The 72,089-nt window shown below is 39.3% G+C and overlaps 1 protein-coding gene across 1 annotated transcript; it reads left to right on the plus strand.

Moving 5' to 3' along the window:
- Window positions 1-17,538: 17,538 nt before the first annotated feature.
- CBLN2 (cerebellin 2 precursor) lies at window positions 17,539-20,560 on the plus strand (the record flags this gene model as incomplete). The annotated part of the gene is made up of 3 exons (XM_084306974.1): window positions 17,539-17,895; window positions 19,914-20,033; window positions 20,363-20,560. The coding sequence occupies exons 1-3, from the start codon at window positions 17,569-17,571 to the stop codon at window positions 20,558-20,560; spliced, it is 645 nt and encodes a 214-aa protein (XP_084163100.1). The 5' UTR covers window positions 17,539-17,568.
- Window positions 20,561-72,089: the final 51,529 nt, after the last annotated feature.

Genomic DNA, 72,089 nt, shown 5'->3' on the forward strand with positions numbered 1-72,089 from the left:
CACAGTAATTACAATTACAGACTGTCATCACTGAATTATAAAAGAAATAAAAGAAAATCTGACGGGGTGGGGGGGGGGGGGGGGGGAACATAACAAAGCCACAATAAAAAATAACGATCATCTCAGTCTGAGTGTCTTTTGTAAATCCTTTCATTAGAGAATTTGAAAAATCTCAAAATTGTCATGGAGAAGCTCTCCATCCACAAATTCAGATTCCAAGTGTGTTGCCTAAGTGGGAATTGTAATTTTTGACTTTATTACATATACTGTCCAGGTCAAAACCAAAACAACAACAACAAAAAAAGCAACAAACAAAAAAGGAAAACAAAAAAATTATAAATAATAAAAAAGAGAGGATCCAAACTGATCTTTGACATACTAGTTGAGACACTACTTGAGCAAGTCCAAGATGAGCTTGCTATTTACGAGGCCTCAGTAAGGTATCAATTATCCAGACAGTAGAATGGAACAGTAAGTTACTTCCATGGATTGTTATAGCAAAGACATTAAAGTTGGCAGAACACCTAATGTCACAAACACAAAGAAAAGTCATATTAAATTCCTATCAAAGGCTTATTTTAAGGTAATCAGGAGTTATAGGTAATGTGGTATTAAAATATTAATTGTATGTTTAGGAAGGAAAGAAATTTAATATTATTTTAGATCAAAATAACTACAAATTGTTTAAATTAATAGATATTCACTAGGAGATCAGAAGAACTTAAATTCAACTAGGTGAAAACAAAATTTGAAACTCTAATGGCTATTCCAGTTACAAACTTAAAAATGCTTTGCAAATATTTTAATACTCATATCATTCATAGATATGGGTTTGCCCTGTGTTTTGAGAAGCTTCCACACATAATCCTTTTTTTTTTTTTTTTTTTTTTTTTTTAACTAAATGCAATTCAAACAAAAATACCTTTATGGTCTTGTAGAATATTTGGAGATGTTTATTGCTGCTACTGACTTCAGGCAGAAAAAGTTGATCAATACAAGAATATGTAGCTAATCCACCATTTTGCATTTGATTGGTGCTGCATTTGCTCCTCAAAAATGAAAGAAAAAATTGTCTATGTAAATGTATTTATTTGTTTGTTGACCCGTTCCTCAGTTAATGAAAAACAACATAGCTTAATCCACTTTAGGACAATTATACCATTTTTTTCAGTAGGCAAGGATAAAATAGGGCACATCTAAGTATCTTGATTTCTTTCCATTTCTATTGTTTAACATTTCCATTGCCTTGTTCCTCATTTATCTAGGGCAGTGTGTTCAAATTCAGATCTTACTAAACTATTTTGACCCCCTAGAGTTGTGGCCTAGTAGTCTTCAAGAGAGACTAATGACATTACTGTGAAGTGTTTGAGTTAAATGCTGCTAGTTCTTGAATTTTGTTAGTACTGTATTGAGAAGAATCCTTTCAGTCTTGAGGCTGTCATCTGGTTCCTTTCACAAACATTTAATTCAGTAAATTTAGTCACCAACTGCTCTATGTTCATAGGGAAAAACTTCTTGATACCAATGCCATCACAGACTGAGGCTAGAATGTGTCTTCTACAAAAGGAAAATAATAAAGAAAATGCACTTTACCTAGAACTTCGGAGAAAAAATTTCCTTACTTTATTTACCGTTTATTTACCATTCTGTTCCCCCTTATAAAAGTAACAAGAATCATTAATATTGAAAGTTAATGTGCAAGACATGCAATATAAATCTCTTGACAGTCATTCTGTATGCTGAAGAAGACAATTGTAAGGCTCAATCCTGAAACTGTAGTGTGTTGTTAAATTTGAATCTCTAGGAAATAAAGGCCACTTGCAAGCTGCAGATTTTACTGGTCTGCGAAAAGCTTGGGGATCATTTATAACCTCATCTATTTAAGGAGCATAGACTAATCAAAACCAAATATGGAGACAAGCTGTAGTACTGAATACTGTAAAACTCTGCATATTTCTGTAAGCAAAGAGTTTGGTTATCTGAGTCTATCTAGTTTCCTTTCTGTCAATTTGGTCTTAAATTGCAACAAATATTTACTCTAATTGATCATTTTTCTTTTGCTTTATTCAATTTCAGTTGTTGAGAAGCCCAAATATTCTAGCTACTTGTTGTCTATGACATGCGCGCACACACAAGATTGAACAATGAAATAAACAATGCTGTTCTCTGCAATGGAATTATTCATCCAAAGTACCTAATTTTAAGGAAGAGTTTTATCTTTAACCCATTTCATCTTCAGAATTATTCCTGCTTGTAGGAATTCATTTGAGTAGCAAAGGCCTTCTACTAATCCCATAATGTTGTTTTAGTTCATAAGTATCTGCCTAATGATTTTTTTTTTATTATTATTTTATTTTCCTGCATGAGAGCATGGAGTTCCCAAAAGAGGAATTATTATCTCTTAGCTGTGTGGACCAATAGCTGTGACCAGGATCAGAAAGCCACGAAGATGAGTTTTATCCTGTGCTGCAAGCTGCTTCATAAGACAGATATAACAACTCTCCACTATGTTTAGATATATATCATGTTACAAGCAGTATAAGAAAGAGTAAAAATTTAAGAGTAAAACAGATGAATCAATGAAAAAAAAAATAATCAAGAAACCTCCCAGTGGTTCTTAAAGTATTTTTATTTCTGATTGTAATAGATAGCCTTTTTACGAATAGATAGCCTTTTTACGAATGTATAAAAGTTGAAACTTAGTGCAACACCAGCTATTCTTCAAAAACTATAGCAGTGATATGCAAACTGTGCTCAAAATATTTCTGCTTCTGTAAACATTAAAGCTAAACCCAAGTGATACTTTTTATTATTATTATTATTGTTATTTTTTTTTTCAGAGTTACAGAGGTTACAGTGAAAAAAAAAGAGTGTGTGAAGTGTTGCTTTTACTCAAGAGTAGTCTGTGTGTGTCCATGTCTGTACATATAGGAAGGGAGATTCCATAGAGGATCAGCTGCGGAATATGAAGATTCAAATTCTTTCTTCATAGTTAAGGGTTGTAGGTGTGCCAACTATATGATGGATGGACAGGTGGATGTAAATTGTAGCACAAAGACCCCTGATTTCAAAGCATGCAAGTGAGTGAAGACAAGCCTGAGCAGCCCAGCTCTACTCAGTTAGTTTTTTAGTTTATTTCCATTCAAATGAGATTTGCTTATTTGATTAACGTTCAGCATGAAATTAACTGATTAGCTGTGTTTAAACTTAGAATGTATTTTTCTACAATTTTTCATGAATTTTCACATGAATCTACTGTTTTTCTTCATACAGACATGCTTTCTTCCTTCTTTCATACTGGCACTGTGGCTATCCATTTTACATTTTATTTTGTTTACTGAGAAAATATTGATTAAAAGGTGTAGGTGCCATCATGGGTCAAGAGGTTTCAGAACGAACTACAGATTCAAGATGAATTCAGAATGAAATTAATTCAATGAATTGGAATTAAATTGTGCATTTTTCTGCTTAGTTTTATAAAATGTTAACATAGCAACATAACTTACTTTTTTTTTTTCCTTTTTTTTTTTTTTTTTCTGGGAGAAACCATGGGATACTAGTGAATAAAGTTAAGTGTGAGGTAACGCTTTCCTGATTATAGCTGAGGAAAATCTTATGAACAGAGGATGATACAAACTGTCAGAATGAACAGTAAGAGAGTGGCTATGACTGGAAGCAATTATGCTCCAGGTGGAAAATGTGTATAATGGAGAAAAAGGAGACAAAGCACTTCTGGATTTGAAAATCAGTACAGGCTTAGGTGCATTTTCTTAAAATTTCTAGCCCATATTTGAAAAACAAAACAAAACCAAGACCAACTAAACAAAAACAGTGGGGAAGTCATAGGGAGTCATTCTTCAGCCCAGTTGTTGCTAGGAAGTAACCTGTGTTTCATTTTTAGCATTTACTGCTTGTAACTTAAGTTATAACTAAAAGACAGTAAGGAGAAGAAAAGAACAATCATATTGTGTAAGCAGAAAGCCATCAACTGAATTGTGACTATTTTCAATGAGTTCATAATTTTTGACAAATCAAGAAGTATTTCTTTAAAAAAAAATAATAGAGATATATTATTTTCAGTTATTCTGATCTTACAGTCTGCTTTTATACAGTTTTGGATCCCAGGAATCAACTATTTACATGTTGTTTTTTTTGGACTAAATAGTTTATGGATTTTTTTTTCCCTTAAGTTTCAAGTTAAAAGGTGAAATTTCTGCCTCCTATCTACTCACAAGTTTGGCAGCACTGTCCTCTACTTCCTGGCACAGCCAGCTGGCGTTACTCTGACTAGAGTGTTTCTAGGCCTAAATACTAGGGAGCAGGCAAATCCCTAAATAATAGCAACTGAACAGTATAGATGGTAAGCAGTCTCAAGAATGGCCTTAGACCTCATCTGAATGCACAATGTTGAGGTAGCCTTAAATTCCATATTCATGAAATCCTACACATTGTAAACTATAAAATGTCATCAAGTTCTTGTAAAGCAGGAAAAAGAAAAGCTACTGAGAGAAAAAAAAATATAATATATATATATATATATATACTGTATGCATACATAGTGCATGTTGTCACTGCCTTTGTCACTGTCTGTAGTGCTCTTCCATGAACAACCCTGCTCATTTTCATCATACTTGGAATGTTTTTGGAGATAATCTCTTTGCCAGTAGCCATGAGGAAGCTGAACGTGGTGATTTTGGTAAAGTGAAGGTTTGTCATGGCCCCTGTGCCACTGGGACACTGGAAAGGGGTTACAGTCAGGCCCAGTACTTTACTTAGTGCTGGTATGTCACTACACATGACCTGGGTCTCTGTCTTCTCTTTGAAAACTAATTACCTCAAGTCTGGATGAATGGCTCAATCATGCCTCCCCTTCTCTTCTTGAAGACAGAAATAGCCATTTTGTTTGGTCTTTGGTGGAAACTACTAGGTTAAATGTTGGACGAGATTATCTTAGAGATCTTTTCCAACTGAATGATTCTGTGATTCTATGATCCTACCCAAATAAAAGGATGTAATAGTTTATATGTATCTGCCATTATCACATTACATTTAAGAATAGCTCTAAAAGAAATCAACAAACTTTGCTTTGTCTTGAAAAGAGACAGTTACAGAGATGCCAGCTGCTTTGAAGTCCTTGCAAAAAAACAAACAAACAAACAAACAAACAAACAAAAACTATCTCCAGAATCAGTTTCTCCCTTGAGATAGAATAGAATCTGAGAGAGATGTCTGGCACAAGAGTCTCTACAGAGCTGCACCAAAATTGTTTTTGTCATCACACTGACAGCGCATAATAAAGTAATAATAATACTGATTCAAGAGCGTCACAAGCACAAAGTCATGAAAATAAATACTTATTTCTTTTGGTACTTTTCACGCCTGTGCTATGGCTCGAGGTCTACAAAGGTTTAAATACATAAACAGTGAAGCTCAGTGGGAATGTTCCTGCACCTCATGTAAAACACAGACTAAATCGTTGTAGACCTGAGACCTTCAGTTTGGCCTATCTATACATTAAGTTCCCTTTCAAGTATGTAATGCATACTATATGTAACACACACACATTACATAATAAACATAATACATATATAAAAATTGCTATTTGAAGCAATGGTTAGTAATGTAGAATTCATTTGATTTCAAAACACATTTTGTCCTTGCATGTGGCAAAAGTACATCACATTTCTGTAATTTGTCTTTAATTTAAAGTCATCGCATTTAGTGTTGTTCAGTCTAATGCGTTCAAAAAACTTCAGTTGGGAAATCCCTCATCAAGGCCTCGATAGTAGAATTGGAAATGCTAAGTCTGCCTTAAGGTCCCTAATGTAAACGTCTAAAATTTTACAGTTGTTTTCTTGTACTGAGTATTTCAGCAGTTCCCTGGAAGGAAAAGTGTGAAGTGATTGGAATAACTTTTTCCATATCACCTCTTTTTGTCTCTGTCTTCAGGTTCACAATTTTTCTATGTAGCCATATGCAATAGAATATATTGAATGCTCAGTGTTTGGGACAAGCACAGATAAAGATATATGAGCCCCTTTACTGTTAAAGATTGCCTGGGTCTACCACTCAGAGTTCTGCTTGAATCAAGGGATGTGACCAGAGGTGTATGTCGTTTCTCAGAGAAATGGCGCAAACACAAGTAAAGATCCTTCAAAACGGATCAAGTTACTTTATAAAAACATCTCTCTCACCTTTAACAACACTACATAAGAAAAAAAAAAGGAATGACTAAACAGAAATATATGACAAAGGTTCAAATTGGGTCAGAAAATTAATTTTCAATTCCTCTTCCTTCATAGGAAATATGAAGCTGGTAGAAGTAAAGCCTATAACTATTCCAGGCACAATAACTTATACTACTCAGGCCCCTGCACTTGGCTCTCTACTACTTTGGCATCAAATATACTGGATTTTCTTCAGTGGCTTCTCCTGTTTATTTCTTTGAGGACCTCAGACCTTTACTGGACTCTGGTTTCAAGGAAAGACAAACACTGGTGCTCTTAGATGCCCTTATCCAGCCCAAATGATTCACTGTGTATTGTAGAAATGTTCAACAGGTAATGTTGTATTGGCTTTATGCGGCAAGGTCTTGATAGCTGGGGAGGGCTGAAAGGGTGGCCTCTGTGAGAAGAATCCAGCAGCTGCTGGATGTCAGATCAAAGCCAGCTCCAGCCAGCTCCAAAGGCATCTGCTGCTGGCAAGAGCCAACCTAGTGAGAGATGCTGGTTGGGCCTCTGTGAGAGCATATTTAAGGAAGGGAAAATCTGCAGAAGCAGCTGGTAGAGAGAAATGAGAAAATGTAGATGAACAATTTTTTAGACAACAAGATCAGTGAAGAAGGAGAATGCTGGAGCACAAGTTCCCTGCAGCCTGTGGAGAGGCCCCTGGTGGAGCAGGCTGTCCCCCTGCAGCCCATGGGTCTCACATGGAGCAGATCTCCACACTGCAGCCCGCGGAGGAGCCCCTGGTGGAGCAGGTGGATGTGGTCTGGAGGAGGCTGCGGCCCATGGAGAGCCCCCCCAGGAGCAGGGGGCCTGGAGGAAGCTGCTGCCCACGAGGGAAGCGTGCTGGAGCAGTTTGCTCCTGATGGATGGACCCCTTGGTACAGAGCCATGTGGGAACAGTTCTTGAAAAGCTGCTGCCTGTGGGAAGCCCCCACAGGCTCAGTTTGGGAAGGACAGCATCCCATGGGAGAGGCTCCGCATGGAGCAGGGGCAGAGAGTAACAGTGAAGGAGCAGTGGAGATGAAGCTTTAGGGATTGACCACAGCCCCCATTCCCCGTTTCCCTGAACTACACAGGGGGAAGAGGTAGGACAGAACGGATTTGGGGAAGGTGTTTTTAGTTTTCTTCTGGCTCTCACTTCTCTGGTCAGTTATCAATAGATAGTAAATTACAGTAATCTCCCTTATGCTAAGTCTGTTTTGACCATGATGATAATTGGTGAACAATCTCCCTGTCCTTACTGCAACCCATGAGCTTTTTTCATCTTATTTTCTCCACCTGTTCTCTTGAGGACAGCGAGTGAGAAAGGGGCATGGTGGAGCTTAGCTACCTAGCTGTGTTAAACTAACCCAAATGTTTCATCTCCTTTCCTACCTGCTTTAATGAAGACTGAAAGAAGTGGCATGTAATGAGTGTTTTCAGAGATATCCAATTTAGCATCCACTAAGATGAATAGGATAGGTCATACCTCAAAATGCAATGTTTAAAGTAGCAGAGAGTTACCATTGCATCTATTGCCATGGTTTGTGAGGCTATCTCTATCGCCATAACAGCTAAAACCTTTTTTTTATAAAAGCTTTAGATTCTGGAAGAGAACAATGTAATGCTGGACTGATGCAGAATGACTGGATTTGGACTGGCTATACATTTCCTGATGCTTTCAAAGGAGACAAAGATTGCTATTCAGAACAATTTCTAATGAGGTAAGAACATAAGTCTTCGCAGACCTGCCAAAGCAAAAGAGATAAGAAATTTTGTCGTAAGTGTTGGAGCTGAAACCCACAGCAGCACAGATCTGAATTGAGGTATATCTAATTCACATCAGGGATGTGAACTCCATGAATGGGCATAAATCTTCCTGCATCCTAGAGGACAGGCGTGGATTGACCTTTTCTGGCTTTCTTGTGCCCACTGAACTGCTCTCTCACTCCCCCTCCTCAGCAAGACGGGGGGGGGGGGGGGAAATAAGATAAAAAAGCTCATGGATCAAGATAAGAAGAATGTGTTGCTTGCCAGTTATCATCATTGGCAAAATGAACTCAACTTGGGGAAGATTAATTTAATTTATCGTTGGTTGATAACAGAGTAAGGCAGTAAGACATAAAAACAAAACTAAAAACACCTTCCCCCCACTCCACCTCCTTCCTTCACTCCTGAGTCTTCCACTTTTTTCCTGCCGAGTAATACGCAGGATGGGGAAAGGGGGAGCCAGAACAGCTCCTCTGCTGCTCCTTCTTCCACATATTCTTCCCCTGCTCCAGTGTGGGATCTTGCCCGTGAGCTGCAGTCCTTCATGAACTACCCCAATATGGGTTCTTCCCACAGGCTGTAGTTCTTCAAGAACTGCTTCAGCATGGGCACTTTCCATGAGATACAATCAATCAAGAACAGAGTGCTCCAGCATGGGTCCTCCACGGGCTGCAGTTCCTGACTCCACGGTGGGCTATCCATGATCTGCAGTTTCCTCCAGGGCACATCCGCTTGATGGATTGTGAGGTGTGCCGTGGTTTGTAGGAGCAGCCTTCTTCAACGTGGTCTCTGTTCTGGCACCTGGAGCACTTCCTCTCCTTCCTTCTTTTCTGACATTGCTATCTACAGAGCTGTGTGTCTCACTTTTTTTTTCTTTCTTTTTTTTTTTTTTGTTTCCACTCTTCATTCTCATAGCTGCTGCACAGTGGTTTTTTATCCTTTCTTAAATATGTTACCATAGATATACCACCAGCTTGGCTGATAGACTCAGCTTTGGACAGTAGTAGGTCCGTTTTGGAGTTGGCTGAAACCAGATCTGTCTAATGTGGGGGCAACCCCAGGTCTCTTCTTACAGACACAATCCCTGCAGTCCCTCCATTACCAAAACCTTGCCACATAAACTAAATACCTTCATAATACCTTGTAATACCCACGCAAACCAAATACTTCTCCTCTCATGGCAGCCAAGAAGGCAAATCACATTTTGGGATGCATTAAGCATAGCATAAACAGACAGTGAAAAGAGGTGATTCTCCTGTTATACTGTTGCAACCTCACCTGGATTGTTGTCTGCAGTTCTGAGCTCCCCTACTGAAATAAATAAATAAATAAATAAATAAATAAATAAAATGTTGAGATACGTGAAAGAGTCCATAGGAGGACAACAAAGCTGGTAAAAGGGGTGGAAGGCATATCCTATGAGGAGAGACTGAGGACACTTAGGTTGTCTAGTCTGGTGAATAGAAGACTCCAAGGTGACCTCATTGCTCTCTATAACTTCCTGAGGAAGGGAAATGGAGAGGGAAATGCTGGTCTCTTCTCCCTGGGAACCAAAGACAGGACACTCAGGAATAGCACTAATCTGCACCAGGGAAGGGTCAGATTGGACATCAGGAAAAAATTATTAACTGTGAGGATGTTCAAATACTGGAAAAGGCTTCCTAGTGAAGTGGTTGATAGACTGGTGGCCTGGAACACAAGGCCACCAGAGATACAGTGGTGGCCTGGCTGAGAGAACTGGGGTTGTTTAGTCTGGAGAAGAGGAGGCTCAGGGGAAACTTTGTTGCTCTCTACAACTACCTGAAAGGAAGTTGTGGGGAGCTGGGGGTCGGCGTCTTCTCACACATAACTAGTGATAGGACTAGAGGTAATGGCGTCAAGATGTACCAGGAGAGGTTCAGATCAGAAATTAGGAGACATTTCTTCTCAGAAAGAGTAGTCAGGCATTGGAACAGGTTGCCCAGGGAGGAGTCACCATCCCTGGGGGTGTTTAAGGAAAGTTTGGATGTGGTGCTCAGGGATACGCTTTAGTGGGTGCCATTGGTGATAGGGGGATGGTTGGACCAGATGATCCTGGAGGTCTTTTTTAACCTTAATGATTCTATGATTCTACAATGCATTATGCCTGTCAGTGTTCAAGATGCATTTGACCAATGCTTTCACTGAAATGCTTTGAATTTTTGTTAGCCATGTAGTGATCAGACAGTTGGACTTGACAATCTTTGTAGGATCCCTTACAACTGAACTACTGTTCATTCTATTCTAAATACAACCTCATTTTGACAGCCACCAGCTACTTTGGATTTCACATAAGCCATTGTAGTAACTTGAGAAATGCTACAGTCCTGTAATGTGTACAACTTTATGTCTACATTTGGATATATTAGTTTAATTATCAGAGAAAATAATGAACTCATGTGGAGGAAAAGTGAAAAAGCATAGCATAACAAGTTAGAAGAAATGCTCATGAATAAGTCATTGACAGGGATCTTTTACACAATGAGGAAAGCTTAGAGACTCAAATCTTTTGGGTCTCTCAAATGTCATCAGAGCATTCTCAACAGCCACTGTGCTGAGGTGGAATGAGCATGTAGAGGTGACCAGTACATCTGTTTTAATTTTCTAAAGCTATAATTAGTCTCTTGGCTGAATCACAGTTCTTTTTGATGAATTTTACACAGACTGAACCTAGCTAGTTTTGCTCTGTTTCAGAATGGTTATAGCTCTATATAACAGATAAGGTTTCTAAAGCAAGTAGGGGTTTTTTTTGTTTGTTTGTTTGTTTTGTATTATTGTTTTATAAATGCAACTTGAGACAGTATACAGAGGCCTCTTTCTTTACAGAGCAGTTGCTTTCTCAGAAAAGGTTTTCCTCTTTCAAGCAGAATCAAAAACTGAAGTAACAACAACAATAAAAATTATATTAACAAAAGAGTTATAGATTTTCTTCCATGTATGTCATTAGGCAGTCTTCTACAGCATTGCTTTTCAAAACTGACTTTGTATTCTGGAAGGCTGAACTGAGAAGTAACTAAATAAAATAGTTAATGGTGTTGTCTTTTATCTGCACTATTTTTATTTCTCTGGTTAGTTCTAAGAAATGTTACAGTTTTCCCTGATAAAGCAAATTATCATGCATTAGTAAAAACATGAAATTTGGTGTAACTGTTTTCAAATAGAACTGGAAGACCCACTTTGAAATCTAGATGAACGAACTATAGAAACCAAGTAATGCAACTGAAGGCTGTGTCATCTCTTTGCTGTATTTCAAAGCCCAGTTTTCAGAATCTTACAAAAATAAATAGTTCATATCTCAGTTGTAAAATTAGCATCTGTGTGACAATATATAGACACATCTCACCTGTAGCAAGCAAGTCAATGCAAAAGCTATTTTTAAAAAAACATTAGTCCTTCATGAATCTCACATGAAACTAATACATAGTATTAGTACCTAATAATAAGTACCTAATAATATAAGTACCTAATATATACCTATGCTATCTATTTATCTATCTATCTGTCCATCTAACATACATTCACTTCAAATAACTTTATATATATTGGTTCTGATTCTGAAGGGATTTCCTGAAAGGAAATTCACAAATGTGATATGTTTATAGCAACTTTTTGATTAAAATTTTCATTTAAAGTTTTCAGTCTCTGAATTCAGTTGGGAGTCTCAGAGGGAAGATATTAGGTACACACATACATTTTTGCAGGTGCAATAGTATAGATGAAATCTTAAGTTCTGTTAGTGTAGAGAGACATTTAAAAAATATGCTTCCCTAATTTAAAACATCAAATTGGAATTTGGTATGACTGGAAGGTGCAGACACAAAGCTTAGGCACACAGGCAGTGCCGAGCATTGCATATAAAAGAAATAAGTATTGCTACTAGTCTAATGTGATAAACACTTACCCCAAATGTTTTCTCTTTTTATATTAAAACTAACAAACAAACAAACAAAAATCACACCCGAAAACATTAGGGGATACTGGGTTGCTCTGTTTTGTTATCAAGTTAAAAACTGATATTTTGGAAAGAATGATCTCAGGCAATAGAAAAAAAAGTGCTCAACATCATTGTTAAAGCTTGTTCTGAGGACATGACCAAACCTTGTAGACTGAACTTAAGTGTTGAATGCACTGACTCTACAGGATACTGCATGCACATTGCCTGAACATTTCTGATTTTTCTGATTAGAAAAATAAAAATATCTGCACTATTTTTCAAATTATTTGACACTTGCATTTCTAAATTATCTCAAGCACACCAGAACGGCCTGAAAATTTGTTGGTCAACGAGGATGGTGATAGAGTCAGAATGTTATATTAGAAAAAAAGAATAACTTTCATTTTAGAAACTATTAATCCCCTCTCCTCCTGGAGCTCAAATTCTATGAAATTAGAGAGATTAAACAGAGTAGAGCAGCATATTCCTAAGTGCAAATGATTCCACTGCGGGGACTATTTATTGAACATATCTGGTATAGTATGTAAGATAGCAGCATCAAAAATTTGTCTTAGAAGAGTGTATTTAAATATCACAGCACAGCTCTGGTACCACCACAGTTACACAGTATTTCATGTGCATTTCATCTCCATGGGATGTACAAGACTCTATTCAACAACATTTTAATAAAAGAATTGCCACATTAAAATTTTACTGAAGAAAAGCTTTGACAATATTTCAGTAAGTTTGTGAAGAAAAAGTATTATCCAAGTAATTTTGAATGTTAAAATATAATGACATTCAGAGATCTAATCTGATATTAAATGGTATTAAATCAAATTATTAGAAAATAGAGTTATTTTATGGAGAAAATTTCATATATCAAAGCAGACCGCTATCTTGGATTGTTTTGACATTTTTATGAGAGCAAATAATGTGTTCTTGAGAATTACACATATTTCTTTCAATGTACAAAACTTTATGCAAATATTTCTGAAATTATATCAGACATCATATTCCATATGAGGATGTGTCATGCAAAAGTCCTGACCTTCCTATGAAAGAAGTACTTCTGCAATTAAGAACTGACACCTCAGAAACACTCATGATAAATCTTCCTCTGCAGGAGAAAATATAACATAACTGCCTTGGTTGATGTGTGAGGCATTAAGGCTCAGGAGAAAAGAAACCTAAGCATCTCTGTGAACAAATTCTAATTTATTATGTTTGTTGTTTTGTTTGTTTTGTTTTTCCTGTGTTGTGTACACTTGAAAATATTGTGCATGTTGTCATCAGAAAGTTATATAATCTTTGCCATAGCTGGTAGGTATAATACCATAGCTGGTAGATCTAAAACAATTTGCGGATAGGTATTACCTTAATTGATTTAACCACAATTTGTGGTTAATATTTTCCCTACCAGTAGCTGTTTGCAAAGAAAACAAGAATCAGATTTATTAAATTCCATTTGTTTATGTTTTACAGTATGAATTTTTGAAGGATATAATTCATGAAGACAATGCTTAACAAGTGAAATGGTAGTCTATTTACCATTAGTCTGTATCCTGGATGATCAAAAAAAAAAATAAAAATAATATATATATATTCCTGTCACAAACTTATACTAATATTATGGGAAGACAAAAGTGTGTTTCACACTAAGCGAACATTCCTCTTTTTTCTGTGTTTTATTCGTCTATTTATACATGTAACATCCAGGTACATACAAATCTGAGGAACGGATATGTATATGCTTTCTTTGGGAAAGAAGTGTTCCATTTTGTTAGGCATTAATGTAAATAATGCATGCAAAACAGTTGGACTTACCAAAATACCTTTCTGCTGCTTTAGTAGTTAAGACAAAGTTTTTCCCCTTGAAGCCATTGGCTTAAATGAGTTCAAGGTGAGTGCTAACCCCAAAGAAGTGAACAGTTTAATTTCTTGTAGAAGTTCCATGCCATCAGGTGTCCCTGGTAGAAATGTTTATATTCCTAGCAGTCTTAACAAAGTGATGAAAAATGGCACGAGCTTGATAACACGCAGTTCTTTTCTGACATAAAGCAATTCTTTGGGCTCAAAAAAGAGGACTGTATTTACCTTATCTATTTTCTTTAAAAGTTACACTTTCTGAAGTCACATCATAACTGAGTGAACTGCAACTAGTAATTCCAAATGTTGCGTTTTCAGCCTAGCCACTCACAAAAGAAAGGAAAATGCAAACATAATTCTTATGGCAACATAGCTTCAAGAAAGCTGTAGATTTACCCCTTAAGGACAGCATTTAATTAGAAATAATAAGTGGAGATTTTTATTTTATTTTTTAATAAACACTCTAATGTTCATATAATTGTGTATTTGTTTAGAAATAAATATTCTTATTCTGTTATTTCTTCTTTCCATTCATGCTTTACTGACAGTTCTTTTACTATCTATAGAGAAGAGGGATTCAGTAAGTGTGGGATTCAGTCCTTGTATTAAAAGAGAAGCAAGATTTCATGTTTATTTATTTATGTATTTATTTATTTATTTATTCTGTAGATGAACAGTAGATTCAAGGGCCTTCCAATTGCCTTTAGTTTTTATGCTCATCTTTCTTGAAAGCAGCATAAAGAAGTGATGATGTGCCATCACTCCCTCACCACTGGGCCTTATGTTGCAAGTCACATAAAAGAAGGAACAAATCTTTTGGCTCTGCTTTCATCCCTTGTTTACACAACAGAGTAATAATCAATGACTAGTCTGATCTAAAGAGAAATAATAGCAGTTCCCCAGTGTACTAGACCTATGTGAGATTGAGTGTAGATGTCTTCTGGAGGAATTTCTGTGGTACTTTTCATTGCATTGCAGAATAGGTGCTTCCTTACAGCCACAGACTGGTTCCTGCTCTGATTTCTCATATTTGTTAATGCACCATGCTTTTCAGCCTTCTACTGTCATCCCTCCATGCTTGAACTCAGAAAAAAGACCATCAAACACAAGTATTTCAGGCTTAGTATAAAATTCTCATTTGAAATAAAGAGCTATAGGTTTGGAATTCCCTGCACACTGCTTAGCCGTGCTTTCAGGGCATGATTAATTTCTCAGTGCAAATCATCAGGCAGAAACCCGCAGGGGTTCCTTACTGGTGGTTAAAGCAGAAGATTGAAACAGGAGTGCTCATTCATAGATGAGATCGTAATTTTACTATGGAGATACACCTGCAATTTTTTCTCCAGCTCAAGAGCGTTAGGGCTACCATTTAGATTTATATGCAGTTTTCTGACAAGTTACTCTCAGACGCTGAAATCTGCTATCAGGATGTACAGGAAAACGCCATATGCATCCAGAAAACCAATTTACAACAGAGAGAAATGCATTGAAAGGTGATGCTTTTTTTTTTCACAAAACTTCACTGCCAGACCTTTCCCTCCCTCTCAGCAGCCGAGACGCATGAAACATTTGCAGCCGGCGATAGCGGATGCTGACTTCGGCGGCCACATGCAGCATCACGATCGCCCTGCGAGGCCGGAGGGCCCCGCAAGCCCAACTCTCCCTGACCCCGCGGGCAGCGGGAGGGGGCGGCCACCCCCATTCCTCGGCCCTTCGGGATTTTCCCTCCCTCCCGTACTCCCGGTCCCGCCGCCGCCAGGTGGCGCCGCCCGCCCGCGCTTAGCGCCGAGCCGCGGGCGGTGCGGGTGCGGTGCGGGTGCGGGGCTGGAAGCGGGTGCGGGTCCTGGCCCGGGAGCGGAGCCGGGAGCCGGGATAGAAATGCTTGGCTGAAGGGGGAGCCGCCGCTGAGCGAGGTCCGCCCGGGAAACCCATCGGGGCGTCGTGGGTAGCCTTTGGGCTTGGCGCGCCCCAAACGAGGCGTCCACCTGAACGATTCCTCCTATCGTCACTATTATCGGCGGTTAAAGTCTGTGAATCCGAGCAGCTTCCAGCTCGCCGTGCTGCGCCCTGTCGCCGCAGCGGCTGCCAGTACGCGCTAACGCCTCGGTGGCGTGTTTGCACCGCGGCGTTTCAACTCGACGGGTTGAACTGCCCGGAACGGGGGGACGGAGCTGGCACGGCTCTTCCCAGCTGCCGGCGACGAGCTGCAGCTGGGAAACCGCCCCGGTAGGAGCCCCGCGCCCTGCCGCTGCTGCCCGCGGTGCCGGAGCGGGAGGTGCCGGAGCTCCGCTGCCGGCACCCGGATCCCTGCCAGGGGCGAGCGAGTGTGCGTGTGTCCGTGTGTCAATATGTGTGTGTGTGTGCGTGTGTGGTGAGGGGAGGAGGGAGGAAGTGGGGTGGTGGTGCCGGCCGGGGTGGGGGGGGGGGGGGAGGTGGATTATTGGCGATGGGCGGGAGAGAAAAAAGGCGACTCCTGTTTCCTTTTCTTTCTGCCAGCGCGATCTCGGCTCATTTTCTCTAAGCAATACAAGTTCGCGGACGCGCTACCTAGCCAGCCCTCTTCTCCCGTCATGGACCTCCCAGGTAAAAAGGCCATTCCCCTCCCCGCCGGCCGTTCCCTTTGCAAAATACGATTTTAAATATTAGCAGTGATAAGGTGCGGAGTAAGGTGAGTGGCAGAGGTGCCTCGGGGGAAGCGTAGGGGGGGATCTACCGGCAGCGAGAGCACAGTGTGTTCTGCTGAGCGGAGAAAACTGAAATGCAACTTCCCAGGGAGACGCCGGGTGAGGTTTTGCCACTTACGATGTGTTCTGCATGCCGGGGCGGGAGCCGCGGGATGCCCGAGCCGGCCGTTTCCTTCCCTAGAGTTTAGGGAGCCCCAGGGATCGGCGGCAACGACGGTAGCCTGGCCTGGGGACAAAGGGTTGGGAAGTATGAGAGATCCCCAAGTGCAGCAGCCCCCGGGCGGGGAGGAAGGAGGGCGGCGGCTGCCGGAGCCTGGCCAGGGCAGCGCTGCAGATGGGCGCGGGCTCCGGGGTGCCCGGTGTCCTGCGAGCCCCAGGGATGAGGGGGCAGCGCAAGGCAGGGCGAGAGGGGGCATAAAAATCTTTTTAGAGAATCTTCCCTAGTGGCTGGGGCGTTAGGTGATCGAGGTAAAAATAAATAAATAAATAAATAATAATAATAATGGGGCTGCGGGAACTAGTGGGGTGCTGGAGCTCCCCTCTCGGTGTGGGGCCGGGAGGGGACCGCCTGCCGCGCCCCCTGGGTGCTCGGCAGTAGGGTCGGAGGCGAGCTCTGCCCCCCTGCCGCCTCCGAGTGCCGCTGGGGCTGCACGGGGGAAAGAGTAGAGCAGAGGAGGTGAGGCGCCGGGCAGCGCGGCGTCTCCCAAACCTGTTGTGCCGTCTGGGGGAGGGTGCGGGTGGGGAACCGCCGCCGGTGCCCGTCTCCCCTCTGCCTCACCGCCGTCTTTTGCCCTTGCCAGGCTGCGCGCCACCCGCCCTCTGAGGAGGCTCCTTCGCCCCGCGCGGAGGAAGAGGAGGAGGAGGAGGCGGAGGAGGAGGATAAGGATAAGGGAGGAAGGCGCGGCCCCAGCCGCCGCCGCCCAGCCGCCGTCCCGCAGAGCGCTGGCCGCGGGGCGCCGCGGCGGCAGCAGGCGCGCAGCCCCCTCCGCCTCCCCGCGCCCGCCCGCCCGCGGCGGCGGCGGCAGCGGCTCGGGGCGCCCGCACGGCGACGGCGAGCCCGAGCGGCGGCGGCGTCCCGGCGCTGGGCATGGGGCGGCGGCGGCGGCGGGGGGCGCTGGCGGAGCCGGCGGGCGGCGGGTGCTGCTGCTGCCTGGCGGCGGCGCTGCCGCTGCTGCTGCTGCTGCTGCCCGCCGGGTGCCCGGTGCGGGCGCAGAACGACACGGAGCCCATCGTCCTGGAGGGGAAATGCCTGGTGGTGTGCGACTCCAGCCCCTCGGCCGACGGCGCCATCACCTCCTCCCTGGGGATCTCGGTGCGCTCGGGCAGCGCCAAGGTGGCCTTCTCCGCCACCCGGAGCACCAACCACGAGCCCTCCGAGATGAGCAACCGCACCATGACCATCTACTTCGACCAGGTCAGACGCCGCCCGCTTTGCCTTCGCTGCCCCCCGGTATTACACGCCTGATTTCCTTCTCGCTCCCCCGCCGCCTGCTAACGCTGACCCACCACTTCACAGCTCCCCAGGAGGAGTTTGGGAAGTTCTCGTAGGTGGCAGCCGGGCTTTCCTGGGGCGGGGGGGGGGGGGGCTGAACGGTCCTGTCCCATCGCTAACACGTACAGAGGGGACCCCTGCCCTGGGACCCCGTGCCTCGGACTCTGGCGGGGGCGTCCCGCAGCAGAGGATTGCCCCGGGCAGTCAGGGGTGACCCCGCGGAGAGGGGAGCGCATCCTCATTTGGGGGACAAAGGGAGGAAAGCCGCTAGCTGATGGGCAGTCGCCAGATCTGCCGCTTCCGAGCGTGTCTGGCAGTGTCACGGCACCTCCCGGGGGATGGGAGGGCAGAGGAAGAAGAGGGTGTTCCCCGTGTACAACACCCACGTTATCAGACGAGGCGGGCAGTGGCCCCGGTGGGTTAGGAGCGGGGTTATCCTTCACCGTTTACGCCGGACAGATGGACAGAGCATCAAGTATCCCGAACTGGTCGCTCTGCCCTTTCCCCGCCGTCTTGCCTGCCTCCCGGAGTCCATGCCCCGTCGTTACGCTTGATTTTTTTTTTTTTTTGCGATTAAGTGTACTTGTTTTGTTTTGTTTTGTTTTACTGTCCCCGATGCCTGAAGTGGTATTTCAGGGTCAGACAAAATGTGAACACACACAGTTTTCTATCGTGTTTTTTTTTTTCTCTTTTTTTTCTTTTTTTTTTTTTCCAATCTGTCTGTCCACCTGTCATTCATCTGTCTACCTGTTCCTCCTAATGAGTTTCCACAGTTATTCCTCGTGTACAAGATCCCATAATGTCAGACCAGCAGAGAAAAAAAAAAAAGTTTCTTCATGTATAGTGTATTTTATATATGCTTTACCCAACAATGCTCAGTTCTCGGGAGTTTGAAGGCGTTGTTCCCTCGGTTCGCACAATAACAAATTAAATTTTCCCCTTTTCTTCGAAACAATGGGGTTTTGCCCCTCGTGGTGCCTCTCTCTCTTTTTTCTTTTTTTTTTTTCTGCATTTTATTTTTCTTCGTTAATACCGAGATCGCAGACTGCAAAACTGAGTGAAGCTGCACGGGAAACAGTGACAGCCGCCGGGCCAGGCGGGAGCGGGGATGCAGCCAAGACCCGTGGGGGCGAGCACAGCGGAGCAGCCAGCAGGGGCTCACCCCACGGGAGCACCGCAGGAACGTGTTATTTATTTATATATTCTTTATTATTATTATTATTATTATTATTTTCTGTTGCAACTTCTGCCAGAGGGCTCAGCTCTTTTTTTTTTTTTAATTTAATATTTATTTATTCTTTTTATTTTGTTTTGATTTAAGAACCGTTGAAATATATGGCAAACTGAGACTGTTGTCGGGAAAGAGGTGTAGGTTCTTTCCAGCCACCCGAGGAGGTTGCGTGCCAGTCGACACAGCCGTCCAGAGGGATGGAGAGGCATGGGAGGCAGATGCTGGTGCTGAGGATCTTTTTCTTGGTTCCTCTCAGATGAAAAATATCATGGTCCGATTTTAGTTGTATATTCTATTAAACTCGAGGACAAATCTGTTTTCAGTAGTGCTAGCTGAAAATGTACTTTTGCTGATAAGTTCTGGGTTTGCTTCACTACTCACCACCACCACCCCTTGTCACCTTTGCTTCATTGACAGCACTGTGTGGACATTCGTACTTCATCCTACAGGGTTTGGAGTTCATCATTGTGTAACTAAACCATTTATGATCTGTGGTGCATTTTAAATACTTCTGTAACTTGTCTCCTTTCTCCTGCAGTGCACTTTTAATTGCACTGCAAATGCCATTTGGAGTACACTTTATATTGGTCGTGGAACTTGTGTCTGATTTTCACAGTCACTTTGCTAAGGTGGGGGCTAATCTTTCTTTCTTTCTGTGTCTCTCCTCCACATCCCCCCTCTTTTTTTTCCCCCTTTGTTTACTTTCCAGGTATTAGTTAATATTGGCAACCATTTTGATCTTGCTTCCAGTATATTTGTAGCACCAAGAAAAGGGATATATAGTTTCAGTTTCCACGTGGTCAAGGTCTATAACAGACAAACCATCCAGGTGGGTTGTGATCTAAAGAAAATGATATCTTGCCTTTTTCAAATGTTCATCTCTAGACTGTTTTTTTGTTTGTTTGTTTGTTTGTTTTGTTTGTTTGTTTTTTTGTGTGTGTCTTTTTTTTTTGTTTTGTTATTTAACAAACCCAGAAAATAAAGAATGAGGCTGTAGGTTATTAATTAAAGGGGTGTTCGTGCATGATGAAAATCATGCATTGCCTTAGTTTAATTCATCCATTTCTAACCTGTGCAAAAGTTTAATGACATGCACAGGACAAACAAGTCACTGAGAGCATTGACAAAACTTAGATTCTCTCTCTTTGCACTTTTTAGGTAAGTTTAATGCAAAACGGCTACCCAGTGATTTCAGCTTTTGCAGGGGATCAGGACGTCACCAGAGAAGCAGCCAGCAATGGGGTCTTGCTCCTCATGGAAAGAGAAGACAAAGTGCATCTCAAACTGGAAAGGGGTAACCTCATGGGAGGGTGGAAATATTCAACCTTTTCTGGCTTCTTAGTCTTTCCACTATAAAGGAAGGCCAAATAGGAGACAGATTCATGAGCTGGAGCAAGGATTCGGTCGTTAACAACATCCTGAACTTGACAACACATGACAATATTTCCGGTCACCCTGTCAGACTGCCGCAGTAGAAGAATGATAACCTTCAATATTTACTTTGAATATTGACAATTCCTCGGGAACCTGCGCCTCTAATTAGTTTTAGACGACAGTGATCTTTAGGAGAAATGAAATTATCGACCTGAGCAATTTGTACCTGTGATTGTAAAGTCAATTTTGGATTTTATTGTTGGGATCATTGACTTTCTTCTTCCAATATTTTTTCCCTCTCTTTAATTTTTTCCCCTTTTCTTTCTCTTCTTGTTGTCCCAATAAGACAAATGACTTGGACCACACAATTGCTTTGTCAAAGGCTCACACCAGAGCCAGAAGAATGAAGTGTTCAACTCAATGAGGTGTTCTTTCCATGCTTTATTTCTTTGTGTTGTATAGCCTTAAGGGAAAAAAAAAAAAAAAAAAAAAGGAAAAAAAAAAAAAAAAGAATGGCTTCAGTCTCAATCCTGTATTTTTATGGGGGAGGGTGATTCTGAACATTACTGTGTCAAGAAGTGCTTTATCCAGTGAAGCAAAATTTGCACGATTGGAACTTTATTTGTTTTGTGTTGTTCGTGGTTTTTCATCAACTTTTTATTTTTTTTTGATTTTTGTTTGTGTGCGCTAAAGATGTAAGCTAGATTGATCAATAAGGCAAAACAAAGCACATATATACCCTGTAGCTCTAAGTAAAGCTAACCAGTGAACAATTCTGTCTGCACTTTCTAGCTGATCTTTATAGACCTACTTAGAGAAAGAGAGAAAAAGAGCAAAAGAGCTACATGATTCTTCAATTACAATCTGGAAACCAGTAAAGGAACTGACATTTCTGAATTGTCCTGACATTTCTAGAAGCAACAATGGAGGCTTTGAATATCTTATTTGAACGTGCCCTAAGATATCCTTTACCAACCATGTTTTGGGTGCTTTTAGTTTATATTTGATGTATTTGTTCACTAACGCCTGAGTACACATTGTGGGAGCCCGGAAAGATGGTGGAGTAAATTTTTCCTCTTCCAAATTAACTAAAATCATCTCCAATTGACCTGTCCACGGCAAGTATCTGAGGAGCTGCCCTTAACATCTTTGACAGCATTTGGGAGAGAGGCCTCAGAGGATCAGCAAATACACCTGAAGTTACGCAAATGCCGTGTATTTATTAGTCATGTGTATTCTTCTCAATACAAATAGTCTCAGAATTGCAGGGTTGGAATGTGATCTGTATTGGTGGTTATGAAAAGTTATAATTCCAACTGACAATAGGTAAAATACCAGGCCAACATCAAATACATACTTTTACCTCATTTTCATTAAATAAACCTTATTTATTCGCTTTTTTATGACAGTGTGCTGCGGAAATTCTTGCATGAGGAGGTCCAGAAAGAACGTTTGCATTTTTCTATATGATTTTAACTTCATTAATTTAATTTAAAATACTTCATCTTGCTATCCCACTAGGGTGGATGTGTATAAGAATTTATTTTTGTCAGATTTACTCCTCTGCTACAAAAAAAAAAAAAGGCATTTCCAGCAAATCAGTGGTAGCTAATGTATTTCAGAATTATGGTGGAATTGTCATTTTCATTGTAAATTTATCATCAAAGGGATAAAATCAATTAAAGTCATATATTCTTAAAAAAACGTTATCTGTGTTGGTTATGATAATTCAGATGACTAAAGCCAATTTTATATTTAATATTTTGGTATATTTTCACGGTTGGTGTTTATTCGCTTCAGCATTTCACTTACCTGGTTACTGAATGAATGAGTTTCAGATTTTGTTTTTTCTCCGGGTTGCATTTTCTGGTTCTTGTGCATTGGCATGATTGTAATGTTTCTACTTGCCGAATATCACAGGGCTATGTTTAAATAGAAGAAATAAAACCTGAGCGAACAACAACCTTTTTTTGTTCAAACACAAAAATAATTATGAAAATAGTTGTTCCAATGGTAAACTATAAACTGTAAAACTATTTTTAAGTCTAGGTTTTTGTGTTTAAAATTTGCTTTAATCTCTCAAGAAGATATACACTGATTTTTGTTCACGGTCCCAAGTTTTCAGTTTCTATTACATTCCCTCAGTGTTATTTTGAAATTATGACTACCATAATCATATTCAGTTTTCCCATTTATCTTGGTTGATCTGCCTTAAATGAGACAGTGATGTCTTAGCTCTAGCTCTCTCCTGAGCCAAACAAGGCTAATGACAAGGTTTTCTTTGGACATATTCTTGGATTTTTCTTAAGATAATGAAGCTGCAAAATCTGAATATCCCATTTCATAAATTAAAGTTCCGTAATTTTGGCCATGTTTATGTTATAAAGCTAAATATGTTTATATGATTACCAACCTCCTGAACATGAAGCAAGGTCTCTAATATACCACTGTTACATTAAATGGAAACAGGGTAGTAAATTCTTATGGTACACTAATTAGAAACATGGCTACATGGCTTTTTTGGAGTCTTTTGTTGTTGTTGTCGTTGTTGGGGGAGCATATTTGTTCTTTTTCCCCTTTCACTTTGTGTTGTACCTGAGTTTGAGAAGGTGTATTTGTCTGTCACTAGCAACAGTAGACATTTTGATATACATATAAGGAGTAAAGACACCCTTATATGTGTTAGGGAAGGTATACATACATTAGCAGCGTTGTAGAATGCAACAAGAAATATTATGTGAAGCTGCTTGAAGGAGCCTCCTGGCACGTAAAGAAAAGGATTATCTAAAATAATTTATAAAAATAAATTGATTGGGTATCATTAAGAGTTGGTGCAAAGTTCATGTTGAGAGGCACTACAAGACTTAGTAATTGTAAAACACATCATAAGGAAGCAGGCCAGTGGCACAAGAGAGCTCTGCTTCCTGTGGGAGTAATAACACAACATTCCTTCCAACAACTTTCAAACTTTCTCATAAATTGCTGTGTAACCCTGTCATAAATTATTCCTCTGAGAACACTGTTAGTTTCCCTTCCAGGGACCAGCTGTGTCCTTCTCACCTGGGTGTCTTTGGAAACTATTGTTTTATTGTTCCTTCAGTGTACATTTGTCAGACTAGAAGCCAGACGTAGATCAAGAATTATAAATACTCATCATACACTTCATTGTCTTCCTCTAGATCTTCAACTTTTATATCCATAGATTGAACATGGTCTTTCAAAAATCTGTGTGCCCTTACCTCCTTCTGATTCAGTGGGTGTGATGGATGTGCCGCGTCTCTCATTACTGGTCAGCATCTTGGAAGCTGGATCAGTTTATACTGATGGTAGGAGGAAAAAGACAGACAGGGTGACACTAAGGAGATGTTTAGCAGTTATATTTTGCTTGTTGACTGTGACATTTTTAACTTCTAAAAAGAACATTTTGTTTTTATTGACCAAATTTCTATTTCACAAGCTGTCAAAGTAGAAAATATGCTAAAAGGGCCTGTTTACTGATGAAGTTATTCAGAAATAGCTGAAAGTGGTTTCATATCTTTGCACTGTGACATTCATTTCTGGAATAGGCAGGGTCACAGGTAGAGTTGATTAAAAATAATTCTTATAATTAATAGTTTTATTTAAATCCAGGATATATTCGTAGTATTAACAAGCACCCAAAGATCAGTATCACTATGATATTTACGATTTTCATCGGTAATGACTTGTCATCTCAAAACCCATTGAAATTATATATAAATAAATAATATAAAAAATGATTCACCTGTTTTTCACCATTTTTTTTATACTATTGCAACGCCAGGGAAGGTCTCTGGGTCATTGCATGATTCCTAGTTTTTGAACTTCACGCTGTCTTATAAAATTGTTCCAGTACCATCTTTGATCAGATGAATTATGTCCATTTTTAATAATGGTGTTAAATAATGATACTTCATTGTAAAATAACCACCATTTTAATGGAGCAGATTCTTTTGTCTGGCTTGACTTCACTTGTCAGAATGTTCAAAACAAATTTATGATTACTAATTGTCTTTTAACTCAATCATATTAACAGGTTATAAACTCCGTAGAATTATCAATATCTATCATGACTGTAGTTAGACACAGATTAGGTAGTTTTCCAGATGATGAAGCTTTTGATCAGCTGCTTATATAATCAATTATCAGCAAAATTCCAGCATACCATAGTAAAATAAATATATAGTCTTTTGAATGAAGAGGCTAATTCTGCTTGTTTTACTTCTGTATAGTCTATTCCTCTATAGGAGATCTTATGAAAGGCATCAGTAGCGTTGGGCCTGAATCGTAGGGCCTGGATTTCAGTTATGTTTACTTTAAAAAAGCGTGATAATAATCACTGCAAAGCCTTAGTTAACATGAAAAATATTTTTCAGTTTAAATTTATTTCAATTCTAATCATAAACCTGGTAGTGTAACCAAAATCCTACAAATATCTCATGAACTCGTGTTATAAATCCGTTTTCAAAACATCACTGTTTCCAGTGTTTCACATAGCTGATCTTTTCCTTGTTAGCCAGTATTAGTAAAATTCAAAGACCACTAATTGTATTTTATACTATCTGAGTGTAATCATGAAAATGCACTTTACATAGCAAGTAACACGTAGCATATCACTTTTCTTTCCAAGTAATATACACTGAGTATTTAGCTAACCCCCTCAGCTCTTCATCAGCAATATAAAGGTGGCTAACTTACTAGGTCTCTGCAGATTATGTGCCATAGATAACATAAATAATGGCTTAGCAAGACAATGAGAAGTAATTGAGTACTATAATTAATTCTGTAAGTAATAAATAAGCAAGGAAATAAAAGTAAAAAAAAAAAATCTGTATCAATGATATCAAGGTGGTAGAAAATCATGCTCCAAAACTCAGGAAATATTAAAGTAGATGGACAGAGAGATGACTTTTTCTGATATTGTTTGGCCTTCCTTTTTCTGAAACATTAACTAAACAACTTGTTATTTTATTTATTGTCATTCTAAACATAAAACTGTTTATCTCTGCTTACATCCAAAAGTACAAAAAAATAATAGCTAGTGACCTTATATATTTAAGCACTGAGAACTGCCATAGTTCAGGTAATATTAAGGTAAAATGAAACAGAGTAAATAAAAAAAATAAAAGACTTCATTGCCTCAAGTTCTGAATGTTATGTTAAGCTTCATAACAGTTAAGCTTCTGTTATGAGTGAATCTCATAACAGAAGTTATGTTGTGTAATGCATTGTGGGAACTGTTTCAGAATATCAGAAAGAGATGTTAAAGGGTAGAGATTCAGTCTGTCCTTCTATTGACAATTGATAAGAAATCCACAAAACATATTTAAACTGAAAGTGAAAATATGTCCATTATATTTACTTGTTTATCAGGAATAATTTTTATATGCTGACTTAATTTAGATTGTGCAAACGTTTTCTGTATGATGCATTATATTGACACATAGAATGAGTCATGCAGAGTCCTATGGTGACTTCAGTGAAGAAAGGATAAAGAGTTTTCCAATTTCATATGTGTTCTCTAAGAGAAATAACCTACCACAGAACCAATGTTGCTGCTATATCTTTTTTTTTTCCTTTTTTTTTTTTTTTTCCCTAGAAAATATATAAGAACTTAATTCAGAAAGTATCTTGTATCTTTTGAATTTTATTAAATTATTTATTGTTACCAGCAGCAGAATTTTATAGGCCCTTTCCATAATAGTAAAACTATTTTAGGATGTAGTTTAAATGGATGTAGATAGACTCCAGCAGCTTGCTCCTCTCACCTAACTTTTGTGGAGAGGCATGTGTTTTCAGTTAAATCTTATAATCTCTCTAGATACAACTGTCCCTGAATCCTGACCCTAATTACTTTACCTGGACGGAGAAAGCATCCATTTTTTTCTTCTTCTTTACAGTGGTTTCTTTTGTTTTCCTACACTTCATGTGTTAAAACTATCCAGTAGAGAAAAGATTTCATTCATACTTGTGTAAGCAACACTTTCATTTCTTTCTCTCCTCTCTTACTCTTTAATTCATATTCGAAAGTCTAATGTTTATTTTCTAAGAGCATTTTTTAAAATAATGCTTTTCCATTCAACCTGTCATTCATAACTATGTAATACATCCTTCATGCAAAATGATGACAGCTTTAGTTGGTTGCTCACAAGTTGTCTGATCCCACATCTCATCACCCAAAACTCTCAGTTAAGAGAACTCACCCTAGTTAATGAAGAAATAGAAATCTATTAAAGAAAAACAAAAACAAAAAAACAAACAAACAAAATGAAATTATGTATATAAATCAGTGACTTCTAGTAAATATTTTGAACAATTTCAGTTTGTTTTCTCAGCACAATTTACATAACTAAGTGACTTGGCATCTCTTGATTCTCATAAATCCCCATAAAATATTCTACCAATAGAGATGCTAGGATTTTTTTATTTTTTTTTTATTTTTCTCTAATGGGGTGTTTACAAAATACAGACCTTCCTGTCTACATGTTAGGGCATTGGTCAAGAATGAGAAATCAGATTTTTAAGTACCCAGTTATCTTTTTGATTGAGCACTTTACGAGAAAGAGAGAACAATGTGCAGGAATTAGAGGGGAAGGGAAGAAACCCTGTTAACACAGTATTAAGGTAGCTAACTGTTCTTGCATATATGCCAAACTCAAAAGTGTATACCCATACACTTTTAGTAGATACACACACACACATTTCGTTTTATGAAAGTGTTTATAAAATATAGTGGTTCAATACAGATCTATTACACAGTGTACCCCACTCGTGCATGAAATGCCTCACTGTATAACAAATATATAAGCCATCCCCAAGCAAACTTTACAAAACTATCTTTACAGTGCTATAGGAGCCAGAGATAAAATGGCAGATAACACATTTCAGACCAATGGTCATTATATAAAAAGTGAGATAAATGTTTTGGCATTTTTCTCTTCCCCTCAGTCAAGAAATAGTTTACCACCTGAAAGCAAAAATGTAGCCCACATGCATTATATAACATGATCTAATTTTTAATGAAAAAATATTTTTTTTCTTTAAAAAATAGTTTTTTGAAAAATTAATTAATTTCCATTAATTTTAATGGAAAGAGACTGACTTATTTGGCTTCAAGTCCAGATCCTCTCTAGTGTTTTTGCCTGTAGCATGCTTTTCACCTGTACATTAATGTTTTTCAGGTCTTCATAGGTCATGTCTGAAGTAACTGATTAGAGGCCATTTTGCAAGTGTACTTTAACATATTAAACCCATGAGAAACAGGCTCTCTTACCACACTGCTGATTGTCAGATATTTAGGAAATAAAGCTTAAAGTATCTACATCATGCTTGGAAATAACTAGGCTCATACATTTCAGATAGGAGTTGAGTTGCTGTGGGCTCTATCAATGCACAGGGCAGCCTGGTGTAGCGCAAGACAACTTGGAGCAACATTTAATTGGCATGACAAAGTTTAGGCTTAGTATCTCAAGAGTGCTCTCGTGCTGGACTTAAGATTGGAAATCAGCATATGCTTTCTTGTAACAGTACAGATGGTGAATTAATCTGGACTTGAAAAGAAGTTCCCAGTCACATTTAATTCCCCAATAACATAGATTTAATGATCTCTTGGGAAACAAACAAACAAACAAACATAAAACCCCATGTAGGCTCCCATTTTGATATTCCTCTGCTTGACTGTCTCCTCAGTGTCATTGCTTTCCTGTATGGGGAAACCAATACTGGACACAACACTCCAGGTGGGATTACAAGTGTCAAAGATAGAGAAACAAGCATTTTCTTTGTACTGCTGACTATGCTTTTTCTAATATACCCAACCATGCAATAAACCTTCATTGCTTTGAGTTTGCACTGCTGGGGGTTCAACTTATTACCCCAGGAAATCCATTTTTTATTATTTTTTTTTCCTGCAAAATTTATGTCTGTCCAGTTGGCCCCAGACAGTAAATGCTGCATGCAGATATTTCATTGTAGGTGCAGGACTTCCTACTTTGCTGTACTACACGAATTTCTGTCAGCCCAGCTCTCTAGTTAAAGTACTGCCAAAGTACCACTGAACAGTAATCCTCATATTTACCATAATCATTTCTTTCTCTAAACTTGGTGTCCACAGACTAGTTGTATTTTGCCTTGTAATCAGGTGGCTAATGAAGAAAATGGTGGAAGCCCTAGTACTGATCTGTGAGGAAAGCCATTTGTAACCATCTGGCAAAATGTATTTCAAATTGTTGCTCATAACCAGTATTACATCTTGTTTTTACTGCTGACATGCAGTGAAGTTCATATCATCCAACTTGAATGCAAAGAGGAGACCATGCTGACAGCCATGATAAATTCAAGGTAACCATCATCCTCTGTCCATCAAACCAATCATCAGAGAGGGCAATCAGCCCCATCAGGCGTAATTGTCCATTTAAAATCCATTCTGTCTGTTCCTATTTGACTGGTCATTCACCACTGTCTACGGATGACTTTCATATGATGCTATTCTCTGTGATCTTCAGGAGACTGAGGTGAGGCTGAGCAGCCTGTAGTGTCCCATATCCTCTTTTCTCTCTTTCTGTTCTTGAAGAGGAATACATGTATGACACTTCCCATTCTCTAGTCACTACAGACCTCTCCTGATCACCTAGTTTTGAAAGATGACTTTGGCCAGTTCCCTCATTGACTTCAGATATATCTCATGTGGTCTCATGAACTGCCATGTATCCACTTTGCTCAACTGATCTTTAACTCATCTCTGCATACCCCAGGCAATGCCACTAAGCACAGAGACCTGGAAAACCTAAGGACATATGTTAGCAGCAACTTGAGCAAATAAAGCTTTGAGCACTAGAGTCATTTCCATATCTTCATCACAAGATCCCCTAGTCTTCCTCTGCCATATTTACATAGGTAAACTTTTGCCTTTTACCTCCCTTGCCTCTGCACCTCTGGTAAATTTTTGCCATTTACCTCTCTTGCCTCTGCAACTACCTTCACCTCCCTTTTTGCCATTCACCTCCCTTGCCAACTGCAATTGCAGCAGAATTTTGGCTTTCCTAAATTCTATGCCCAATCAATATTTTTAATCTTCTTCCTGATTGCAAAGCTTCTTTCAGTCATCTAAAGAAGGATTCTTCTTTTTTTTTTTTTTTTTTTTTTTTTGCCTCTTGATAGGAAGATCTGTAGCGGAAACCCATCACAGCAGCATTTTCATTACCCTCCCTTTGATCCTGACCTATAAACTCTCAGCTGGCTAGTGAACCATTACATTGCAAAGCCCCATGATTTCAAGCTACTATTCTGCATAGAGTATAACTTCTATTTCTTCTGTTCCCAAGCTGTACTTCCTAAAGAGCCTGTAGCCAGAAACTGCAGTGCAGTCATGTGAGCAGTGTTTCTGTTATCCTGCAACTGCTCACAACTTCTAATTCCTCTATTTTTATTTTTTCTCATGCTGGAGGAGTTTGTGTGAGCTGAGATAGGCTTCCATGCTGCCTTCTTAGGGAATATATGGGAACCTTCTTTATCATCTTGTCACCCAGACATTTACCTTTTTTCCTCCTATTCCACTTCTCTCAGTCTTTCATCTTCATTCCTTGAAACCAAAGCCAAAATCAAGCAACCAAACAAGATACCAAGAGCAAATTACTTTAAAGCTTTTGCCATTAGGCTGGCAATCTTGTTTGCAAAAAATGCTTTTGCTCCACTTTGTCAGATGGAACCAACCATTGCTTGTTCCTATGTGTTCCTATGGGCATGCCAAAACCTTGCATGGGATACCAGCCCACAGGCAGGTACTGGCACACAAGACACTTCTGTGTTTACCTGAGCCTTTTCCTTTCACTAGAAAGACTGAGGAGTCTCAAAACATAGTCTCTCAAAATCTTCAGGGTTGTCCCCCCTTGATAAACTTATTTTCTCTTGGCTGTTTGTATTCACATGGATGAGTAGCAAGGAATTATATAATTCAGAGACTGGTTGAGCCTTTGTAATATTTCTACAGATTCCTAGATTCCTATATATGCCCTCCAGATCTGCTTAGAAATAGGCAATGAATGAAGAGATAAGGATGTGGAGCTGGCACCTCCAATACTAATTCTTTGAGGCTTGTTGCGAGCAGAGGAAAATTTATGATTACACTCTGTGACATTTAGACACTACCCGAATGCTTCAGCATCAGCTAATCTGACAATAGGAACAATAATGTACTTTATTCATTCATATTTTTACCATTGTGTGTCTTTAAAGCACCTTAAAGTCAGGTAAATATGAAGAAACAGAAACAAGCATATTCCAGAAGAGATAAGATGAAATGAAATGAATGACATGTTGAAGAATATGGAAGGCAAGAGAACAGTATCAAATGAAATGCAGGGATCCTGTTTGGAGGGGGCTGTTAGTAGGACTGAAAATAAATTAGTGAAATGATAGATGGGACATGGGGGGGAAGATAAATTATGTGTAAAAAATGGGGCATATCTTGAAATACTAGAATAAGAATCAGAGACTAGTATTTTTTATCAGAGTTGAAAAAAAAGATTTACAGAATGAGAGTCTCAAGGCAAAAGTTGTAACAAAATGCAGGGAAAGAGAAAAAAATACAGACTGAGCAAGGGAACAAATAAATTGGGTTTCAAGGGCTGTAATGCATCTGGTCAGACTGCAATGAGAATGAGTATAGGGAAAGAGAGAGTGAAAGAAGCTGTGACTTATACAATACCAAAAATATGTGGTAAGGCAAAGCAACATAGAGATGTACAGTCTGATGCAATAGTGGTGGAGCATGAAAGAAGGGACATAGCTTTTACAGATTGTTTCCAAGTTAGAAGGAAAAAATCAATTCACAAAAATAGGTGAAATATTTAAGGTTTTGTGTGTTTGACTCAAAAATGCAGCAAATGGATGGAATTCTGAGCACTTCTTTATTTTTCTTTTCTCACTACTGTTTGTTTCAAGGGTTTTTGTTCCCTCTTGTTTCTTTTTAACAACCTCTCCATTTATGTTAGTTCCTTTCATTCTCTTCAAATGACTCATCAGTACTACCAACTGTTGAAAATATAGCCAGTATGAGTAGTTCCTGCCTGCCAATGCCAGTGGGAAGCGAAGCTTGTGTTCATAAAAATGGGTTTCTTCTGTTGGCCCATTGAAAGACACCATCAGACTAATTTAGGGCCAGATAGTCTTCATCTTCCCCATTGTTTCCCTTTGGTGGTCTCTGTGTGTCTCTGGCAAGAATGACGCTCTTCCAGAGGGGTGCTTGTTCTTCACTCTTCTTTGCCAAGTCCATATGAAGTGGATGGGTCTGGTTAGCCACGATTCTTCTGGTCCCAAAAAGCTGACTGAAAACAACAGAAAAAAATAATTGATGCATGTTTTGAGTTTATAATTTTGCCTCAATTTTTAAAATCTGCTGTAGATTTAGTTGAAATATTTCAGTTCTCAATTTGGGGAGGGGGGCTATAATGGAAAATATATATATTAAATACGCTTTCATGGATTTTATTTTTATCTCTTTTTGATTAAAGTCTGTGAATTGTGTGACCAGATAAACACAGTGAATATAAACACTTTAAAAAGAAGAATACACTTAGGAGGAGCAATCCTAACACTCTGCCATGGCCCTTAGGCATTGCCAGTCCTGACTGTCCCTGCAGGGCTGACCCCCTGGGCTCTGATACCCTGCCCATGACCCAGGACCCCACATTGCCCCTGGGGGCCATCAGCCCCACAGCAAGACTGCAGCAGGGCCGGTTTACAGCTCCTCACAGTCCGGCCCTGCCAGGCTACAGGCCTTGCCCAGCTGGGTTCATCTACAGGCTCACATCCAGGCCTGACCACAGGCTTTTCTTTTCACCTGGAGGTTCCTGCTGTCCAGGCTACCCCAGTGCCTCCAGCTGCCCTGCTTCTGGTAGGGTGGTGAAATGGGGCCTGGCTTCCAGGCCCTGTCCTGATGTCCCATTGGGAGCCTCCCAGATTTGAGATGTCCTAGCACCCTGGAGTTACCAGCTTCTGTGGTGCCTCGACACACACACTGTTGGGCTATGGAAAAATGTCCAACATCTTGTATGCTGTTTGTATAATGTATGTGCAATTCACACTAAAACAAGCCAGAAGCCACATCCCCACTTGGACTACTATACTTTTTCATGAGAAATTACATCTTGCTCTAGGGAAAAGTGAATTTTGTAAGTACGGTATTTCTCCTGTACAATTTACATGGATCCCTCTACAGTTTGGAACACTAGATTATTATTATTATTATTATTATTATTATTATTATTATTATTATTATTATTATTGTTGTTGTTGTTGTTGTTGTTGTTGTTGTAGTTGTTGTTACTTTGTAGTTGTTATATTATTGTTGTTTGTTGTTTTGTTGTTATATTATTGTTATTAATGTAGCAATTAAGAGTTTATTATTCACTCTTACTAACTTGAAATAGTAATTGATTCCATTCTCATTCAATTCATCTGGAATTTATTTTCCTTTGATTAGAGTGAGGCAGGCTGAGGTATAGTGAGTTGGTATTTGTCTGTTCACTATTGCTGAAATGTCACCATTCCTTTGATTGGATTTATGTATATATTAAGGTCATTTGATCATCTTGCCAGGCTGTCCAGAGTAGTTTACAGTTTTATCTGGTTAGGAACTTCATTTATCCAGTGATGCAGTTACTGAGATAATAATTTGTCTATGAGTTAAAGTAAATCTTCCAGAAAAGCATATAATGATCTCTTCAGTAGATGGCAGTGCTGGGATTAAAACTGTTGCTTGACTAATATGCAAATTCCTGCCTGCTGGGATTTAGGTGTACAAAGGCTTTTCAGGGCATTCTCATTTTTAAATTGGGGCTCTAGTTTTCTCTGAATGCTGAAACTGTGGGGAGATGTATTTCTATTGGCTCAGAAAATATAAAAAAAAAAAAAAAAAAAAAAAAAAAAAAAAAAAAAAAAAACAGATCAAATACCACAAGTATGATCAGTTTGCTCCAGAGAGCTGATGCACGCATGATCAAGCTAAAACTGTGGAAAACATATAAAACTCCAAAAGTACTAGTTTGTCTACTCCATAACAACAACACTTTTGCTGTTCTCTGAATTGTTGCTAGTTCAGATGTCATAGGTTCTGAATACACAGCTTCTGTATGGAAATATTATAATTTTAGCTTTCTTCATCAGAATCAGTAATCAGTAATCATAATTCATCAATAATTCATCAATAATCCCTATATTATGGAGAATTTCTCTCTATATGACATCAGAAAGGACTCCATTACTGGGTTCTCGTGACTTCATAAACCATTCCTTAAATTATAATGAAGAACATTTTCCTACCAGGATAAAATATATAAGGTAGGAAGTTTTGATTCCTTATAAGGTCGAAAATAGAGATTTATGTCCCTTCATGATTTATTTTTTTTTTTTTTTAACAGGATCATTTCATAAAAGATGGTTTGACAGAAATCTCTTTAAAGGTCATTTATCTTAATGTCATGTATTAGGTAGTTCACAGAAAACTTCTCTGGAGTACAGAATAAACAGCAATAATTTCCTGCATCATTAGGGCTTTAGGACATAATGAAGGTCTCTCTTGGATTAGTGTTGTCTTGTATCTTGTGTGGATAGCTAAGGATGGTTTATTGTGGCAATTTCAATGCGTGGTGGCAGCATATCATCTGTTCAGAAAGCAGGCTAAGGAGAAACATCACAACTACACATAAAGCAATGCTGAGTAATGTATTCCAGATCACATACTTAAGGTAATAATACTAAATTTGTGAGCAGCTAGGAATTCTCAGTTATATTGATGATACGTGTATTGACACAGTACCTCAGAAAGGCTATGGAGATAACGCCTAGATCTTTCTACTCTTCTCAGCCCCAGAAAAAGAGAATTTGGTGTTTTCTAGTAGTAGTAGCATGTCTATGGGAGATCCACAAGTTAGATCTAATGGGGCAAACTATTATACTTTAGAATAAAACAAACAAACAAACAAACAACAACAACAAAACCAACAAAAAAACTGCTAGCATTTTTTTACATCAAAAGAGTGGAGATAATTTGTCCACGGTCTATGAGGGACAAAAAAATTGTGAACTTTTTTGACAGAAAATTGAAAATATGTTATAGTTAATAAAATGATGTTGGCATTTATAGTGGCTTATTTTCCAGAAATTCTGTTCATTAGGAAAGTATAAAATTAAAAAAAAAAATAAAATAAAAAAAGTTTTATCTGTAATTTAAACGTTTCCAAAGGAAAGGAAAATATCTTCAAACACAACAAGATTTAGAAAACAGCATATTTGGTAGTAACAGAAATACATATTCTGAAACTTTGAACCTAAATTGTCAATGTTGTGTTTCAGTGGGACTTGAAGACCGAGGACTCCTGGATATTCTACAGAGATGCCTTTCTTAAGCCCAAGATCTTAGGAGTTTGGAGGTCAGAATCAAAAAGCCAATTTATAAGAGGCTTCCCTAATGCTGTGGAGTCTGCTAATTCTTCAAGTCCATAGATTAAGCAAACTCTACAGCAAAGATATAGCAATTGTGATAATAATAATAATTATTATTAATTATTATTATTATTATTATTGTTAATATTGTTAATATTGTGATTATTATTTTGTGAAACTGGGTGTTTTAATCTGTGTAAAATAGTAGCATTGACTTGCAGTACTCAGAATCTGTCTTGTTTTGTTTTAGCTGAGACTTTTCTTTTACAAACTAAACTTCCCATCAACAACATGCATATGCATGGTTACCCACTGTTTATAATTATTAAATAGAGACACAGAAAGTCACTTTTTCAGAATTGTAGAAATATATAAAGAAATAAAGTATCATTACCTTTGTCTACTTTATTATTATTATTACTACTATATTCACCAGTAGATTCACCATTCATCTCTCTGGAAACAATTCCTGGACTATGTAATCTCATAACTAAATCAGTGTGAGGAGCTTGCTCTCAATTTATTGGAAGATTATAAAATAATGTGAACTGGAGAATTTACTATCCACTTTATACTCATATTCTGCAAAGAACTACAAACCACAAAGTAATGGAATACAGAACTCTTCTTGCAAAGAATATGCTAACTTTATCTAAGACAAGAGATGTCACTTTGAGCTTGAGAAATATTAGAGTTCTCTTGAAGGAATAAAATAGCCTTCTTAATCCTGTTTTTAAAATGAAAAAAAATGTAGCTAAAATAGTTTTCATTGGCTGGAATAAAATTCTTATTCTTTTCAATATTAGCAGTGGTTTCAGATCTGCTGGTACATAGGTCATCTGTCTACTGCTACAGCAGGCTAAGATGCTGTGAGAAGCAAAACCTTCTGAAGCATTTTTACTTTATCTTGCAGTGAAGGAATATGATATGCCTTCTGGCAATAGTATGTCCCTCTCAGCTCACGGATGACCTGAGATCTTTTGAGGCATAGATATCATTGTAGAGTTACAGCTTCTCTGCAGCATCCCCTAAGCAGCCAGTCCTAATGGCAAATCCACTGCCTCAGAAGCCTAGAGTGATCCTACCTAAATCCCTCTTCAAGTGCTTCCTGAAGCCAAAGAGAGAGTCTGTGCATGTTAATGTTGATATTTTCAATATCAATTTAGCAGCAGAATAACCCTGTTGATTTTCTGGAGAGATGATGTTTATTAATTGTGATTCCATATGCTGTGCTGTAGGTGCCTTATAGAAATATATGAAGACAAGGTCCCAACCTGAAGAATTTACAAACTGAACAGGAATAAAATAAAATAAAATAAAATAAAATAAAATAAAATAAAATAAAATAAAATAAAATAACATCAACAACCAACTAACCAACCAAAAAAAAAAAAACACAAAAAAAATAAACAAGGGAAACAAAGGATAGTCTGTCAGAACATAGTTGTCAAGCAGATAGATTTGGAATTACTTTTTGTTCTTGCTTTTAAATCTTGTAATTTTCCTAACTATAGTTGCCCTTAGCCACAAAATTCCATGGAAGCTTTAGCAATCTGGGAACTGAACTTTCATGAAAATAAAATTTTAAGAGACAGTAGTCCTTCCCTAAAATACATATTTTTTGTTTTTTCTGCCTTCAGTTGTAAGGAATTCTAACCTATTTTGAGGAGGTTAAAAGAACTTCTCTAATGCTGTGTTGAGAAAATATAGTTTGTTGGGTTTATGTGGCAAGGGGGGGGAAAGGGGGGGGAAGGGGCGGTAGGGGCTGGAGGGGTGACCCTTGTAAGAAGAGTCTAGAAGTTGCCCCATTCCAGTTTCAGCCAACTCCAAAAGGGATCTGCTCTTGGCTAAAGCTGAGCCAATGAGTGATGCTGATTGCACCTTGGTGAGAACATATTTAAGAAAGGGAAAAATCTCTGTGCAACAGCTGTGAGAGCAAGGAGTGAGAAAATGTGATAAAAAAAGCAATTAGACACCGAAGTCAGTGAAGAAGGAGCTGGAGGACATTCCCCTGCATCTTGTGGAGAAGACCATGGTGAAGCAAGTTTTTCCCTTGCAGCCCATGGAGGACCACATTTGAGCAGATATCTACTCTGCAGCCCATTGAGGGCCTGACACTGGAGCAAGTGGACGTTCCCTGCAGTCCATGGAGAGCCCATGCAGGAACAGGCTCTAGGCAAAGCTGCAGTGTGCAGAGACAATCCTGCGCTGTAACTGCAGCCCATGGGGGACTCATGCTGAAGCAGTCTGTTCCTGAAGGACTGCATCCTGTGTGAAGGACCTATGTTGAGTATTTCTTGAATAAGTGCATTCTGTGGGAAGGACCTACACTGGAACATCCATGAAGGACTGTATCCCATAGGAGGGACCCCATACTGGAGCAGGGGAAGAGCATGAGGAGGAAAAAGTGGAAGAGACTTTATTATGGACTTTAGTATGGCAACCCCTATTTTCCATCACCCCGTGCCACTCAGTGGGGAAGGAGGTAGAATAGATTGAAGTTAAGTCTGGGAACAAAAAGGGTGAGGGGAAAGTGGATTTAGTTTTACTTATTTATATTTTATTATTTTTTATTTCTCATTGCCCTACTTTGTTATTAATTGACAATAGAGTTAATCTCCTCCAAACTGAGTTTAGGCTTAGTGAGTGATTTCCCTGTTCTTATTTCGATTCATGATTTTTTTCATCCTATTTTCTCCTCCTGCCTTGCTGAGGAGGGGGGGTGAGACTGCAGTTTGATAGGTATCTGGTGGCCATGCCAAGGCTAACCTACCAGCATAGAAAGAAATGTAGAAATGTGCTCTTGAACTGTCCTGAGAAGCACATATTAATTTAGCTGTTAAGAAAAGGTCTCTCTTTTCCTAAATAGGTATAGAATTATTTAACAAATCTTGAAATATAGTTTTATTCCTTTTTTTTAGTCTTCCCTGGCAGATGAGTAGAGCACTGGCAAAAGGGGACCAAAGGGGAAAAAAAAAAAAAAAAAAAAAAAAAAAGATTAAGCATGGGCTTGAAGGAAATGAGAATAATTTCAAAAGATATTTCTATATTTCTTCCTCTTTCATGTATTTTTTTTTCTTCTTTTCTATCTTCCTATTAACACAATGTGCCAAAATAATAATGCATATCATTGAATGAACAACCCTCCAGGTATCTGTTTTGATCTGAGTTATATTCCTAAATAACAACAGTGAAAAGTCTGAGATCCTTCCTTCCTGGCATTTGGTTTTATGTATTCAAAAGGGCAATATTTTATTCTGTTAGAAACTTTTTTACTCTCAACTACTTTCAAGCTACTCAGTGTGGTTTTATATATCAAATGCCAAAACCACTTTAACCAAAATCTGTGATACATCCCTTGCCTAAAAGAACTGCATGATTTTAAGACCATAATTGTATCACAGAATGATATTGCTCACTGAGCTGGTCAGAAGAGACTAGGGAATAGAGGGAAAGCTGAAATCTCAGCTGAAACTGAGATTTTACCCAGTCCCTGAAATAAATCCATACAGGTGATGTGGAGCTGGTAGATCTACAGGCTGCTAAAGTCTGTTATCTAACTAGTACAGTAAAACTCAAGGACAGTGAAATGGGATGCTTAATCTCAATGTTTTCATTGCTGAAACATCTTAAATGAATGAATTACATCTGTCTGGAGTGGTTCATTTTAAAGCAGGATCTGCAGAAGTTGTGGAGAGTACTAAGAGAAAGGCAAGAAAATAGATTGGTTCTGTGTTTTGTTGGTGATAGCATTTGATGACAGGAAAAAACAGATGGATTTTATAGTCATAATTCAGTAAGATCAAAGGACCTTAAATTTAACATGTCATGGGCTTCTTTAGTTTTTATTAAGCTAAATATTTGTGTGCTTTAGATTTTAGTAGAGGGAACACTGATAGTTGTATGAATCAGGCTGTAGATATGCCTTTAGGAACTGGATATAGGTTGAGGGCCAAACCCTTCTTAAGTCATGGCAGTCAGCTGTTGTGGATCAAATGAGTTTTACAGAGCATCTTTAGAGGTAAATTTCAGAAGATAAACTGTTTCCTTTTTTTCTCACTTAGAAGATGTTATGGAGGAGATAGAAGTAAAGAAAAACATCTGTGTATCATATGTTGGTCAGGAAAGCAGTTTTGCTTTGTTGTTTAATTTGTGTTTGTTTGCATATGGAAATCAACTGTACCTGAGAATATATTCCAGGATAGAGATGAGATTTACTCCTTTCTAGACTTTCTAGACTAAGCCAAAGTTTGGCTTAGGCAGCATCATAGCGAGATCCCAGAAAGAAAAACTTGCAAGAAAATTGTGTAGCATCATTGAAAGTTTCAAAATTGAGTGCTAACATAGTGAAAAATTATATTGTGCTTGCTGATTTGCATGGCTTCAGTAAATTTCATATTCTTTGTACCTTAAATATGGTGTGTATTCTGTAAAATAGTTTAGAATGATAATGTTTTTCAAAGGTTGCAGTAATGGTTCTCAGAAAGTTTTGTTCTGTTTTTGGTTTGTCATAGATTTTCTTAGCTTTTGCAGGCCTCTTGGGACAAACTAAAAAGGAAAATTAAGACACAGATATGCCTTCCTTTGCTTCTTGGATAGGCAAATCTCAACAATGACTCAAATGTGCATCACTTCGTTTGTTAAGCCTGCATGAATTACACAACAACATCTGAACAGATTATAAAAACAACACGGCACCCTATGTTATAAAGAAAAAGGTAACTTAATATTCCAGCTTTAATTTATGTGATGAGACCGGTGCTCATTATTCCATGCCAGGATCCTGGTGTACATGTGTGCCAGCTGTGAAATTTCCTCAACATTACATTAACAGTCATTCTGTCATTTCCTTAACAGGAAAACCTAGCGATAGCCAGAAGATGCATACAGGAAAGTGCACATGTCCCAGTGCAGCATATGATAAGGATAGAAGTTACTTAATACACATTGGCCAAAAACATTATATTTTTTGATATGGCTGCTATTATATAATACGTGTACCATCTTCAATCATAGAATCATTGAATCATTAAGGTTGGAAAAGACCTCCAAGATCATCTGGTCCAACCATCACCCTACTAACACTGTCACCCACTAAACCATGTCCCTAAGCATCACTTCCAACCTTCCCTTAAACACCCCCGGGGACAGTGATTCCACCACCACCCTGGGTAACCCATTCCAATGCCTAACCACTCTTACATGAGAATAAATTTCTCCTAATTTCCAACCTGAACCTCCACCGGCGCAACTTTGAATCCATTCTGTCTAGTCCTATCTCTACTAATCTGCAAGAAGAGGCTGACCCCCAGCTCCACACGCTTTCCTTTCAGGTAGTTGTAGAGAGCAGTAAGGTCTCCCTTGAGCCACTTATCCAGACTAAACAACCCCAGTTCCCTCAGCTGATCCTCATAGGACTTGGGTTCCAAGCTCTTCACCAGCTTCACAACCTTTCTCTGAACACGCTTCAAGGCCTTGATGTCTTTCTTGTAGTGAGGAGCCCAAACCTGAACACAGTAAATAATAATGTATTGTAATGTGAAATTATGAAAATACATACATAGTGAAAATATCTGGGACTATGCAGCATGTTCTATCTTTGTTACATTTGACTACATCTTTGAGACTGGTTGTAGTGGTATTTTCCTGCTTGTTGGCTGCACTCAGTAGATCATCAAAATGTACTACAGTCAAATAAAAGGGGTTGTATAGCAAATAATATTGTCAGCAGTTGCAGTTTTTTCACTTGATTGATAGATACACTGTATCTAGCAGAGTTCCCCTATCTAAAAGGCACACATACTGCAGTCATAGAAATAAAAAATATCTGTTTATTTATTATTTTTTTTAAATTAAAATACCAGTACTTATTACAGGCCTGGGGCCTGATCCTGCCCCATGGGCCACATGGATCCACTCTCCATGGGCTGCAGCCTCCTCCAGGACACATCCACGTGCTCCACAGGGGGCTCCTCCACGGGCTGCAGTGTGGAGATCTGCTCCATGTGGGACCCATGGGCTGCAGGGGGACAGCCTGCTCCACCAGGGGCCTCTCCATAGGCCACAGGGAACTTGTGCTCCAGCATTTGGAGCACCTCCTGCTCTCCTTGTGCACTGACCTTGGGGGCTGCAGGGTTGGTTCTCACTCCTTTCTCTCCCAGATGCTGTTGTGCAGCATTTTTATTTATTTATTTATTTATTTATTTATTTATTTTGTAATTTACTTTTCATTTTTTATTTCAATTTCTTTAATCTGCTCTTTCAGAGGCCCAACCAGCATTGCTAACAAGCTTGTCTCTGGCCAGTGGCACTCCTTTTTGGAGCTGGTTGGAACGGACTCTAATCTAACACGGAACAACTTCTGGACTCTTCTGACAGAGGCCACCCCTGCAGCCCCTTCAGCTACCAAAACCTTGCCACCTAAACTCATTATATATACAGTGTGTATACACACACACAGATACATGTATATGAAACCTTCTCCTCCCTCTCTCTATATATACAGTACTGATAGAGGTGAAAGTGAGACGTAAGAGAGATTCATAGTAAACAAAGAACAATAGCAGCAGACTAATGAAAATTATCTAACAATCTTATCACCATCAGTGATATGAGAAACCATTCCACCTTAGCACCAAAATCCAGGCAAACCTAGTAGCTCCTTGGCCTTCTAGAGGAGTGGCTCAGATCACAGAATGATGTGTCTTGCCTTCCTATTTTACAATATCTTGTTGGAACATCCCTAATGTGCTGCTGTGCAATATTCTTCACTCAACGTCTGTTTGTCTGAAGAAGAATTTATAAATGAAGATTAGGTTAAGCTATTTGTGATTTTACCTAAACTATGGGACTGATGACTGCACTTCTCAACACTGGGTTAATCCTAGTACTCCCAATACTTATTTGCTGAATTCCAGTTCCATGCAGAACTAAAAACTAGATATGGATCAATCCTTGCATCCCTATGCTCTGGCTTCTTAGATAAAGACATCTAGGCACATAACAATGTTCAAGAAGTGTTTGGACAACATTCAGAAATCTGGATTGATTTTTTGGGTGTTCTTGTGTGGAGTCAGGAGCTATCTTCCTGGAGTGGTAGGTTTTGGCATAGAAGCAGTGACAAACAGGTTTGCACTCTCACTGGTGTAGAATCAAATGACTGACAACAGATTATTTGGCTCAACTGAGGTCATATATTGACTTTGCAGGGACAAAATTAGAAAGGCCAAAGCTCATCTGGAGCTCAATCTGGCTACTGCCGTTAAAGATAACAAAAAACGTTTTTATAAATACATCAACACAAAAAGGAGGACTAAGGAGAATCTCCATCCTTTACTGGATGTGGGGGGAAACTTAGTTACAAGAGATGAGGAAAAGGCGGAGGTGCTCAATGCCTTCTTTGCCTCAGTCTTTAGCGGCCATACCGGTTGTTCTCTGGATACCCAGTACCCTGAGCTGGTGGAAGGGGATGGGGAGCAGGATGTGGCCCTCACTATCCATGAAGAACTGGTTGGTGACCTGCTACGGCACTTAGATGTGCACAAGTCGATGGGTCCGGATGGGATCCACCCAAGGGTACTGAGGGAACTGGCAGAGGAGCTGGCCAAGCCACTGTCCATCATTTATCAGCAGTCCTGGCGATCGGGGGAGGTCCCAGTTGACTAGCGGTTAGCAAACGTGAAGTCCATCTACAAGAAGGACTGGAGGACTGACCTGGGAAACTACAGGCCTGTCAGTTTGACCTCAGTGCCAGGGAAACTCATGGAGCAGATTATCTTGAGAGTCATCACGCGGCACTTGCAGGGCAAGCAGGCGATCAGGCCCAGTCAGCATGGGTTTATGAAAGGTGGATGAGGGAAAGGCTGTGGATGTGGGCTACCTTGACTTCAGCAAGGCTTTTGACACCGTCTCCCACAGCATTCTCCTCAAGAAACTGGCTGCTCTTGGCTTGGACTGGCGCACGCTTCGTTGCGTTAGAAACTGGCTGGATAGCCGGGCCCAAAGAGTCGTGGTAAATGGAGTCAAGTCCAGTTGGAGGCCAGTCACTAGTGGCGTTCCCCAGGGCTCGGTGCTGGGGCCGGTCCTCTTTAATATCTTCATCAATGATCTGGACGAGGGCATTGAGTGCACCCTCAGTAAGTTTGCAGATGACACCAAGTTAGGTGCGTGTGTTGATCTGTTTAAGGGTAGGAAAGCTCTGCAGGAGGATCTGGATAGGCTGCACCGATGGGCTGAGGTCAACTGCATGAAATTCAACAAGGCCAAGTGCCGGGTCCTGCACCTGGGGCGCAATAACCCCAAGCAGAGCTACAGGCTGGGAAATGAGTGGTTGGAGAGCTGCCAGGCAGAGAAGGACCTGGGAGTGATGGTGGATAGTTGGCTGAATATGAGGCAGCAGTGTGCTCAGGTGGCCAAGAAGGCCAACGGAATCCTGGCTTGCATGAGAAACAGTGTGACCAGCAGGGCTAGGGAGGTGATCGTCCCCCTGTACTCGGCTCTGGTGAGGCCGCACCTCGAGTACTGTGTTCAGTTTTGGGCCCCTCGCTACAAGAAGGACATGGAGGTGCTTGAGCGGGTGCAGAGAAGGGCGACGAAGCTGGTGAGGGGCCTGGAGAACAAGTCCTACGAGGAGCGGCTGAGGGAGCTGGGCGTGTTCAGCCTGGAGAAAAGGAGGCTCAGGGGTGACCTTATTGCTCTTTACAGGTACCTTAAAGGAGGCTGTAGTGAGGTGGGGGTTGGTCTATTCTCCCACGTGCCTGGTGACAGGACGAGGGGGAATGGGCTTAAGTTGCGCCAGGGGAGTTTTAGGTTGGATGTTAGGAAGAACTTCTTTACCGAAAGGGTTGTTAGACATTGGAACAGGCTGCCCAGGGAAGTGGTGGAGTCACCATCCCTGGAAGTCTTTAAAAGACGTTTAGATGTAGAGCTTAGGGATATGGTTTAGTGGGGACTGTTAGTGTTACGTCAGAGGTTGGACTCGATGATCTTGAGGTCTCTTCCAACCTACAAATTCTGTGATTCTGTGATTCTGTGATTCTCTATTGAAATGACTATTGTAGGCCACTGCATAAATTCCGAATACATTATTTCATTGTTGTATTCTTATCATGTCCTACAAGAGTGCCTTCAGTGGAACTGTAAAAGCAGAGGTGATGTTATTTTATGATGAGGGAACTGTTCTCTTCAGATGAGTGGTTAACTATGTATTGTGGCTCCTCTGCACCAAGTTCTTTGAAGTAAAGATAACTAATTTTGCTTAGAGAGGAGACTGAGGGGTAACATCATTGCTGTTTACAACTTCCTCACAAAGAGAAGTTGAGAGAAAGAAGCTGGTCTTTTCTCTCTGGTGTCTGTTGGTTGGATGAAAGGGGATCGGTAAAATCTGTTGTAGGAGGAATTCAGATTGAACACCAGGGAAAAGTTCTTCACTGAGGGGGTCAGGTTCCCTGGCAAAGTTGTCATGCCCCCAAGCCAGTTAGTGCTTGAGAAGCATTTGAGCAATGCTCTTAGATATATGATACAACTCTTAGGTTGCCCTGTGCACAGTGAGCAGTTGGACTCATTGGTCCCTTACAACTCAGGATGTTCTATCCTTCCGTGATTCAATTCTGAATTCAAAATGCTATGCCCTCTTATATGTTTTAAATAAAACAATGCTGTTAATTAATCTGCTCCTGCTGTGCTGTAGGAAGGGAAGAAAATGAAGAAAGGAAGTTTTGCGTGCACTCATGCATGTACCTCTTGGAAATTGTCTTCTTTTGTTTTGTAACTTCAAGCTCTTCTATTGTGTTCAGAATTGTGGCATGTTTTCTTTAGAGAGTTGGCACAACTTCTAACTGACATACTCCATTATACACTTTTTGCTCTTAATATAGTGAATCTAGCTAAAACTCATTTTTGAGTGATGAAAAAGTTGCTTGGTGTTTGCAAATCTTGGTTTGTATGCTGTTTCTCAATAACAATAGCTATTGTTTCTATTGTAATCTGTTTTTTAGAGTTTGAAAAAAGTTCAAGTTGGAACACAAATGAAGGATGTTGCCTGGTTCAGAATAAAACTAGGTACTAGAAACCAGCATGTGCTCAACTGTTGGGATAGCACTTGCAACTCTGATCCTTTACTCAGAGGCATCTACTTTTTGCTGTCAGGAATAAGCATTGATATGTGCTACCTCTTGACCTCTGTTTTGCCCTTTTTTATGTTAAAACTTGTTTTCACAATGGACTCTGAAGGGTATTTGTCTCTTTCAAACTTTACTTATTTTTGCATGTTTTCATTCACTTTAGGTGATGGTTAGAGGGGTCTTCCACAACTCCCACCCCATGACTGCAAATAAAAATAGGAGAGTTTATAAAGCAGTCTGGGCCTGTTTGTTGCTTACATTAAGAAAAGCCCATATTTATATTACTATCATGAGAAAGACAGTGTAGCACTGTAAAATTAAAGTATTTTATTTATATTTATACAGGATTATATATATATATATGCACATATGTATCCTTCTGTAAGATCTGATGTGTCTCAGACTGCCATATATTATGTTACTGTATGGCACCAAATGCAGCAAAGTCCAACCTGCTGGTGATTGTTCTTCAACATGATAAATAATTGTTTCAAAGTGCCTTAAAAAACAATACTAAAATGGGTCTAGCAATACAATTTCTGTAAAGCAAGCTCTATATTTTCCCTTATGAACATTACCAAGCACTACACATCTTAAACTGAACTCACACACAAAAAAACACAACACCAAAATCAAAACCAAAAACAAGGTTTTGCTAGATATAAAAACTGTGTATGCTTTAATGTAATACTATGGGAATCCCAGTGTTTTATTTATTTATTTATTTATTTATAAAGTTTTGTAGCTTCAAGTAACAGAATGTACTAGAGAGCTTCCTGTTCTTGTGATTCTTTTTATTAGGTAGGCTTTTGGACTGCTGCATATGATCTTATTTTAAACAAAGTAATATCATGATAGACTTCAATTGTCTTGATATATTATTACTACATAAAACACTTGGTCAATAGTAGTCAATTTAAAACACAAAGCTGATGCAACTGATCGTTCATATTGTCAGAATGGAGCAGGTAGTATAACAAAATAGCGTGAGTAGTTTTGAGTGGCACTTCATATCCAAAGGTATTTAATATCCTATACTGCTGGAATAATATTAGCTTGCATACATTTTGAAGAGAAATATGTTATTCCAGAGTAAAAATAAGTGTTCATAAATCATTTTTTTCATTTATCTTAAAATTTTGTCAATTGAAAATGCTGTTTCCATGGATACCATTTCTACACATATTTGATTACATTGTATTGTAATTTATGGTACAAAAATGCAAACCCCACCAGCAGTATCTGAATTAGAATGTAGCAGGCTTATAGCTTTGTTTGGCCCTAGGCACAAGTAATAAAATCCTAGCTTTAAGTACCATTGGGGTTTATGGAATGAAGACATCTGCATTATTATATTAAAATGTTCCTTAGTGTAATAAATATAACTGACAGAAATGCATGACTTCCTTTATGAAAAATATGTTGATAACAATATAGTCTTTAAATACTGAAGAAATAGACTATTAAAATTTTATGCTTCTAGTTATAGACATCTGTTGAACATTTATCTAGTATTATCAGTTTACTGCTGGGTATACCTAATAAGACTTTTAGTTTGCAATTAAATTCAGAAATACTGAAAAAAGAAGGTAGTAACCTTCTGCTGATTAATATATTTTAATGGCAAATATCTTATTGTCAAATTAGAATATTAACAAACACAGAGTGTTGAATTGGGTCACAGTTTCTTTTGCTTTCTCCAGGAAGCTCTAGAGGAATATTACATTTACAATATTATCAAAAGCAATTTCACCGTTGTCTTTTCAAAAAGGACAAAATGCTATAGATGTTCTTGTTCTCACTTACTTTACCAATCTGTCCAATCTATTTTCATTTATATGCTATCAGCAATTCATTATACAGATGGTTTAAGTGTACTGATTAATTGCAAATGTTTCCAAAACAAAAAGTAAAACTTATCCCAGCTGGCTTGTTCTTTCTGTTTGAAACATGGTAACTTCTTTTCCATTCAATGTCCCTGTCAAAAGTGCTTATTATAATTCACTTCACTCACCTTTATTTATTTAGATTTATATAGCCTTATTGCTTTATTGAATACATTATTTTTTTTTTCTTTAAAGCATATTTGGAAGAGGTAGGAAGGAATTCCCTTTACAAAAGGGATTTCCCCTCCATCTTCTTTACCATGTGTTAGTTAGAAGATGATGAATCAGCTTGCACAAGTTAATCTTGCATGCAGTAATCAATCTTTGCTCAGGTTTCAGCTGTGGAAGTACTCAGAAACATTAAGTTAGTGGTCCTTTGAAAACTTTCTTATAAATTTAGAAGAAAAATATTTCATTATCTGGATCCAGTGAATAGCCAGATTGAATTCCCGGCTATGGAAAATCTTAGATTTTGAAAAATGCAAAATGATTTATGATGTTTTTTTGTTTGTTTGTTTTGTTTTGTTTTTGAACTATTGAACTGTATAACCTGTTTTATTACCTCAACATAAAAAATGAAACAAAAATAATAAATAAATAAATAAATAAACCCAAAATACTCCTGCAAACTCAACAGAATATTTAATATTTAATATTTAATATAATATTGGTGCTTATATTTATTTAATATTTAATATAAATATATATATAATATAAATATATTTATTTAAATATATTTATTTAATATTTAATATAATATTGGTGCTTTAAAGAGATCAATTAATCTGAAGATATAAATTTTCAAAACTGACTTACATCCCAGAGTTAATCATAACAATATTTTCATTGTAATATATTACTCAAAAACAACTTTACCTGTAAATATAGTTGTTCATGCTTTAAGACTTTTATATGTTAAAATTAATTTTCAACAGAGCACCTCCCTGTATTTTCTTGTGCTCAGGGTTGTGCCTGAACACTATTTTGCAGTCCTGTTCTTTTGGTTAACAATTAAGATATATGATTCCTGTAGTGATCATACAATTTATATATATATATATATTTATTTATTTATTTATTTATTTATTTATTTATTTATTTATGTCCTTTGAACAACAGTAATGTACTGGTGTTATTCATTCATTCTATTTTATTTCCTTCTCTGAATTCCCAATCTATCCTTGCTAGTTTTTATTTTATTATTATTATTATTTTTTTTTCCCCTTTCTTTCTTACTCATACTCTTACAGCTTTGTGACAATGCAAAGACTTCAAAGAAGAAAGGTTTCATCTTCAAACTTTCACAAAGGAGTGAGTGTCAAACCTTGTGTGTTGGTAGCAAATCAGATTTCTCAGCCCATTCCTCAGAAAAGGAGATTCCAGACTTGGACTTAAGGCTCTTGCAAACAAGAGAGAAGAGTAACAAGTAATAAATGACTTCAAAAGTCCAAATTAAAGCTTCTGTATTTGAGAGAATGGCCTTTTCCTCAGACAATTTCCAAGAAATAACTTGTGCTTTTTCTAAATTGTTTCTACTCATATCAAAACATGTCTTTGTTTTTGGTGTCTGACTGCTGGCACATGGAATGTATTTCTAATGAACTTTGTCAGTGGAAAATCACATGTATGCTTCACATGTGTGGTACCCTTTATATTAGTTACCATTTCTTACTGAGGTACATTTTTATTATATATACATGAAACACAAAAATGGAAATTTCTGTGAATAAATTATATTAAAATTTATAATAAAATTATTAAATATAATTATTCATAATAATATATTAAATTAAATATAACAATTTTCACAGAATCACAGAATCACAGAATTTCTAGGTTGGAAGAGACCTCAAGATCATCGAGTCCAACCTCTGACGTAACACTAACAGTCCCCACTAAACCATATCCCTAAGCTCTACATCTAAACGTCTTTTAAAGACTTCCAGGGATGGTGACTCCACCACTTCCCTGGGCAGCCTGTTCCAATGTCTAACAACCCTTTCGGTAAAGAAGTTCTTCCTAACATCCAACCTAAAACTCCCCTGGCGCAACTTAAGCCCATTCCCCCTCGTCCTGTCACCAGGCACGTGGGAGAATAGACCAACCCCCACCTCACTACAGCCTCCTTTAAGGTACCTGTAAAGAGCAATAAGGTCACCCCTGAGCCTCCTTTTCTCCAGGCTGAACACGCCCAGCTCCCTCAGCCGCTCCTCGTAGGACTTGTTCTCCAGGCCCCTCACCAGCTTCGTCGCCCTTCTCTGCACCCGCTCAAGCACCTCCATGTCCTTCTTGTAGCGAGGGGCCCAAAACTGAACACAGTACTCGAGGTGTGGCCTCACCAGAGCCGAGTACAGGGGGATGATCACCTCCCTAGCCCTGCTGGTCACACTGTTTCTCATGCAAGCCAGGATTCCGTTGGCCTTCTTGGCCACCTGAGCACACTGCTGCCTCATATTCAGCCAACTATCCACCATCACTCCCAAGTCCTTCTCTGCCTGGCAGCTTTCCAACCACTCATCTCCCAGCCTGTAGCTCTGCTTGGGGTTATTGCGCCCCAGGTGCAGGACCCGGCACTTGGCCTTGTTAAACTTCATGCAGTTGACCTCAGCCCATCGGTGCAGCCTATCCAGATCTTCCTGCAGAGCTTTCCTACCCTCAAGCAGATCAACACACGCACCTAACTTGGTGTCATCTGCAAACTTACTGAGGGTGCACTCAATGCCCTCGTCCAGATCATTGATGAAGATATTAAAGAGGACTGGCCCCAGCACCGAGCCCTGGGGAACGCCACTAGTGACTGGCCTCCAACTGGACTTGACTCCATTTACCACGACTCTTTGGGCCCGGGTATCCAGCCAGTTTCTAACCCAACGAAGCGTGCGCCAGTCCAAGCCAAGAGCAACCAGTTTCTTGAGGAGAATGCTGTGGGAGACAGTGTCAAAAGCCTTGCTGAAGTCAACGTAAACCACATCCACAGCCTTTCCCTCATCCACTGTACTGGGTCTGGCTGGAATGTTAACTTTCCCGGCAGCAGCCCATACAGTGCCATACTCTGTACTTGTAGCTGGAACAGCAGTGTTATCACACCAGTGTTGTGTCTACTGCTGAGCAGCAGTGGCACAGCATTGGGCCTTTCTCTAACCCTCCTAGGGGGTGGGCAAAAAGTGAGGAGAGAAACATCACTAGGGCAGCTGACCTAAACCAATCAAAGGGATATTCCATACCATGTGATGTCACACTCAGCAATAAAAGGTGGAAACAGGAAGAAGAGGGGAGGGGTGGGCTCTCGTTGGGAAAACGTTGGTCTTCATCTGGAACACCGGCTGCGTGCGTTGAGGCCTTGCTTCAAGGACGTGGTCAATCATCGCTCATTTGTGGGAAGTAGAGAGTAATTTCTTTCCTCTGCACTTCCATATAGCCTTCATTTATTTTGTTTGTTTTCCTCCCTTCTTTTTATTTTTCCCTTTTCCCCTCCCTTTTCCCCTTTCCCTTTTTATTTCCCCTTAGTTAAATTGTTTAGTTCATGGTAGCCTTTATTTAATTATTATTATTATTTCCCTTTAATTAAATTATCCTTATCTCAACCCGTGAGTTGTTCTTTGCTTTACTTCTCCCCCTCCTCATCTAAAGGAGGGGGAGTGAGAGAGCGGTTGTGGGGTTTATCTGCCCAGCACGGTAAAACCACCACATCCACCCAGCGCGTCACTTTGTCATAGAAGGAGATCAGGTTCGTCAAGCAGGACCTGCCTTTCATAAACCCATGCTGACTGGGCCTGATCGCCTGCTTGCCCTGCAAGTGCTGTGTGATGACTCTCAAGAGGATCTGCTCCATGAGCTTCCCTGGTAATAATTAATAATAATTTTATTAAAATTATTCTGTGAATATTTTTTATTATATATAAATGAAACACGGAAATGGAAAAAGTAGCTCCTAGGCTTGATAAAATTTATTTTTTGAGGAAAAATAAGGTTGAAGGTCTTGTTCTTTCAAATAAACAAGGCTTTTCTCACTCACAACCCCACAACCCCATCCCTTCTCTACCCCCTCCTGTTTATGTTCCTGTTTTTATTGCAGAAATAATCTTTTTGAGACAGAACTCAGAAAAATCTTGGCTACTTACATGTTTTTATTAGTAGACAGTCATGATTGTATCCTGGTGTAATTAAGTTCATTGCCTGGTGAGCACTAAAGGCTGTTTTAGAAAATTATTTTTCAGTGATAATTAAAATGAATATCTGAATAACACTTTTATATATATATATACATATATAATATACATATAATATATATATAATTATATATTAATATATGTGTATATATTATATATGTATATAATATATATAAATGGTATTCATTAAAAGGTCTTCATGTGCTGTGTATGAACAACTGTATGATCTTTGAATATCTTTGTGAATTTGCTAGTGAAGTGAGTCTGAGTCTAAATTACTTTAAGGTTATGCTACAGTTCAAGACAAAGCTGAAAGCAGGAGGCTAGTGAACTTAAAATTGCAGATGACTCAATGGATATCACTTCCTCAAATGTCTGGAGTTCCTATCTAAACTTCAAGTAATATTACCATTATGGAAGAATAGATCTAGGCTCTCTAATCAGTTAAAATGCATATTACATCGTACTAAGTGACTATGTATTATAAGCCAGCTATCCAAAGCTTTCCATTGGCTGTGTTCTCAATATCTTGATATAGGTTAAGAATATTAATATTGGATGATGACTTGTGGGGTTGAAAATTATGGATACTAATAAAATTCTGTCAATTATGATATCTTGTTATAATCATTATGCCGTGGAATTAAGCAAATATTCTTGAAGGTTATCAAAGAAGTTGATTCAATCTGGGAAAGGAATGGGGGAAAGAGGAAAGGTATAGAAAAAGACAGACTAAAAAGATCTACCTGACAATAGCTGGTAAGACATGGGGATTCTGCAATTGTTGCCTGAGGTTCTTCCAGCAGTATGCCTCCATGCTCTCACAGACATACATTTTTAAAAGTCAGTGTCCAAGCAGAATAAAATAAAATGCAAAACTGAATTCCTGATACTCAAAACAGTAAGGGCAATACAATATGAATATGAAATGTCTTTTAAAATACATATTGTTTAAGGTAAAATAAGCCAACATCATCACAAAAGTCCTTTCAAGAATACAGAACATCAAGCTGAATCTTGCACAAGCACATCATTATTGAGCTGCATTCAAAAGATCAGAACCTATTCTGTTTTTATCTCAACACAAAATGAAAGGTGAGTTCAAGATACTGTTTGCCACATTTATTAAATAGCAAACTTTTTTTTTTTTTTTAAGTTCATTTATTTCTTTCATGGTAGCATAGCAGCATCAGACTTTAAAAAAAAAAAAAAAAGAAACAAAACATAAAAAAACACCCATCTACACCATATTCTGATGTTTGCCCATCCTCCTGGAAGTATATTTTGTCTTTTAACCAAGCCATAAATATAAACTTATTGTTAAAATAACATAGTGTTTTTGTTTTGTTTTGTTTTGTTTTAATGTTACACAACTTTAAATTCACATAAAGATTTTAAACTGTTCAGGTATCCTATTGGACATAAGAAATAAAAGTTGCCATGAAGTACCTTTGCCTTATGTCTTAGCAAACAAACAAATATTACCCCCTTCCCATGAGATAATCAATTTTTGCTGACCTACCACTTCTTTAACATGCTATCCAGCGATTATTGGTTGATGAATTTTGCAGTTATTGCCTGAAATAACTAATGTACTTTGACATACTGTTCACTTTGGATTTAATTTATAAAAGGGCTATCAACCTTCAGGATTCCTTCTGAGTAATCGGAAAGAACAATCAGAAGCTTGATCTTCATGACTGACTCCTTATCTTCTTCCTTTTCATCTGGCATTTTGGTATGCTATCTCCACCTCCTGGCCCTTTTAAGCATTTAACTTTACTTCATTAATGAAGCCTTTCAGATCAAATGGGTCATTCATAATGGTGGAAAAAAAATCCTAACAAAAGTAAATATATTTTCTTTCATAACAAAAACAAACTTTTTTTTTTTCTTCAGAAAATAGAAAGAATCCTTAAGTTTGTCTTGAATTAAATAAAAGCATGCTTTTGACATATGTTTTTTCCCAAAATGCTTTTTTATTAACATCTAAAAAAAAATCAAAAATGCTGTTTATATTTCTGTTGTTTATTAAGGTAATGTCACTCCTTATTATGTTTTATAAATTTAATATTTTATTTCTCATATTTTTATTTATATTTTATTTATATTTGTATATATTTATATTTTTCCTAAGGAGATGGCTATTTCAGAAGCATAGAATCTGCTCAGACTACTCAGGTTTTACTTGCTAATTTTTATTATTATTATTTTCTAAGGTTTTATTAATTTTCATTTATTTATTTGCTAAGGTGTTCTGTAATAGTCTTGTAGGATTACATGTAGTAAAATGTTTATACTGTCAGAAAGAGTTGTTTGTTGGTGTATGCTTAATAAATGTCACTGTTTCTTCTACTATTTTTCTGCTCTTGTCTCTTATTTTCCCTTGATTGTTTCCAAATGATACTTCAGACAATAGAATGCTTTGCAGCAATCTCGCTATTGTTTTTGAATGAAACTGTAATTACTTCTAGTAGAGTTTGTACAATCAAGACTTATCTATGTGGGGTATGTTGTTGAATGAAAATTGTGATTACTTTAGTGAACTCTTGATCATTAATTTAGCTCAAAAAGAGAACTGCAGAGTTGCAGGAAGGACGGCAAACTGCATTTTTTTGTGTGTATTGGAAATACAATGGCCAGGTGCTCAAAGCCAGTATCAGTTCAACTACCATATGTGTTTGCAGCTATTTGAACACTGAAGCAGGAAGATTGTTCCATCTGATGGACTTAGTTGCACAGATACATAGCTTAGATCTTATTTTTTGCAACTAGCTATTTGACTGATATAACTTAAAGATAGTGGGTACTAGCTTGTTTTGTCATGTGGATGCTGTGGATCAAAGGCAGATAGAACCCATTCATCTCTTCTGAATAGGTTCATACCTATAACGCTTAGTTATAGGTATGTAATGTTGCTGATTTCACTGTACTCTATTGCAAATGTTCTGTATGCTTTCCTATTAAAAGAGAAAGAGGATGTGACACTTCTAATTACAAATTTCTATTTAATGGAAGTCTCATTAAAAAAAAAAAAAGTGTGTTTCAAATGTTATATTGTTATATGAATGTTATATGTTTTAGGGACAAAGAAAAGGACAATGGACAGTGACTGAAATAAATTGCTCTTATACATAAGAAACTGCTTTTTTTTTGAGGGTGGCCAAACACTGGAAGAAATTTCCCAGAGAGGTTACAGATATTCTGTCGTTGTGCATGGTCAAAACTTGACTAGACATGGGTCTGAATAGACAGTTATACTATACTCTGCTTTGAGCAGAGAGTAGTAAATTTTAAGTCCCTTCCAACCTCAACTATTCTGTGATTCTAGATTAGATAGGACTAGATACCCTAGTAACAGAAGGATATCAACCTACTGTTAAACTGTTACTCTTAAAGAATTATAGCTATTTCAATACATTGTAGTATTCTGAAAAATAGGACTATGCATTTTCAAAAGATGTAGTAGTTTGTCTGATGAGAGCCTAGATCCTTTGACATTCCTGTAATAGCCCCCAGATCTCTTGCTAACTTTCTGAAAGAACAGCCTAAAATCCAGGCAGTGTTTAATACAGCTGTAATAATATGTACTGAAACCCAGAGTCTCTGACCAAAAAGAGACACATCAGAAAACAAATTATTTCTTTCTTGATATGTTTTTTTTTGTGTGTTTTTTTTTTTTTTTTTTTCTCTCCCTATATTATTTGTGCATTTGCCATGAGACTTGTAGATTGTTGGTGTGTTTACTGTTAATAGCAAAGAATATATATATTTTTCTTTGAGCTTTTGCAATACGTTATGGTCTGTTATTCTCAATTCAGAATGAGGTTCATCAGCCATACTAGATTTAATCTTTTAGATTCTCACCATGTCTCCTTAACATTCCTTACACCTAAGCAGCTGTCGCTATCTCTTGAGCTCTCCTTTGAGATTTCAATAGCATACCCTTGTGGGTGATAAGAATTAGTTATACTTTTATTCTGAGAAGTAAAATTTTCTTTAATTTAGTTTCCTCTGACTTGGTCTAAACAACGTCCTTTTTGACATTTTGTAGTTGATGCCTAAATGGTTTATTACCCTATAGTAAAGCATCCATAAATGTCTTAAGCAAAGTTGCTTGTTTGTCTACTGATGCATGATATTATAACTGTCATAGCAGTGAAAAAGTTATAAATAAATAAATAAACAAAACGTTTGGTCATTCAACTTTAAGGACCTTTAAGTGTACAGCCTTAAAACATTTTCAAGGCTGCCTTTACCATTTTCAAGAATAACCTGTTGTACCTTTTCCTTTCCACCCTCCAGTCAGATACAATATTATCTTTAATTGCCTGTAACACTGATATTGCAGGCTGTGTGTTGAGGCTTCAGGATCAACAGATTTATAAAATAGCCCAAAAGATACTTTGTTAATTAGTTTAAAACCAAACCAAACAAAGTTGGAGTCTTTCTTGAAGCAGTGATGGTGGGTTTAAAAGTAAGATTTACAGATGAAATAGTCTTTATACATACATTTGATATAACTGGTTTCTGTAAATTTTGCACAGAATGTGACAAGGAAATAAAAACTTACAGAGAAATATGAAAATGTAACTGAATAAAAAGAAAAGATATATAATATTGCTTTAAATTGAGCCTTATTAGTGTTAGGTTGTATATTAGGAAAAAATTATTTGCTGAAAGGGTTCTGAATATTGGAAAAGGCTGGCCAGATAAGTAGTTGAGTCACCATCCCTGGAGGTCTTCAAAAAACGTACAGATGTAGAGCTTAGTGACATGGTTTAATGGTGGTCTTGTCAATGTTAAGTTAAAGTTTGGACTCGGTAAGCTTGGAGGTCTTTTCACAGCTAAATGATTCTATGATTCCATGAAATTCAAACTAGACAAGGAACATATGGTGGGTTTTATATGCATATTAACAAATTATTTTCCTAATCTTACTGATATTTTCCTTTTTATCTGATACATTTTGACATGTTTTCTTCCATTACTTTCATGTTCATTGTGGAAACTTGGATTCAGATACTAACACAAGAAGACTCACAAGAGAATATTTCAGAATTTAATTTGAGAATATTTCCATCTAAAAGCCCTGTATTTATTGTCGTTTCCCCCTGTCGTGGTTTAACCCGGCTGGCAGCTAAACACCACGCAGCTGTTCGCTCACCCTCCCCCCTCCCTCTCTGGGACGGGGGAGAGAAATGGAAAGTGAAGCCCGTGAGTTGAGATAAAGACAGTTTAATAAGACAGGAAAATAATAATAACAAAATAATAATAACAATAATAATAATAATAATAATAATACAATGGTGATAATAGGAAAATAATAATAATATGTACAAACAAGTGATGCACAATGCAATTGCTCACCACCCGCTGACCGATGCCCAGCTTAACCCCGAGCAGTCCGGCCCCTTCCCCCCAGCTAGCCACCCCTATATATTGTTTAGCATGACATCAGATGGTATGGAATACCCCTTTGGCTAGTTTGGGTCACCTGTCCTGGGTCTGTCCCCTCCCAGCTCTTACTGCACCCCCAGCCTGCCTGTTGGCAGGACAGAGCGAAAGGCTGAGATGTCCTTGGCTTGGTATAAGCACTGCTCTGCAACAATTAAAACATCGGGGTGTTATCAGCACTCTTCTCATCCTAAGACAAAACACAGCATTCCACCAGCTACTAGGAAGAAAATTAATCCTGTTCTAACTGAAACCAGGACACCCTCCCAATAAAAAAGAAAGAAAGAAAGAAAGAAAGAAAGAAAGAAAGAAAGAAAGAAAGAAAGAAAGAAAGAAAGAAAGAAAGAAAGAAAGAAAGAAAGAAAGAAAGAAAGAAAGAAAGAAAGAGAGAAAGAGAGAAAGAGAGAAAGAAAGAAAAGGAAAACAAACAAACAAAAAACAGAGATTTCAAGATTATTCAACAATTCAGTTAAAAGTGGATTTCCGTGCTTTTGTTTTTTGGTAGCAATGAGAACCAACAACTCCTTACAAGTTGTGATCCAGCATCCAGTAAAAATCAGTAGAAAATCTGGATTGTGGCTGCACATCTTAGGTAGTGGACAGGTTTGTGTCTTCTGTTGACAGGACTGTGTCAAGTTTGTGTGTTTGTTTTGTTTATTCTTTCCCCTCCTTATCACAAACAAATCAAGTTAGTTATAAGAAATGGGGGAGGTGGATTAACTGGGATTTAGCTTTCTTTGAACTGTTTATTTATAACTTGTATTTATTATTACTATTATTATTATTATTATTTAATACACATACTATGGCATTTTATATTTGTTTGTTTTCCTAGGACTTGTTCTCACACCAAACTAAATTTATGAGTTTAGCACAATTCCATTTAAATCTAGACAATTCAACACAGCTCTTGCATGACTGGATATTCTTTCATATGTTGCTGGTGCCTGAGTGAAATCTGACAGTAATTGAAGGAAGAAAACAGATGCAGTTATTTTTGGGGTACCTTATATCACCTCTGTCATCAGTTGGCCCATAACCCAGTCACTGTTTTTGTCTACACCTTGCTTATGTTGTCTAGACTAAGTAGCTAAATGATCAAGTATAAATAAATTGATACAAAAGTATTTTTGGAGGGTTTTCTTGTTTAGATAAGGATTTCACTTTGAAAACTTAATAGTTCTTGCATAATCTGTTGTATTTATACATGTAGTAGTTGCATCATTTTTGATGATTCTTGTTTCAAAAAACTGATTTATTTATTTATTTTAAATATTTACCATTCACCCCGATCATCCTAGGTATGTATCTGAAAGTTCTTACTTCCCTCACCTCAAAATTTGGTACAGTTCTGTGAAGGAACTGTGAGGCTGGAGATCTTTTTCTCTTACAAAACACTTTACTAAATCTTTCAATCCCAGTTGCCCAAAGATGTGGCAGTTCTGCTGGCTATTAGTGAGATATATTGTTGATAAATCCTCATCAGCTAATAACAATAGCTTGTTGACTGTCTTAGTGCTATGTCTTGTGGAAGATTTTTCTTAGTAGATCTGTTGCTATCAAGTTAATCCTACTTCTGTCCTTAATAACAATTTTCATAGTACTATCCATAAAATGATCTTTAAAACTACTGTTCTTCTGATGAGCCTAACATAATTATATAACATGTATATATGAGATTATTCCAAGTCTTTATTACTGATGATTAGCCAACCAAATTACCCAACAAATTAATAATGCATCCCTTAAAAGACTAGCTGTGCATAATTATGTATAATTTTCATAATGCTTATGAGAAAGTGCACTATGCTTTCCTGCAGTATCCTATCTGTATTGTTGGAATCAATTTTAATTATGGGCATTTGTGACTTTCTATTATGCAATATGCAATTTTGCCTTGAGAAATCAAGTATCATCTTACTGATGCACTGGAAAAAAAAAAAAGTAAGAGATCATACAAAGCCTATGAGAAATTCTGAATGGAGTCAGTTGCTATATTCAGTTACAATGGAAAAAAAATTGGGAGTAACTCTGTTTTTTTTTTTTTGTTGTTGTTGTTTTTTTAAGTCAGATGTAGACTTTGGTTCATAGTCTGGAAACATAACTAATTTGTGAGGTTTACATGGGAAATGTAGTCATGATAAAAAGTGGGGTCCTGGAGATAATTTTCAAATCAGGAATCTAATTTTCTGTGACCTTCTTTCTCTTAGCCCTAAAGGGAGACTATTTTTTTATATAAATGCTTGTATTGTACACTGAACTAGGTGGTGTGAAAACCAGTGAAGAACTGAAAGCTCTTCTGCCAAACACATTCATACTGCCACATGCAGACATATTCAAAGTGATAATGGCTATATGAGCATGGCAGAATGATAGAACTCCAGTCCCAAACATGTGCTGTTAATTCCATAGATTTGTTGTTTGCTTGTTTGTGTGTGTGTCTGTCTGTCTGTGTGCTGAAATATGTTATTTACTATAGAATAATCTTAATTTTGAGCCTACTGGAATTCATTTTTTTTGTTTGTGTGTTTTAGATTCCTTTAGTTTTTCATTGAGCTATGTCAAAAGACATCTATGGGCCTAATGAAAAACTAATGTGACCTGATGTCTTTATGACATATGGTTCTTCCACAATGTTAATAAAATCTGGAAGGGAGCAAGCTCTAACTGAAGTATTCAGTCTATTCTGACAACAAAAGCTATTTCAGTGAGCAATAAACAACTGAACAACTTAGACACATGTTACTTCTTCAGTAGAGGTCTGACAATCTATGTGCTTCGGTGATAGCATTTAGGGAAGCTGCTTAAACATCTACAGATGTTACATTCACCATATGCTGATTGGTATGGGCTAAAGAACAACACAAGTAGGGAAATAAGAGGACTGAATGGAATGAAACAATTTCTGTATTTGTATCCATATGGTCTTTCTTGTACACATATTAGTTATACAGGTCTCACTACAGAAAACCAATTTTGAAATCCTTAGATTGTATGAATCACAAAAGGAGCATAGTACCTAGTAGTTTAAAGGCTTCAGACTGGACAAACCTAGACTTAAGGTTTCATTCCTTCCCCAAAGATTAAAGTCTAGTGGCCCTTTGCTTTCCCCTTCCCTTACTCTTTTCTTGTTCTATCCCTTTTCTCTTTCCCTCCTCCCATTGGACTGTTAGCTCTTGACAGCCTGCAAACCCCCTAACTGTCTCTGCTTGTCTGAGCCTAGAAGGTACTGAATATGACACTGTTGCACCACTCCATACATTTTACCTGAACATTTTGCCACACAATTCAGTTCATGTTTTTATTGTAACACCTAGATAACTTCAGTCTGTCTGTTGGATCAGTGCCTGTGAATTTCCATAAATAGATAATTTTTGAGCCAGTCTCTTTCTCCTTGCAAATCTCACAGCTGTGTGTAATTCATTCATCTTTCTGACACTGAAAATTAATTTCCTTTGTCCCCTGATGTTGTATTATGAGATGACTGAGGAGGATCATTACAGGCATTTTAAAAAACAAAAACTGAATGCACGTTCATAAGACCAAGCCCCTCTCAGCTCTCTAGAGGGAAGCATTCTTCTCTTCCATCTTAGCAATTGCAAGTGTGATTCTTTGCTGCCTTGGGATTGAACTGACGCTGTATCACAGAGACAAGTGCTGGATGAAAGGCTCCAGAAGGAAGAAAGAACCCGTCTTCTGGAAGAACATTCCATTAGCTTCTCTTCTTGCTATGATAAATACTGTGAAAAGGAAATAAAAGGTAACTTAGGATGAAAGAAATCTGTTTAAGAAGTGTCCTGTGAAAGTCTTCTTGCAAAGCCGCACATATGCAACTAACCTTACATAATTATCTGTATTTGGTTTAAGAAGCAAGATTTTATTGGCTAGGGGGGTTGCAAGGGTTACCGGTGTGAAAAGAGTTCAGAAGCTGCCCCTATTTAAATTAGAGCCATCTCCAGCCAGATCTAAATGGGACGTGCTGCTGGACAAAGCTGAGACAATGAAAGGACTTTAAAGATCATGTAATTCCAATCCCACTGCCATGGGCAGACTAGACCAGATTGCTCAAAGCCCCGTCCAACCTGGCCTTAAACACTTCTAAAGATGAGGCATCTGCAGCTTCTCTGGGCAAATAAGCAATGCTGTTTGCACCTCTGTGAAAGCAGATTTAAGAAAGGAAAAATCTGCTGAGCAACAGCAGCTGGAAGAGAGGAGTGAGAAAATGTAGAGAGAAACAACTTCTCAGACACTAAGGTCGGTAAAGAAAGAAGGGGAGGAGGTGCTTCAGGTGCTGGAGCAGAAGTTGCTCTGCAGCCTTTGGAGAGGACCATTGTGGAACAGCCCTGCAGCCCATGGAGGACCACATCAGAGATGTGGTCCTCCACATCTCTGTGTTGCTACCTGTGGAGGACTTGACACTAAAACAGGTGAATGTGGCCTGAAGGAGTCTTCAGCCCACGGAGAACCCCCGCAGAAGCAGACTGTAGGCAGGAACTGCAGCTTGTGGAGAGGAGCCCATGGTGGAGCAGTATGTCTGACAGGAGCTGCTGGACCCATGCAGTTTGCTCCTGACGGATGGACCCCATGATACAGACCCATGTTGGAGCAGTTCTTGAAAGGTTGCTGCCTGTGGGAAGCCCATGTAGGATCTGTTCATGAAGGACTGCATCCTATGGGAGGGAAGCCACACTGGAACAAGGGAAGTTAGTGAGGAGGAAGAAGGAATGACAGTGATGAAGCATTACGGACTGACCACAACCCCCATTTCCCCTGTGCTGCTCAGGGGAGAAGGTAGAAAGTGGAAGGTAGAAGGTGGGTGGAAGGTGTTTTCAGGTTGCTTTCAGATCTTGTTGCTCTAGTCTATTATCAGTAGGAAGTAAATTACATTAATCTCCCTTACACTGAATCTGTTTTGCCAATTAGCAAGTGAACTCCTTGTCTTTATTGCAACCCATGATGTTTTTCATATTTTCTCCCTGTTTTTTTTTTAAGCAGGGGTAGAGCTTAGCTACATACCTGTGTTAAACCACCATGTCAGTGTGTTACAAGCAGCATTTGTGTGGGAAAGCTCTGATGATAAAGATTTATATTTTCTTTACATGACCACCACACCTGTGTTCAGAGTTTCCATTTACACTCTCATTGTTGCTAGTTTTCAGTCTATATAACTTTTTCCTCCAAGTTTACATTTCCTGAGGAGTTTCACTAGCCTCAACTGCATCCCAATACCACTATGAGCCAAGGGAGGGTTTGTTGTCACTTTGTCACTTTTTTTTTTTTTTTCTTCTGTTTTTATTTACATTCTTGGCCATTTACCCATCATGTCCTTTTAGAAAGTCCTCTGGTCCAAGGTTTTGTCCTTTTGCTGTGCTTCTCTGAGAAGATTGTGGCTCTGCTTTTTATATTGCCATTAAATAGTCAATGCTTGCCATCAGATCATGCCTCAGCCTTCTCTTCTGCACCCTGGAAACAGGTAGTTCCTTCAGCTTGTCCTTATACACTGTGAGGTCCAGACTGCTCACGTTGCAGTCCTGTACTGTGCTCATTTCACTATCATTTTGTGTGCTGGGGAGATCACATATGAACATAGCAATCAGGAATGCTTTCACAAGTGCATAGTGACGGAAAAAGTCCTTTCCTGGACCTGTAGGTTATACTTTTTATTTTATTTTTATTTTTATTTTTTATTTTTATGTTTATGTTTATTCTATTTGTTAATATAAGGAGTCTGCAGTTGTCCTTTTTTGATCAAGAGTGTGATGGTGACCGGGACCATCAGATCCTCTTGTGCCTAACTAGGCCTATCCCACAGCTCACAATGTGGCTTGGGGTTACTCTTTTCTGGATGCAGAACTTTTCATTTTCTTTTGTAGGACCTTATGACATCACGTTTACTCATTTCTTTCAGTACACAGAAGAAAATGTTCATGCTTATTTGAGCAAGTATATGTAAATGTTGCTGCTGCAATTCTTACAGCAAGTTGCAATCTGTGAAGTTCTTTCCTAATGGCTTACTTCTATATTCTAACCTCTGATCTTAATGCATGCTACAAGTTTTCAGAGTTACCAGGTTTTCCAGGCTTAGGAATTAAAAAGTATGCCTCATAGAGCACCCAATTTTCTGCTTTTTGACAATTTTCATATATATTCAATCATCTGAGGCAATTTAATCTAGTGAAGTTTTGTGCAAACTACAGTTTCTTTCTCCTTGAACTACTTCAAGTTCTTACCTAAATTGTGATATGCAAGGAAAATCTGGGCCAGTTCATTTACTGAGGTTGGTTACTCTTGTGTTTAATATTCTCTAATGATCCACTAGTGTATTACTGAATGCATGCTGCTATCCAACAGATTATAGTACAGATGCGTAGACTGCATAACAAAAGGATAGTGGTTGTTGGAGAGAGATGACTATTAAGTAATATATTCACGAGTAGCTCATCTCAATTTGACTGTGTCTACATATTATTTGGATCTCTTTAATTTGAGAATCTTGATGGACAAAAAATGTAACTGAAATGAAAGTCTCCTAGAAATAATTGATGAGATAATTTTCTCTTAAGAATAAGAATTAGCTATACTTGGTCTTTAGCTTCTAAAATATGTGAACGAACACAAATATTGCAGTCTTTAAAAATGTTTTTGGCAGTGAGTGCTGTGGTAAAATTTTGTGTGTAATGCTTTCAGAATTTTCAGCTCTGGCAGTTGCAGCTTCTACTTATCTATAAGATTTGCTTTTAACTCAACTTCAAATGCTGAATTTGAAATTAGGCTAGGCATTGGTAAATGATTAATCCATTATTCCATAAATGCACATGACACACCATCAAGTTCTGCATAAAATCTGCAATTGTCTACTCAGCAGGGCATTTGATAAGAGAAGGCAAAACATGATCGGATGTAATACATTCAAATAATATTCTGGCAAACACTTTTTGGAAACATAAGACAGATAAACTCATGGATTCTTTCACTGTTTATGCTGAAGTAGCATAGCAATGTTTTATCAGCATGTTGTATCACTGTTGTTTTCGCAGCCAGGAATAGTGGACATAAAACCCTTCTGCTAATATGGTTTCTTAAAAATTGAACCAAGGGGACAACATTCCTTTAGAATCTTTATAAAAAATAAATAAATAAATCTCAGTGAGGTCACAGATAAAAATGAAGTGTTTGAGTTGTGACCAGACCAGGTCTTCAAATCCCATTATTTAGGAGGGGAATCCTGTTTGCATACTGATGGCCCTATGCTGTTCAGGTGAACAGAAGAAGTAATATATATATATCAGTTCTTTTGTTGAACTCTCCCTTCAAAACAAGGGTCTGTCAGTTCCTATGATGGCAAACAATGCTCAGGAAATCAACAGAGAGAGTTTACTGAAAGAGGACTCTAGATAATTTTTGCAATGAAATATCTACCATATAGAACAAAAATGTCCTTATATAGTCATAAAATGCAACAAAACAATGGGGTGACTGTATATAACTGCAATTGCTCCTTTTTGTTAGGGACTTGAGGGACTTGAGTGTCCCATTAAAATTTCAGAGTTTCAGAAATGCATGAGCCCTTATAGTCCTCATCTTACTTGTTTTAATGAAAAAAAGGATGCTTTTAGCTTCATTAACTGAATTTTCTTTGTATACTCTAAGTGTTAAAGTTTAGTTTGGAGAGGATTCCTCTTCAGATCTAGATAATTTCTAATATAAGTAATTGCTGTCCCTCTGTCTGAATTCATAGGATAAAACAATTTGAGAATTAGGTTATTAAAACAAAAGAGAGTTCTGACACATCTGAAAGCATGAAGTACAATTGGGAGGGGGGTAAAAGGGAAAGAAAAATTAGCACTGAGGGGATAAAAAATAGCCTTCAGTCTCCTATGGAACACAAACTCTACAAAATGGTTTATTTGAAAATAAGTTTGAGCAAAACATGATTTCAGTGAGTAACTCTCATGAATTTTATAAGATGACCCTAAATGTTAGCTCCCTAATATGAGATATAAATATATAGTGTAAACATTTACCTTATTATAATTTATTTTTTTTTTCTCTGTATTTTTTTCTGGATTTTTTTTTTGTTTTGTTTCTGTTTTGTTTGTTTGTTTGTTTGTTTGTTTTTAGACGGGAGATTTTACCCTCTACCTTGTTACTAGCACAGTAAAACAGAAGTCTTCCCCTTTTATCAGCCATTATTAACAATGAAGCCCTGTGTTTGTTTCTGTATTGCAGGTATAGGAGTAATAATAGTGGCAGTGGTTGAATTAATGGTCTAACACATGTAATATTAACATATCAGTGCTCTTTTCTCCTCTCTCACCTTTCCAAACAGCGAGACAATGGAAAATGAATAAATTACTAATGGGTAGAGACTTTGAGAATACGAGACATAATTTAACTCTTCCTTGCTATCTGAATATTTTAAATAGCTCATTAGCCCTTTATAATAGATGTTCAGTAGGGCTTTTCATCCCTTTTTTGTTGTTTTTCCTTTTCTTCCCTGTTGTTTTTCTTCCCTGTTGTTTTTCCTTTTCTTCCCTGACAAAGGACTCATTTCCTTGATACAACAGGAAGGATAAAATCCTGGATACCTTATCTGGAGATATCCCAGTAGACTGGAAGCTGGCAAATGTCATGTCAATTTTCAAGGAGGGTAAGAAAGAAGACCCTAGAAATTACAGGCCTGTCAGTCTCACATCAGTGCCTGGTAAAATTATGGAGAAGATGACCCTTGAAGTTACTGAAGCGCACCTGGGTGACAATGCAGTCATTGGTCCCAGCCAACATAGGTTCATGAGGGGTAGGTCCTGCCTAACAAATTTGATTTCCTTTTATGATAAGATCACCCACCTAGTTGATCAAGGGAAACCAGCTGATATGATCTTTTTGGACTTCAGGAAAGCTTTTGATGTGGTTTTCCATAGGATCCTACTGGACAAAATGTCCAGCATACAATTTAACAAAAACATCTGCTCATGGAGCAGATCCTCCTGAGAGTCATCACGCAGCACTTGCAGGGCAAGCAGGCGATCAGGCCTAGTCAGCATGGGTTTATGAAAGGCAGATCCTGCTTGACGTACCTGATCTCCTTCTATGACAAAGTGACGTGCTGGGTGGATGAGGGAAAGGCTGTGGATGTGGTCTACCTTGACTTCAGCAAGGCTTTTGACACCGTCTCCCACAGCATTCTCCTCAAGAAACTGGTTGCTCTTGGCTTGGACTGGCGCACGCTTCGTTGGGTTAGAAACTGGCTGGATAGCCGGGCCCAAAGAGTCGTGGTGAATGGAGTCAAGTCCAGTTGGAGGCCAGTCACTAGTGGCGTCCCCAGGGCTCGGTGCTGGGGCCGGTCCTCTTTAATATCTTCAACGATGATCTGGACGAGGGCATTGAGTGGACCCTCAGTAAGTTTGCAGATGACACCAAGTTAGGTGCGTGTGTCGATCTGTTTAAGGGTAGGAAAGCTCTGCAGGAGGATCTGGATAGGCTGCACCGATGGGCTGAGGTCAACTGCATGAAATTCAACAAGGCCAAGTGCCGGGTCCTGCACCTGGGGCGCAATAACCCCAAGCAGAGCTACAGGCTGGGAGAGGAATGGTTGGAGAGCTGCCAGGCAGAGAAGGACCTGGGAGTGATGGTGGATAGTCAGCTGAATATGAGCCAGCAGTGTGCTCAGGTGGCCAAGAAGGCCAACGGAATCCTGGCTTGTATCAGGAACAGTGTGACCAGCAGGGCTAGGGAGGTGATCGTCCCCCTGTACTCGGCTCTGGTGAGGCCGCACCTCGAGTACTGTGTTCAGTTTTGGGCCCCTCCCTACAAGAACGACATGGAGGTGCTTGAGCGGGTGCAGAGAAGGGCGACGAAGCTGGTGAGGGGCCTGGAGAACAAGTCCTACGAGGAGCGGCTGAGGGAGCTGGGAGTGTTCAGCTTGGAGAAGAGGAGGCTCAGGGGCGACCTTATCGCTCTTTATAGGTACCTCAAGGGAGGCTGTAGCGAGGTGGGGGTTGGTCTATTCTCCCACGTGCCTGGTGACAGGACGAGGGGGAATGGGCTTAAGTTGCGCCAGGGGAGTTTTAGGTTAGATGTTAGGAAGAACTTCTTTACTGAAAGGGTTGTGAGGCATTGGAACAGGCTGCCCAGGGAAGTGGTGGAGTCACCATCCCTGGAAGTCTTCAAAAGACGTTTAGATGTAGAGCTTAGGGATATGGTTTAGTGGGGACTGTTAGTGTTAGGTCAGAGGTTGGACTTGATGATCTTGAGGTCTCTTCCAATCTAGAAATTCTGTGATTCTGTGATTCTGTGATCATACGATGAGTAAGCAATTGGCTGACAGGCAGGGTTCAAAGGGTTGTGGCAAATGGGGCCACATCTGGCTGGCGGATGGTCACTAGTAGGGACCCTCAAGGCTCCATTTTAGTGCCGGTCCTCTTCAATGTTTTTATAAACGATTTAGATGTAGGACTAGAAGGTGTTCTGAGCAAATTTGGTGACGACACCAAACTTGGAGGAGTTGTAGACTTGGATGAGGGTGGAAAGGCCTTGAAGAGAGATCTGGGCAGATTGGAGAGCTGGGCGATCACCAACCGCATGAAGATTAACAAGAGCAAGTGACGGGGCTCAGGAGAGAGGGGCGCAGGAGAGAGGGGCGCTTCCCAACAAGACATCTTCTGCGCAGGAAGTTCTATGGTGCACAGCATATCTAAGCCACATGTGGGATCTCAAGCTCTCATCTCCATTTGACTGGCTCATAAAGTTGGTAGTATGCATACAGTTGTTAAACAATCCTTTCCGCACTCTTTAGCCCTCTTGTCTAATAATCTGTGGTGGTTCGCAAAGGAGTTTCTGTGCTTGCAGGGATACTTTACATTAGTTTTGTGGCAATGCAATTTAGTTTTGGAAGTTGTCTTGCCCTTTTCCACATCTGTAGCCTCCTTCCTGCATCCAGAGGAGAAGCTGTGAAGCTTGACGTTACAAATCTCTTATGCAGAATATAAACCCCACAAAGTTAAGGTAGTTGTTCATCTTGGACGGGGTACGTTTGAATACAAAACTCATCTTTAGGATAGAAGCAAGGTATTAAGCTCTTTCTGTTAATAGGAGTCTTTCTGCCTGGAGCACAATTCAACAGAGCAGTCAACCATTTCTTTAGCTTTGAAGATGCTGAAATGGACCCTGGGTTAAAAAGAACCAGTTCCCAGCTTGCCTCGAAAGGTAGTTGTTTAGTGCTAAAATGTGAGTTTCCTTTCTGGTACATGAACATCCTAGCCTTAAGATTTTCAGTACTCAGTTGCGGTCCCCAGACTGTTGTGTTTTGAGAGGGATTGTACTCCCCTTACCTAATGTGGGAATCCCGTTTTTGTGCCTCAAGGGCCAATGGTGTAAGGCACTTAGAAATCATTGTAGATTGTGGTTGTCGTCAATTGCCACGGAAATTAAGGCCATGCAAGTACCTTCTACTCCTTCTTCTTCCCTTTCATTTGGTGTCCGGTTACTACTCAATATTACACATTTGGTGAGATGTCCTAAAAAAAGCATTACATCCTAAAGTTAACAACTCTTGTTTTTTCTTTCTCTAGGTCTGCCAATAGCTGACAAGGTAGAAAGATGACCTCTTCTCTTTCATTCTTGTGAAGTTAGAGGCAGTACCCATTTAAACTGTGGCTGAAGCTCTGCGATGGTGCAAGTCTATGTTACTCCTTCAAATTCAGTGATGCTGCCGGAGTTTTCAGTAATGAACTTTGAAGGATTCAACCACTCTAAAGCTTTTGGACAGTGGCAATTATCTGAAAACATTCCTACAGGTTTATCTTCTTCGTCTACGTTTGTTTGCTCTCTCCATCTCATTCAAAGCAGTCAGGACTGGTTTGCTTGCCCCTTCTCTGGAAATTTGCACTAGGAACCATTGTTAGAATCAGAATCCTCATCTGAGAGCACGATGAAAAATGTTGCACTCCAACTTGGACATTGGAGAGGAAAATGTTCATGTATACGTCAGTATGGTACTAAAACAGCTGCTTACACCTTTTAGCTTTTAAACCTGAGAAGCAACAGGTAGTTTCTACGTTGCCCTCGGGGATAGTGTACTCTTCTGTACTTTGCTTCTATACAAACAGCTCAAAATTTTAAAGTCATGTTGTCGCTCATACCACCAAACAACCTTGCATGGCATTACGCGTTCCCCCCCAGATAGATCTTGCCCTGAATGCGAGACCAGACAAGGAAATAATGCCGGCACGTAAAACTAACTCGTAAATACATCTCTTTTTGGCTTTTTTTGTTTTGTTTTGATGCTTTGTGGGGCTTAGCTGTACTTCAGTGAGAAAAATGTCTTCTGGTGTGAACTGAAATTATACCTCTATGCCACAATGTCCCTCTATTTTTTTTTTTTTTTTTGGGGGGGGGGGGGTTTGGGGAGGGTGTTGATAATTCCTTGTGGACACCTGAAGGAGTTGCAAAATAATAAAATTTAGGTGAAGGAAAAGTTCCTTCTCTTATTTTTTTGTCGTTGTTGTTTTTCTTTTCCATCTGGTCATAAAATGAAGGTCCCATTTTCTGGCTTTTGGCAGAGTGAAAGCATGCCGAAACCGTTCACGTTACATAGACTGTATTTGTCCGAAATGATAATATCATATCTATAGTCTGCTGCAGGCTCAAAAGCAGCCTATGCCTCCTGGACTGTTTTATGCCTTTGCTTTTGTTACTATGTCTTTGTAAGTCTTCAACAGGGAAATGAAATTACCCTATACAGAAGAAACACCATCCAGAAGAAACTTCAGGTGCTAGGGCCTGAATTTTCACTGAAACCAAAGGCAGGTATCTTACTGACATGAAGAAAGGGGCTTTAATCTATCCTGGTTTGTTTACTAATGAAGGAACGTGAAAGAGATGCATGTCCTTGTCTCTGAAGAGGAGGTGAAGGAACAGCTAGTGCAAGGAACACAAAATTCAGTTATGCCGAACTAACAGGTGGTTGTATCCCAGCTTGGAGACCGCAACACAGAATCACCTAGGTTGGAAGAGACCTCCAAGATCATGTAGTCCAACCTCTGACGTAACACTAACAAGTCCTCCACTAAGCCGTATCCCTAAGCTCCACACCTAAACATCTTTTAAAGACCTCCAGGGATGGTGACTCGACCACTCCCCTGGGCAGCCCATTCCAATGCCTAATGACCCTTTTGGTGAAGAAGTTCTTCCTAACATCCAGCCTACACCTCCCCTGGTGCAACTTTAGCCCATTCCCCCTCGCCCTATCACCAGGAACATGTGAGAACAGACCAACCCCCACCTCGCTACAGCCTCCTTTAAGGTATCTGTAGAGTGTGATAAGGTCGCCCCCGAGCCTCCTCTTCTCCAGACCGAACAATCCCAGCTCCCTCAGCCTCTCCTCATAAGACTTGTTCTCCAGATCCCTCACCAGTTTTGTTGCCCTTCCCTGGACTCACTGGAGCCCCTCAATATCCTTCTTGTAGCGAGGGGCCCAAAACTGAACATAGTACTTGGGGTGCGGCCTCACCAGAGCCAAGTACAGGGGCACAATGGCTTCCTTAGTCCTGCTGGCCACGCCATTTCTTGTACGAGCCAGGATGCTGTTGGCCTTCTTGGCCACCTGAGCACACTGCTGGCTCATATTCAGCCGACTAGCCACCAGTACTCCCAGGTCCTTCTCTGCCAGGCAGCTTTCTAACCACTCAGATGGCTTTTCCAACCATCTTCAAACTTCCAGATCTAGAGGAACGCTTTGGCTTCAGCCTAAAAGCCATGTGCACATAAGCTGCTGCAAGCCAGCCAACCTTCTTCCCATGACCTGCCAGGAAACAGCAATATAGGCACGTAACCAAATTAAAGCCAAAACTTGCAGCCCAGTCCTTGACCTGAATAGTGAGTGAGGATCCAGAGCCTGGCATTTATGTGTGATAGCTTCTATGCAGCCGAAGTAAATACACCCCGGGTGCCCTGAGCTGGAGGACCATGATGGTGGGAATGATCAACTCCCAACCGACCCTGAACGTGTGCGGGATTTGCTGCTCCACCTGGATCTATACAAGTCCGTGGGACCGGGTGGGATTCATCCCAGGGTGCTTAAGGAGCTGGCTGACGCCATCGCGGGACCTCTCTCAATTATTTTTCAATGATCTTGTGAATCTGGAGAGGTCCCAGTGGACTGGAAGCTGGCAAATGTCATACCAATTTTCTAGAGGGGCAAGAAAATAGACCGTGGCAACTACAGGCCTGTCAGTCTCACATCAGCGCCTGGTAAAATTCTGGAGAAGGTGATCCTTGAAGTTCTTGAAGCGCACCTGGGTGACAATGCAGTCATTGGTCCCAGCCAACATGGGTTCATGAGGGGTAGGTCCTGCCTAACAAATCTGAATTCCTTTTATGATAAGATCACCCATCTAGTTGATCAAGGGAAACCAGCTGACATGATCTTTTTGGACTTGAGCAAAGCTTTTGACACGGTTTCCCGTGGGATCCTACTGGACAAAATGTCCAACATACAACTTAACAAAGACATCATACGGTGGGTGAGCAATTGGCTGACAGGCAGGACTCAAGGTCTTGTGGCAAATGGGGCCACATCAGGCTGGCGCATGGTTACTAGTGGGGTCCCTCAAGGCTCCATTTTAGTGCCGGTCCTCTTCAATGTTTTTATAAACGATTTAGATGTAGGACTAGAAGGTGTTTTGAGCAAATTTGCTGATGGCACCAAACTTGGAGGAGTTGTAGACTTGGATGAGGGTGGAAAGGCCTTGAAGAGAGATCTGAGCAGATTGGAGAGCTGGGCGATCACCAACCGCATGAAGATTAACAAGAGCAAGTGCCGGGTCCTGCACCTGGGACGGGGCAACCCTGGCTATACATACCGACTGGGTGACAAGATGCTGGAGAGCAGCCCCGCAGAGAGGGATCCGGGGGCAGTGGTTGACAGCAAGTTGAATATGAGCCAGCAGTGTGCCCTGGCAGCCAGGAGGGCCGACCATATCCTGGGGTGCATCAAGCACGGCATTGCTGGTCGATCAAGGGAAGTGATTGTCCCGCTCTACTCTGCGCTGGTGCGGCCTCACTTCGAGTACTGCATGAAGTTCTGGGCACCACAGTACAAGAAGGACACTAAACTGCTGGAGAGTGTTGAGAGGAGGGTGATGAAGATGGTGAAGGGCTTAGAAGGGAAGCCGTATGAGGAGCGGCTGAGGTCACTGGGCCTCTTCAGCCTGGGGAAGGGGAGGCTGAGGGGGGACCTCATTGCAGCGTACAACTTGCTCGCGTGGGGAAGTGCAGAGGCAGGTGCTGACCTATTCTCTGTAATCACCAGTGATAGGACCCACGGGAACAGTGTTAAGCTGAGGCAGGGGAAGTTTAGGCTGGACATCAGGAAGAGATTCTTCACCAAGAGGGTGGTGGTTGCACACTAGAACAGGCT

The sequence above is a fragment of the Netta rufina genome, assembly GCF_964035555.1.
Source record: "Netta rufina genome assembly, chromosome: 2".
NCBI classification, from domain to species: domain Eukaryota; kingdom Metazoa; phylum Chordata; class Aves; order Anseriformes; family Anatidae; genus Netta; species Netta rufina.